At 41.9% G+C, this 60,659-nt stretch overlaps 1 protein-coding gene across 1 annotated transcript; it reads right to left on the minus strand.

Annotated features, from left to right (window-relative positions):
• Positions 1 to 283: 283 nt before the first annotated feature.
• APBB1 (amyloid beta precursor protein binding family B member 1) lies at positions 284 to 46,296 on the minus strand. The gene is made up of 13 exons (XM_063433341.1): positions 46,246 to 46,296; positions 37,007 to 37,684; positions 36,532 to 36,731; positions 34,333 to 34,415; positions 27,705 to 27,765; positions 22,612 to 22,737; positions 20,167 to 20,294; positions 10,840 to 10,954; positions 8,858 to 8,942; positions 8,590 to 8,673; positions 7,661 to 7,773; positions 6,952 to 7,128; positions 284 to 3,087 (listed from the first exon to the last, which is right to left on the minus strand). The coding sequence occupies exons 2-13, from the start codon at positions 37,677 to 37,679 to the stop codon at positions 2,923 to 2,925; spliced, it is 2,010 nt and encodes a 669-aa protein (XP_063289411.1). The 5' UTR covers positions 37,680 to 37,684; positions 46,246 to 46,296; the 3' UTR covers positions 284 to 2,922.
• Between the last annotated feature and the right edge of the window lie 14,363 nt (positions 46,297 to 60,659).

The raw sequence follows: 60,659 nt of genomic DNA on the forward strand, positions 1-60,659 counted from the left end.
GCCAGGATTACTAAATATTATAAGTAAGATATTACAGTGTCAGTATAATGCCTCAATTTCACAGACTATTTGTGTTTAGTGTTAAAATCAGAATGCAGGGATTACTGGAAGCGTTATTAATCCTCCTCCCAGACCCATCATAGCGATTTGTTTATTCACAAAGCATGAGAACAAGGAGAACGCCATTTAATAAGTGTTATTTCAGTTAACAACTGACCATTACGCTCTTGGAATCAGATCTTCATTCACAAACCTGGAAAAAATATATATATATATATATAACCAGGAACCCCTCTTATGGAATGCAAATCCTGATTCTATGAGATGACATTTCAAAGATCCCTTGGAACGACGTGCATCAGATACAACCCATAGACAGCTGCACGAGAGGTGTCACATCCACATATTAACATAGAACAAGGGCACATGTGATAGAAATTTACACATATCTCATGCCATCTAATAAGGACATTTTATGCAGGAAGAGGGTAGCAGGTTAAGAGTGAGGATGTTGGTGGCTCTTGTTACCTTCTGGGATCTATGCAGAGACCCTTGATGGTGACATCACAACTTGGCATTTGGTGGCCCAGAGGTGCAGGTAGAGGTAGGTTCTACTTACCTGAAGCAGTCACTCATGGCTGGCACATGTCCATCCACGGCACCATATTGTCCAGCTTGTGGAGCTTGATCTGCCAAGAGTCTAATTCAGTGAGGATCCGCGCACAGATAAAGCCATTTTAAGAACTATTTGTTTTTGCAGCGATAGGTTTGGTTTCTAAGCAGAAATGTTGGTGTCATGTGAAAACATGCAACAGGTAGGCAATTAATATAGAGAATAGCAGGGTGCACAGCCAGGGTAGGACAAGCTACAGGTTGATCATGTATAATGTCTAAGAGGAGTTTCTGATTCCAGGTGTACAGCACTAAGAAATTTGCTGGCGCTATATAAATATAATAATGTGTCTGGGCGGAGTTTATGATTCCAGGTTATTTAATGTCTGGGATGAGTTCCTGGTTCCAGGTTATATAATGTCTGGGAGGAGTTCCTGAGTCCTGGTTATATAATGTCTGGGTTGAGTTCCTGTTTCCAGGTTATATAATGTCTGGGTTGAGTTCCTGTTTCCAGGTTATATAATGTCTGGGTTGAGTTCCTGTTTCCAGGTTATACAATGTCTGGGTTGAGTTCCTTGTTCAAGGTTATATAATGTCTGGGTTGAGTCCCTGGTTCCAGGTTATATAATGTCTGGGTTGAGTTCCTGGTTCCAGGTTATATAATGTCTGGGTTGAGTTCCTGGTTCCAGGTTATATAATGTTTGGGTTGAGTTCCTTGTTCAAGGTTATATAATGTCTGGGTTGAGTTCTTGGTTCCAGGTTATATAATGTCTGGGTTCCTGGTTATATAATGTCTGGGAGGAGTTCCTGTTTCCAGGTTATATAATGTCTGGGTTCAGGTTATAAAATGTCTGGGAGGAGTTCCTGGTTATATAATGTCTGGGTTGAGTTCCTTGTTCAAGGTTATATAATGTCTGGGTTGAGTTCTTGGTTCCAGGTTATATAATGTCTGGGTTGAGTTCTTGGTTCCAGGTTATATAATGTCTGGGTTGAGTTCTTGGTTCCAGGTTATATAATGTCTGGGTTGAGTTTCTGGTTCCAGGTTATATAATGTCTGGGAGGAGTTTCTGATTCCAGGTTATATAATGTCTGGGAGGAGTTTCTGATTCCAGGTTATATAATGTCTGGGAGGAGTTTCTGATTCCAGGTTATATAATGTCTGGGAGGAGTTTCTGATTCCAGGTTATATAATGTCTGGGAGGAGTTTCTGATTCCAGGTTATATAATGTCTGGGAGGAGTTTCTGATTCCAGGTTATATAATGTCTGGGAGGAGTTTCTGATTCCAGGTTATATAATGTCTGGGAGGAGTTTCTGATTCCAGGTTATATAATGTCTGGGAGGAGTTTCTGATTCCAGGTTATATAATGTCTGGGAGGAGTTTCTGATTCCAGGTTATATAATGTCTGGGAGGAGTTTCTGATTCCAGGTTATATAATGTCTGGGAGGAGTTTCTGATTCCAGGTTATATAATGTCTGGGAGGAGTTTCTGATTCCAGGTTATATAATGTCTGGGAGGAGTTTCTGATTCCAGGTTATATAATGTCTGGGAGGAGTTTCTGATTCCAGGTTATATAATGTCTGGGAGGAGTTTCTGATTCCAGGTTATATAATGTCTGGGAGGAGTTTCTGATTCCAGGTTATATAATGTCTGGGAGGAGTTTCTGATTCCAGGTTATATAATGTCTGGGAGGAGTTTCTGATTCCAGGTTATATAATGTCTGGGAGGAGTTTCTGATTCCAGGTTATATAATGTCTGGGAGGAGTTTCTGATTCCAGGTTATATAATGTCTGGGAGGAGTTTCTGATTCCCCTGTCATGTTAACATTATAAATAACCTATCCAACACTCAAGGTTTAGAGCCCCTCTTCCAGCTCTGCTTCAGACAGTAGAAGCCATGTCAAGGCCCAGGAGTTGCTATACAGATTAAGACTAAGCTGTACAAAGCAGAGACCAGCAGCAGTATATATAATTAGTACAGTAAGAGTGTATATCACACACGCATACTCGCGCTATCACAGAGACAATGCCATCTACACAACTACACATAACAGCCTCCCGAAGGAGGGGGCAGCTGCCAGGGAAGCAGAGTGGGTCTGACAGCTGCCAAGTGCCTTATTGCTATTCATAAGGCCTCTAGTTATCTAATGGTAACCCAACTACTGGAGTGCGTTTTGCCATTACATTGGGAAACATGACTTGATACAAATTGTGCTGCTCCTTAGTCTGCAGTGATAACCTGGAGGAAGAGGCCGGCGGAAAGCGCAGGACATTGGGGGACAAGGACACTGGTCATAGCCTGAGTTGCAGGGTCACGGTGTCTGTCCTCCGGGATGCTTCGTTTTGAAAGAACCAAGTAGAGACTGAACACCCCTGCGGACACTGGAGCCCACTCTGCGAGCAACAGAGTCAGCAGGAGGAGTTGGGAGACAAGAAGAGCCCTGAGGACGAGCATCCAGACACTTCTGGTATCGCAGCTACGGGAGAGAAAGGGGGACAATAAGACTGCATTGTCAGAGAAATGGCAAAATAATCAAAAGAGGAAAAGAGAAATAAAACCAAAAGGGGCTGGGAGATAAAAACCAAAAGGGGCTGGGAGATAAAAACCAAAAGGGGCTGGGAGATAAAAACCAAAAGGGGCTGGGAGATAAAAACCAAAAGGGGCTGGGAGATAAAAACCAAAAGGGGCTGGGAGATAAAAACCAAAAGGGGCTGGGAGATAAAAACCAAAAGGGGCTGGGAGATAAAAACCAAAAGGGGCTGGGAGATAAAAACCAAAAGGGGCTGGGAGATAAAAACCAAAAGGGGCTGGGAGATAAAAACCAAAAGGGGCTGGGAGATAAAAACCAAAAGGGGCTGGGAGATAAAAACCAAAAGGGGCTGGGAGATAAAAACCAAAAGGGGCTGGGAGATAAAAACCAAAAGGGGCTGGGAGATAAAAACCAAAAGGGGCTGGGAGATAAAAACCAAAAGGGGCTGGGAGATAAAAACCAAAAGGGGCTGGGAGATAAAAACCAAAAGGGGCTGGGAGATAAAAACCAAAAGGGGCTGGGAGATAAAAACCAAAAGGGGCTGGGAGATAAAAACAATCTGATGGATGGAGGAGGAAAGTTGTATAAACAAAAATCAAAAGGGTTTGAGTTCATTCTTTACCACCAGTAAATGATCGAAAATAAAGTATAAAATAAACAAAAACAAATGAAACTTTACATAAATTTCATTTTAGTTTTGCTTTACTTTTTTAAAAATAGGTCTCTGGCAATTAAAAAGAAAACATTCTTTCTAAATTATTTTTTCTTGACCAGGATTATGTTAACCCTTGTTCATGATTGTTTTTGCTATATGGCTTTGGAACATGGTGAACATGAAAAATCACAGCTGGCTTTCTTTTAACACATTAATTTGGCCATAAAAATGTTATTTGGGGGCACAAAGGAAAGAAAGGACCAAAATAATCACGAAGGAAGGAAGGCAGACAACACAACCAAGAAGGCAGCAGAATCAGAAAGGAAACCAGCAAATCAGAATCAGGAGGGTAAGTGTAGGGGGCAAACAAATCAGGAAGATAAGGACCAAGTTAGAAACAACAAAATCAGGATTAGGTGGAAAGCAACTAAATCAGAAAGGGAAGGGGGTTACAAAATGATGAAGATGTGGACAACAAAATCAGCATCGGAGGGGGCAACTCAAAAATAAGTATCTTAACCGAGACAAGAAACAAGTGTGCAAGCAGAACCGCACCACCTGCTGTGAGCCTGTCTGTAGATGGGGCTCTATAATACATTACTCTGCCACCTACACAACTATAAGTGTAGAAAACGGCCACTCTGTATTAATTTACTTTAAATCATTCTGGATCACAATCTGACTGTGATCAGCAACAATGAGAATAAAACACTCCCTAAGCTTCCCACTTGGAGATATATCCACAAAAGCTAAATACTCTACCCATCACCCTGCTCTACCCTACATCCTTCGATTTACTCTCTTCACTCTATGTTCCTGATCTACCCAGTCCACTCTAGCCTACGTCCCTCGATATAATCCCTTAAACCACATAGGAAAGGAGTTTTTAACTCACCCTTTTTCCCATTTCGTGCTGGTGATGCCACGGCTGGTCCCACCTCCATGGCTGAGATCATCAATCTTGAAGATCTCAGTCAATCCAATGCTTCCCCATAGGAAAGCATTGAGAGAGTATTGCACATGCACAGCATAATGCCACTGCGCCAATTTAACTTCTCAGAGATATAGGGAGCATTAACGTAGGTGCTGCACATTGTGAAGCACTGACTCAGGAAGCACCTCTAGAGGCCTTCTAAGTGACTTTCACTAGAGGTGTCACCAGGCAGCAATGTAAACACTGCCTTTTTTCAGAAAAGTCAGTGTTTACATTGAAAAGCATGCAGGGACAGCGTATAGACTTCAGAACAACTGCATTAAGCTGTAGTAGTTCTGGTGACTATAGTGTCCCTTTAAGAATTGTATTTTTGGCATTTATTTCTCTGGCTCCTTACTTTACTAGCTGGCTCCTAGATTCCAAGCAAATTTGTCAAGCCCTGCCCTATGTCACGGAACTACTTTTGTCACTTTACCAATAATTCCCCCAATCTACGCTATGTCACCTGATCAACTACATCCTTTCTACCCTACATGCCCAGATTTACTCCAGCTACTCTATCCAACGTCCTTCGATCTACAAGTCTACTCTATCCAATGTCACCCAAACTATTACGTCCCCTCTACTCTGTCACCTGATCTACTCCGTTTACTGTACCCTAAGCCCCCAATCTAATTTGTCTACTCTTCCCTTTGTTCCCCAAACTAATCCAGCCACTCTACCCTACATTACCCAATCTACTCCAGCCACTCTACCCTACACTACCCAATCTACTCCAGCCACTCTACCCTACACTACCCAATCTACTCCAGCCACTCTACCCTACACTACCCAATCTACTCCAGCCACTCTACCCTACACTACCCAATCTACTCCAGCCACTCTACCCTACACTACCCAATCTACTCCAGCCACTCTACCCTACACTACCCAATCTACTCCAGCCACTCTACCCTACACTACCCAATCTACTCCAGCCACTCTACCCTACACTACCCAATCTACTCCAGCCACTCTACCCTACACTACCCAATCTACTCCAGCCACTCTACCCTACACTACCCAATCTACTCCAGCCACTCTACCCTACATTACCCAATCTACTCCAGCCACTCTACCCAATCTAATCCAGCCACTCTACCCTACATTACCCAATCTAATCCAGCCACTCTACCCTACATTACCCAATCTACTCCAGCCACTCTACCCTACATTACCCAATCTACTCCAGCCACTCTACCCTACATTACCCAATCTACTCCAGCCACTCTACCCTACATTACCCAATCTACTCCAGCCACTCTACCCTACATTACCCAATCTACTCCAGCCACTCTACCCTACATTACCCAATCTACTCCAGCCACTGTACCCTACATTACCCAATCTAATCCAGCCACTCTACCCTACATTACCCAATCTAATCCAGCCACTCTACCCTACATTACCCAATCTACTCCAGCCACTCTACCCTACATTACCCAATCTAATCCAGCCACTCTACCCTACATTACCCAATCTACTCCAGCCACTCTACCCTACACTACCCAATCTACTCCAGCCACTCTACCCTACACTACCCAATCTACTCCAGCCACTCTACCCTACACTACCCAATCTACTCCAGCCACTCTACCCTACATTACCCAATCTACTCCAGCCACTCTACCCAATCTAATCCAGCCACTCTACCCTACATTACCCAATCTAATCCAGCCACTCTACCCTACATTACCCAATCTACTCCAGCCACTCTACCCTACATTACCCAATCTACTCCAGCCACTCTACCCTACATTACCCAATCTACTCCAGCCACTCTACCCTACATTACCCAATCTACACCAGCCACTCTACCCTACATTACCCAATCTACTCCAGCCACTCTACCCTACATTACCCAATCTAATCCAGCCACTCTACCCTACATTACCCAATCTACTCCAGCCACTCTACCCTACATTACCCAATCTACTCCAGCCACTCTACCCTACATTACCCAATCTACTCCAGCCACTCTACCCTACATTACCCAATCTACTCCAGCCACTCTACCTAACATCATCCAAAATTCTCTATCCGCAGTGTTTATAGGGTACTATGTTGCGCTTTTCTGCTCTACACCTCTTCAGAAAAGTCCAAATTTTCAGTTTAAGAAAGTTTTTAATCTATATGGTCTTTAAATGATACATGGTATTAGAGTCACAAATTCCAGTCTCACCATACATGCTGCCTGCACGGCCTCTGACAGATGCGCGGCATTGGGCTCACACCAAAACATGTGACACACAAAGATGCCAGGAGCCTCCGCCATGATGAACGCAAATGTGTGAACATCTTTTCCAACACCCATGAAGGAGAGAAACCTCACACGGCACTCACTGAGTGACTCCTCAGTCTACAAGAAAAAGAGAGAGAGATAAACCTGGTCACTGACAATACCTGCCAAAGTATTGTTAAGATCATATAATGTCCCAGGGCCTACCAGTGTATAATGGGAGAGAGTCAATACCACATCCTTCCCCATAGCCCACCAGTCTATGATGGGACAGAGTCAAATACCATCTTAGAGCCAGCCAGTGTATGATGGGACAGAGTCAATGACAAATACTATATTAGAGCAAGCCAATGTATGATGGGACAGAGTCATTAACAAATACTATATTAGAGCAGGCCAATGTATGATGGGACAGAGTCAATAACAAATACTATCCCAGGGTCCCCAGTGTATGATGGGAGAGTCAATATCACATACTATCCCAGGGCCCCCAGTGTGTGATGGGACAGAGTCAATATCAAAGTATAATCAGGGAATCCACCACACACCTCCCTAGTATACCCAGGAAATCCACCACCAATACCATCACACACCTCCCTAGTATACCCAGGGAATCCACTCCCAATACGTAGCAGGCCGGATAGTTTGATACCTGTTGGTTTAAGATGGTGACCGTTGCTGAAGCCACGTTGACAGTGACAGGAATCCAATCGGCTCTACTGGTGCTGAGGGCAGTTTGTAGGGTGTTATTAATAATGTCCATACCTAAAGCACAGGGATAGCAATTTACATATTTATACAGTGTGCATGTCACGACTGCTAGTGTGGTCCAACACGCAGAAACTATGTAAACATATACATAGAAAATGAAAAGGAAATAAAGGGACAGAATGTAAACCGGTCCTTAGAATGGCCGGACTAATACGTTAGAGACAGAGAAGGGTCAAAGTGAAAGCAGAGGTCAAGGAAGCCAGAAAAACACAAATACCGTTTAAACAAGCCAAGTCAGGGAAACCAGAAATCGGAATAACAAGGAATAGACAAGGTCAAAATACCAGAAAATCAGAATCACAAGGATAAACGCACTCTCGGGAACCAGGAACAGGAAACCACTACAGGGCAAGGTACTGGGGTGAATCAGGGATTTAAATATCCCTCTCTAGGCTTTGGGGTTAGAGGGTGACCTCTAACCCCAGAACATGCGCGTGCGTTCGTATACTTATGGGGGGCGGAGCAATCGATGGACGCGACCGCATGGTCGGTGCCTTCTTGGATTCGCCGGGACAGCGTGGAGGAGCGGTTCCCGACTCGCCGTCGAGCAGTTAAGCTCAGCAATGTGGCGCGGTTGTGCTCAGACGCGCATTGTGGCGAGCCGGGAGCCGTGACAGTGCACAGAGCGTGTGCCCGCGCACCACCCTGCATAACTTTAGCAATTTGCCATATTTTGAGAAAAACTGCCATACATATAGAATATAATATTCCCTTTTCTGTCTGTTTTAGTATTAAATTCATTATTATCATTCACTTCACAGCAGTGGCATGTTTCTTTGCTGGAATGGTAAAGAGTCTTCTGAAACTTACCAACGGGTTTAATGACTGGAACATTCCCCATGTAGAAGACCTGGAAGCCCTGAACAAGCTCGTTCTTTGGAGCAGGAAACTCGACTGAAGGGAAGACAAGATACGAGAAAGAGAGATAAATCACACTGTATTACCAGGATGCGACCAGCCATCAGAATGTGAAGCTCAACTTATTTTATCATATGAAAACCAGCAGAATGTTACACAGTCATAGGGTCACAGCTAAACCATAGCTAGGTGTATGACGGCCATCAGATCTAGAGACTACCTTGAAAAGGAATATCCACCAATCGTGACTGATCATAGAAGAGACCATCCATGATAGAGCGAGTGCTTCTCCTCTCTGCCATGATCTGTAACAAGACCGTCCAGTGTTAACAGAAGGACACACACTCACCGTACACAGTTAGACCTGAAATGTCGGTCTGATCGAATGAGCCTTATCCCCTAAAGGGTGCGAGTTTGATTGTTCTAATTGTCTAAACAGAGCGTCAACATGCAGCCAACACAAACAAGTCCCTATGTTAATATGGTATGGTCGACGTCTAAACATGGGGTACCCGAACACCACCTATGTAGGTCAATGTCACTACTCATTCCGATACGTTCTGTACATGCAATGAATGTATGTAAATGTATTGTGTGTGTAATTGTATATAATAAACCATACCCCTCATTAGAGGTCCAAGACTTGTCTCTTACAAAACACCAAAACGTGTCAAACTGAAATCATTATTGCAGAACTCCTGTATCTCACGTTCAAGTGATTTTTCTAACAAATTAAAAAAACTTGATAATCACTAGCCTGCTCCCCAATCATCAAATCACTAATACAGCTCGAGTAATTGATTAGATATTTGTACAGGTTCTGATCTAAAAGGTTTGTCTATAAAGAGTGTTTGGCTACACTGCGCAAAGGAAGACATGCAGTCAGGAGAGGAGCGCGTGGCAGCACCACGAGTTTTGACGTATTAAATTATTTCAGGTAAGTTAAACTTTTATTTTCATGAAGGGACCTAAATAATAATGGCCAATAGGACCTTAGGTTAGAGTAGGAGGAAATTTACAGATAGGAGGTAGTAGAGGTTTACTAAGAATACAGAAAGGGATAAGGTATGTCATAGTACAGTTACAGTGCTCGGGTATTCTGATATCGCATCCATAGGTTATATTAGAAGGTAATAGGAGATGGTACTCAGATAGGGGATTAGTATGTCATAGTACAGTAACAGTACTCGGGTATTCTGATATCGCATCCATAGGATATATTAGAAGGTAATAGGAGATGGTACTCAGATAGGGGATTAGTATGTCATAGTACAGTAACAGTACTCTGGTATTCTGATATCGCATCCATAGGTTATATTAGAAGGTAATAGGAGATGGTACTCAGATAGGGGATTAGTATGTCATAGTACAGTTACAGTGCTCGGGTATTCTGATAAAGCATCGATACATTATATTAGAAGATAATAGGAGATGGTACTCAGATAGGGGATTAGTATGTCATAGTACAGTTACAGTGCTCGGGTATTCTGATAAAGCATCGATACATTATATTAGAAGATAATAGGAGATGGTACTCAGATAGGGGATTAGTATGTCATAGTACAGTAACAGTACTCTGGTATTCTGATATCGCATCCATAGGTTATATTAGAAGGTAATAGGAGATGGTACTCAGATAGGGGATTAGTATGTCATAGTACAGTTACAGTGCTCGGGTATTCTGATATCGCATCGATACGTCATATTAAAAAGATAATAGGAGATGGTACTCAGATAGGGGATTAGTATGTCATAGTACAGTTACAGTGCTCGGGTATTCTGATAAAGCATCGATACATTATATTAGAAGATAATAGGAGATGGTACTCAACTAGGGGATTAGTATGTCATAGTACAGTTAAAGTGCTCGGGTATTCTGATATCGCATCGATACGTTATATTAGAAGGTAATAGGAGATGGTACTCAGATAGGGGATTAGTATGTCATAGTACAGTTACAGTGCTCGGGTATTCTGATAAAGCATCGATACATTATATTAGAAGATAATAGGAGATGGTACTCAACTAGGGGATTAGTATGTCATAGTACAGTTACAGTGCTCGGGTATTCTGATAAAGCATTGATACGTTATATTAGAAGGTAATAGGAGAAGGTACTCAGATAGGGGATTAGTATGTCATAGTACAGTTACAGTGCTCGGGTATTCTGATATACCATATAGTACTCAGGTAGGTACTTACTCGAGAGCAGACGCCATGCAGTCCCGTCGCTATGGCTTTGGCTGGCGACTCACAGCGGAAAACATGACACTTTAGTAACTGGCTCACTTTATCTCTTGCAACATAAGCAAAGTCCCTGAAAGGATAATGAAAGCAAAAATCAACACAAAACAACGGAGGAGAAATCAACAGAACACCCCAAGGAGGCACGTTTACCGTAGTAAAATATTACAAATTTGCTTCAAATTTATTAACTTGACAAAATATTCAATGATGTCAAGCGACAGGAACAGAGGTGCAGATGTCATTTGACAATACGGAGCAGGGTTAGCACGCAGAGACTCAGTTTGACCGGTCCAACATATACACCCCGTGGTATGTGAGCAGGGAAATAATCCATTCTAGAGATAGAATTATACTTAATATAGTGGCTGCTATGTTTTATGTCAGAAAATGACAAGTCTCACTGCACATGTGTAAGAAGATCGAGGGACACTTCTCTGAGACACCACCACACAGAGGACGACATGTGGAGGGTCTAAGTGTTGTGGCGGAGTTATAAATTACAGTACAATCATTTCTACTAAATAATTACATTCAGGGTCACTCAATGTGTGTTTATTACAGATTCAAATGAAACTCATTATGTTCCACCTACCTCTCTCTGTATCCAGCAGCAGCATGAAAAGTAGAGGGAAGAGACATTATTATTATGATATTTATAGAGCGCCGTCAAATTCCGCAGCGCTTTACAATGGGTGGACGAACAGACATGTAGTTGTAACCAGACAAGTTGGACACACAGGAACAGAGGGATTGAGGGCCTGCTCAGTGAGTTTACATGTTAGAGGGAGTGGGGTATAGTGACACAGGAACTGAGGGGTTGAGGGCCCTGCTCAATGAGCTTACATGCTAGAGGGAGTGGGGTATAGTGACACAGTAACAGAGGGACTGCTCAGTGAGTTTACATGTTAGAGGGAGTGGGGTATAATGACACAGTAACAGAGGGATTGAGGGCCTGCTCGGTAAGTTTACATGCTAGAGGGAGTGGGGTATAGTGACACAGTAACAGAGGGATTGAGGGCCCTGCTCAGTAAGTTTACATGCTAGAGGGAGTGGGGTATAGTGACACAGTAACAGAGGGACTGAGGGCCCTGCTCAGTGAGTTTACATGTTAGAGGGAGTGGGGTATAATGACACAGTAACAGAGGGATTGAGGGCCTGCTCGGTGAGTTTACATGTTAGAGGGAGTGGGGTATAGTGACACAGGAACTGAGGGGTTGAGGGCCCTGCTCAATGAGCGTACATGCTAGAGGGAGTGGGGTATAGTGACACAGTAACAGAGGGACTGCTCAGTGAGTTTACATGTTAGAGGGAGTGGGGTATAATGACACAGTAACAGAGGGATTGAGGGCCTGCTCGGTGAGTTTACATGTTAGAGGGAGTGGGGTATAGTGACACAGTAACAGAGGGATTTAGGGCCCTGCTCAGTGAGTTTACATGTTAGAGGGAGTGGGGTATAGTGACACAGTAACAGAGGGATTGAGGGCCCTGCTCAGTGAGTTTACATGCTAGAGGGAGTGGGGTATAGTGACAGTAACAGAGGGATTGAGGCCCTGCTCAGTGAGTTCACATGTTAGAGGGAGTGGGGTATAGTAACACAGTAACAGAGGGATTGAGGGCCTGCTCAGTGAGTTCACATGTTAGAGGGAGTGGGGTATAGTGACACAGTAACAGAGGGATTGAGGGCCCTGCTCAGTGAGTTTACATGTTAGAGGGAGTGGGGTATAGTGACACAGTAACAGAGGGATTGAGGGCCCTGCTCAGTGAGTTTACATGTTAGACGGAGTGGGGTATAGCGACACAGTAACAGAGGGGTTGAGGGCCCTGCTCAGTGAGTTTACATGTTAGAGGGAGTGGGGTATAGTGACACAGTAACAGAGGGATTGAGGGCCTGCTCAGTGAGTTTACATGTTAGACGGAGTGGGGTATAGTGACACAGTAACAGAGGGATTGAGGGCCTTGCTCAGTGAGTTTACATGTTAGTGACACAGTAACAGAGGGATTGAGGGCCCTGCTCAGTGAGTTTACATGTTAGAGGGAGTGGGGTATAGTGACACAGTAACAGAGGGATTGAGGGCCCTGCTCAGTGAGTTTACATGTTAGAGGGAGTGGGGTATAGTGACACAGTAACAGAGGGATTGAGGGCCTGCTCAGTGAGTTTACATGTTAGACGGAGTGGGGTATAGTGACACAGTAACAGAGGGATTGAGGGCCTTGCTCAGTGAGTTTACATGTTAGTGACACAGTAACAGAGGGATTGAGGGCCCTGCTCAGTGAGTTTACATGTTAGAGGGAGTGGGGTATAATGACACAGTAACAGAGGGATTGAGGCCCTGCTCAGTGAGTTTACATGCTAGATGGAGTGGGGTATAGTGACAGTAACAGAGGGATTGAGGGCCCTGCTCAGTGAGTTTACATGCTAGAGGGAGTGGGGTATAGTGACACAGTAACAGAGGGATTGAGGGCCCTGCTCAGTGAGTTTACCTGCTAGAGGGAGTGGGGTATAGTGACAATAACAGAGGGATTGAGGGCCCTGCTCAGTGAGTTTACATGTTAGAGGGAGTGGGGTATAGTGACACAGTAACAGAGGGATTGAGGGCCCTGCTCAGTGAGTTTACCTGCTAGAGGGAGTGGGGTATAGTGACAGTAACAGAGGGATTGAGGGCCTGCTCAGTGAGTTTACATGTTAGAGGGAGTGGGGTATAGTGACACAATAACAGAGGGATTGAGGGCCCTGCTCAGTGAGTTTACATGTTAGAGGGAGTGGGGTATAGTGACACATTAACAGGGGGATTGAGGGTCCTGCTCAGTGAGTTTACATGTTAGAGGGAGTGTGGTATAGTGACACATTAACAGGGGGATTGAGGGTCCTGCTCAGTGAGTTTACATGTTAGAGGGAGTGTGGTATAGTGACACAGTAACAGAGGGATTGAGGGCCTGCTCAGTGAGTTTACATGTTAGAGGGAGTGGGGTATAGTGACATAGTAACAGGGGGATTGAGGGTCCTGCTCAGTGAGTTTACATGTTAGAGGGAGTGTGGTATAGTGACACAGTAACAGAGGGATTGAGGGCCTGCTCAGTGAGTTTACATGTTAGAGGGAGTGGGGTATAGTGACATAGTAACAGAGGGATTGGGGGCCCTGCTCAGTGAGTTTACATGTTAGAGGGAGTGGGGTATAGTGACACAGTAACAGAGGGATTGAGGGCCCTGCTCATTGAGTTTACATGTTAGAGGGAGTGGGGTATAGTGACACAGTAACAGAGGGATTGAGGGCCCTGCTCAGTGAGTTTACATGTTAGAGGGAGTGGGGTATAGTGACACAGTAACAGAAGGATTGAGGGCCTGCTCATTGAGCTTAAGTGCTAGAGGGAGTGGGGTAAAATGACACAAAAAGTTAAGGATAGTATTAGACTAGTGACAGTTGCAGAAGAGTAATCAGTTGGGAGCTATTTACAGTTTAATTGATACGCTTTTATGAAGAAGTGGGTTTTTAACGATTTTTTGAAGGAGTGGAGACTGGGTGAGCATCTAACGGAGGAGGGAAGTGAGTTCCACAGGAACGGTGCACACACACAGGACACCGCGTGCCGTATGATGCGCAAAAATAGTAGGAATTATAGATTGTAGATTTATTATTCAGCGATATGAAAAAAAGCTAAATATTGTAACGTAATGCCAAAATGAACTGCTAACCTGAATGTTATTGTAGCGGAGAGGTAGTATAATCCACAAGGTCTCCGCTGGTAGACAGGAAAAACAGGCAATAATCCAAGTAGGAAGGTACAGCATACAATAATCCAGGTAGCGTTATATAATCCTTCCCTCCCAAGAACTAGACGACACATAGGCTGGGAGTCAACTGAGGTCTTTATTCACAGTTCCAGTATTTATGCAAGTCCCCATGCAAGGGATTTCCATACTGACATAACAGGGGCATTCTCCACATTTCTCCCATCAGGCACTGCTGGACGAGATTGATACTCCCAATAAAATATACAGTTAAGTGGATTATCCCTCCGTGCAGCAGAACGGACAATTTATATTAAAACCCATAACTTTGGCAATATTCGTTACATTTAGACGTATGGACGTTTGGTAGATAGCTGGGGTCTGAGCGCACATTTCGTGAAAGTACCGCTCAGATCCCAGCTTATATAACCGAACGCCGCATGAAATACACATTACATTTATGTTCGCTTCAAACTAACGATTGAGCTTAGGGGACCACTTTACCGAAGAACCGGCGTCCCGAACGGCTTGGAAGTCCAGCGGTAGTCGTGCCATCGAGTAGTCGATTTTAGTTCCAGGCGCTCGACGACCAAATACCGCTGGACGAACAAAGGATCCAAAATGTCCGACCGCCGCGTGGTCGGTAGTCGAACGACAGCCACCTTGAATCCTCTTAAATACCGATTGCAACATTGTTGCAATCCTTAATGAGGGCCACACGACCTCCTGTGTGTGGTCTCCCTTCGGTAGTTTGGTTGTTTCACGAACAGTGAGGAAATTCACCGTTCGTGAAACGATTTGCAGGGGGCTGGCGGCTTTTCTTTCCACCAGCATACGAATACTATTACTTGTGTGAACCACATTACAACCACTTGGTTCTTAAAGGCATACATATGCAATAACATAATACATACACAAAGGACAATATACAGTGGCTGTGTTTGCCACAGTTATACAATCTGAAATACAAAGGGCACACAAACAATGCACAGGGAATTCACGAGGAACACGATAGTATCAGGAATACAAACATCGATTCTGACAATAGAGTCCAGGGATGGCTGTTTAGGTCCCCTTCCTCCTTAGGTAGCTTAGGAAAGGTGAGTTTACGTACCTTTTCCCCCACGTCTATCTCGCAGAGCCTGGCTGACATCATCAATCTTGATGATCTCAGTCAATGAAATGCATGCACGGCAAAACACTGCGCCAATCAGCATCTCCTCATAGAGATGCATTAAATCAATTAATCTTTATGGGGAGCGTGGAGACACTGAACGCAAGCATGCTAACCACCAACCAGAAACAGTTTTACATCTACACAAGTCGGCAATTAAACATTCATCTTCTCACAGACTTTACTTCTCACCCACGACACAACAGGTACAGACAATATCTCTCACCCGCCATCATGGCACCACGACAAAGGGCACAGACAATATCTCTCACCCGCCATCATGGCACCACGACAAAGGGCACAGACAATATCTCTCAACCACCATCATGGCTCCACGACAAAGGGCACAGACAATATCTCTCAGCCGCCATCATGGCTTCACGACAAAGGGCACATGTAACAGATTGCCTGGCACCCCGACTGGGTACCTCCATTAATGGATGCTCCTAGTGCTTCCCGAGGACTCCAAGCACTCTGCCAGACACCATAACCACTGTAGACTCCCACGAACCGCCACAGCTTGGTTGGGGTCTCGCCGTCTTCCACCCACTCTGGACCCAAGACCAGGGTTCAGCTTCCATTGGGTAGACCTCTCTTAACTCCAGAGGGCAGGAACCAGGAACAAGAACAAGCTCACTCTGGGGAGTATTGTGATATAGCAATCCCCAGAGTGTGTGCAATTCTCCTATCCCCCAAACATGAGCCGGAACTTCATGAAGGTACAAGATGATCTGTTTAATCAGCACCAAAGGGCTTTCTTTTATGCAAGTTTTCAGGCCAAAAGCACACCCCCTGGACATGGTGGTAAACTGTGACAAAAGGGACACAAACCAATGGGAACACCAATTATCAAAATAACACTCCCACATACATAGTAAAATCCCTCCCCTCTATCCTGAAGATAATTGGCTTAAGGAACTGCAGTAAACTCAATTACCTCCAGGTACAGAAAACATCTTCATTTTACACTAACAGTAAAATACATAATTCTTATTATATCACACAGAACCCCCACATTTAACCTATCCGCAGATAGCTCGGATCTGAGCGCCCAATATAGGTGAACAGCACTCAGATCCCACGAACAGAGTAATTTGTCATGGGGTTAAAGGGACACTCCAGGCACCCAGACCACTTCTGCTCATTGGAGTGGTCTGGGTGCCAACTCCCACTACCCTTAACCCTGCAAGTGTAATTATTGCAGTTTTTCATAAACTGCAATATTTACATTGCAGGGTCAACTCCACCTCTAGTGGCTGTCTATTAGACAGCCACTAGAGGTCACTTCCTGGGTTCTAGCACAGGTTTCCTGTGCTAGAGCGTCGCTGGACGTCCTCACGCTGTGTGAGGACCTCCAGCGTCGCTCAAAACCCCATAGGAAAGCATTGAAATGATTTTTCAATGCTTTCCTATGGGGAGACGTAATGCGCATGCGCGGAATTTCCGTGCATGCGCATTAGGTCTCCTCGGCCGGTGAGCGAGATTAGTCTCGCCCACCGGCCGACGTAATCACTAGGAGGAGCGTCGCGGAGGCGGAGACAGCGGCGAGGGACATCGCCGCTGTCCCAGGTAAGTGACTGAAGGGGTTTTCACCCCTTCAGTAACCAGGGATTGGTGGGTGGGAGGGAGAGGGACCCTCCAGTGCCAGAAAAACGGATCGTTTTTCTGGCACTGGAGTTTCCCTTTAAAGTTTTGCAAAGGCTGATTAAAGATTGAGGAGGGACAAAGCAGCCAGTTTAAACTGGTCTTGCCGTGTCCCTGGGACAACACCCTGCTGGAGAACAATGGGATAGGTTTTAAAGGGGGAGGGGTAGAGGCACATTCTCCCATGGATTTAAAGGGCAGAAACAGTCTTTTAGAAGTCCCAATATGCCCACATATAGTTTTTAAAGGGCCATACACCCCAGGGCCATAGTCATGAGGCAGGAGGCTGGCAATCAGGCTCCTCCAAAAGCCAAGGGGCAAAGGGCAGTTGGTCACATAAAAACCCAGTGACAAAAGGCAGTTTGTCACATATCTCCCCTTTGGGGGGGGGGGGGGGTGGCTAACCAGGTACCTGACCTGTCGGTCAGTGCCTGAGTTGGTCGATATACCCACCCACAATAAACAAGTACAGGAATAGCCCACCCACAATAAACAGTTACTGAACCTGGGGATTCCTCCGGTGGTACTGGGCAACATGCTGTGGGGACTTGGGGGGCAGAGGCCAGCTGGACACCGCATGCCACTACTCGAAAAGTAGTAGGGGATTGTAGATTAATTATTCAGCGATATGAAAAAAAGCTAAATATTGTAACGTAATGCCAAAATGAACTGCTAACCTGAATGTTATACAATCTGAAATACAAAGGGCACACAAACAATGCACAGGGAATTCACAAGGAACACGATAGTATCACGAATACAAACATGGATTCTGACATAGTCCAGGGATGGCTGTTTATGTCCCCTTCCTCCTTAGGTAGCTTAGGAAAGGTGAGTTTACGTACCTTTTTTCCCACGTCTATCTCGCAGAGCCTGGCTGACATCAATCAATCTTGATGATCTCAGTCAATTAAATGCATGCACGGCAAAACACTGCGCCAATCAGCATCTCCTCATAGAGATGCATTAAATCAATACATCTTTATGGGGAGCGTGGAGACACTGAACGCAAGCATGCTAGCCACCAACCAGAAACAGTTTTACATCTACACAAGTCGGCAATTAAACATTCATCTTCTCACAGACTTTACCTCTCACCCACAATACAACAACAGGCACAGACAAAATCTCACAGCCGCCATCATGGCTCCACAACAACAGGAACAGACAATATCTCTCAACCACCATCATGGCTCCACGACAAAGGGCACAGACAATATCTCTCAACCACCATCATGGCTCCATGACAAAGGGCACAGACAATATCTCTCAACCACCATCATGGCTCCACGACAAAGGGCACAGACAATATCTCTCAGCCGCCATCATGGCTTCACGACAAAGGGCACAGACAATTTCAAAAGACCAGGGTTCAGCTTCCAGTGGGTAGACCTTTCAACTCCAGAGAGCAGGAACCAGAAACAAGAACAAGCTATTACAAGAGTATTGTAATATAGCAATCCCCAGAGTGCAGGCAATTCTCCTATCTCCCAAACATGAGCCGGAACTTCATGAAGGTACAAGATGATCTGTTTAATCAGCACCAAAGGGCTTTCTTTTATGCAAGTTTTCAGGCCAAAAGCACACCCCCTGGACCTGGTGGTAAACTGTGACAAAAGGGACACAAACCAATGGGAACATTAACAACACGACAACAGGAACAGACAATATTTCTCAGCTGCCATCATGGCTCCACGACAACAGGAACAGACAATATTTCTCAGCTGCCATCATGGCTCCACAACAACAGGAACAGACAATATTTCTCAGCTGCCATCATTCCAAGACAATGGGCACAGTCAATATCCCTCATCTGCCATTATCGTTCCACAAAGGGGCACAACCAAAACCTCTCACCTGCAATCATCACTTCATGGACACGGGAACAGCTCATATCTGCACCCAACACAGTACCACAAAAGCAGAACCTACCTCCACCACTCTAGCACAAACTTTCTGTCGTGCCTGCCACCATCTCCCAACCACAATGGGCACAATTACCTCACATCTTCTACGATATTCAAAATGGGCAAAACATGGATCCTCACCCACAACAGGCACAGCCTTGCAATCTCCCACCTGCTACAACGGGCACAGCCTTGCAATCTCATACCTGCTACAACGGGCACAGCCTTGCAATCTCATACCTGCTACTACGGGCACAGCCTGGAAATCTCATACCTGCCACTACGGGCACAGCCTGGAAATCTCCTACCTGCCACTACGGGCACAGCCTTGAAATCTCATACCTGCCACAATAAGCACAACATTGCAATCTTTCCCCTGCCACAATAGGCACAGCCTTGCAATCTTTCCTCTGCCACAATAGGCACAGCCTTGCAATCTTTCCTCTGCCACAATAGGCACAGCCTTGCAATCTCCCACCCACCACAATGGGCACAGTCTTGGAACCGCACCCAGCACAATGGGCAGTGTCTAGGAACCGCACCCAGCACAATGGGCAGTGTCTTGGAACCGCAACCAGCACAATGGGCAGTGTCTTGGAACCGCAACCAGCACAATGGGCAGTGTCTTGGAACCGCAACCAGCACAATGGGCAGTGTCTTGGAACCGCAACCAGCACAATGGGCAGTGTCTTGGAACCGCACCCAGCACAATGGGCAGTGTCTTGGAACCGCACCCAGCACAATGGGCAGTGTCTTGGAACCGCACCCAGCACAATGGGTACAGTCTTGGAACCTCACCCACCACAATGGGTACAGTCTTGCAATCTCACCTGCCATCGTCTCTCCCCACTCCCCAGACTCGAATGCTGACGATTGGCTGTGAATGGAGCAGGGTATGTCCTGAAGAGTCATACAGCTTCAGTGAGCTTTGATCGAGAACCAGCAACATGTTGTGACCCTGAAACACAAAGTGCAGGTAATAAAAGGTGTCAATATACAATGTATTTTAGAATACAGCAGACTTTCAGTGTTCAGCTAGCACATGCAAATATTCCAAGTCAGTCCTATCTATACCTACTTATCCTAAGTTATATCTATACATACCCAACATTTACCAACATCCGGTGATACACATATGCACCCAACAAATATTAGCTAAAACCACATATACCTACTTATCCCAAGCTATATCCAGTGATAGGTGTATATACCCATTATTTAGTAGCTATACCCAGTGATAGCCGCATATACCCATTATTTACCAGCTATATGCAGTGATAGCCGTATATACCCATTATTTACCAGCTATATCCAGTGATAGCCGTATATACCCGTTATTTACCAGCTATATGCAGTGATAGCCGTATATACCCATTATTTACCAGCTATATGCAGTGATAGCCGTATATACCCATTATTTACCAGCTATATCCAGTGATAGCCGTATATACCCGTTATTTACCAGCTATATCCAGTGATAGCCGTATATACCCATTATTTACCAGCTATATGCAGTGATAGCCGTATATACCCATTATTTACCAGCTATATCCAGTGATAGCCGTATATACCCATTATTTACCAGCTATATGCAGTGATAGCCGTATATACCCATTATTTACCAGCTATATCCAGTGATAGCCGTATATACCCATTATTTACCAGCTATATCCAGTGATAGCCGTATATACCCATTATTTACCAGCTATACCCAGTGATAGCCGTATATACCCATTATTTACCAGCTAGATTCAGTGATAGCCGTATATACCCATTATTTAGTAGCTATATGCAGTGATAGCCGTATATACCCATTATTTACCAGCTATATCCAGTGATAGCCGTATATACCCATTATTTACCAGCTATATGCAGTGATAGCCGTATATACCCATTATTTACCAGCTATATCCAGTGATAGCCGTATATACCCGTTATTTACCAGCTTTATCCAGTGATAGCCTTATATACCCGTTATTTACCAGCTTTATCCAGTGATAGCCTTATATACCCGTTATTTACCAGCTATATGCAGTGATAGCTGTATATACCCATTATTTACCAGCTATATGCAGTGATAGCCGTATATACACCCATTATTTACCAGCTATATGCAGTGATAGCCGTATATACCCATTATTTACCAGCTATATGCAGTGATAGCCGTATATACCCATTATTTACCAGCTATATGCAGTGATAGCCGTATATACCCGTTATTTACCAGCTATATGCAGTGATAGCCGTATATACCCGTTATTTACCAGCTATATGCAGTGATAGCCGTATATACCCGTTATTTACCAGCTATATGCAGTGATAGCCGTATATACCCGTTATTTACCAGCTATATGCAGTGATAGCCGTATATACCCGTTATTTACCAGCTATATGCAGTGATAGCCATATATACCCGTTATTTACCAGCTATATGCAGTGATAGCCGTATATACCCATTATATACCAGCTATATCCAGTGATAGCCGTATATACCCGTTATTTACCAGCTATATGCAGTGATAGCCGTATATACCCATTATATACCAGCTATATGCAGAGATAGCCGCATATACCCATTATTTACCAGCTATATGCAGTGATAGCCGTTATGGGCTCAGGGTTGCAGGGTAGGGGTTTCTCTTGCTTGGCTGGAAATTTCACAAGGGACATTTGTCATTACATGTTTGAATTATATGGACAAATTGGAGTGTTTGTTTTGGTGGGGTGGAGGGTTTTTTTACAGTAAGAAACTCAAGGTGTTATGGGAAGAGAAACACCTTGAGTTTCTTGACCCTCTGTGGGTATAACTAACTTATAACTCCCCTTGTCCCCATTCACTTTTATGAATCAATCTGGGTAAAACACAGTGGCTGTCAAGGGACAGCTAGGAGGGTTTCCTGATTCCCTCTCCTGGAACGACTGTCCAAGTGAAAGTGAGAGCTTCGATAAGGGCGAGCTTCGATAAGGGCAAGCTCTGAATTTGATGACTTTGTGGTAATTAAACCAATATCATCCGGACAGGCCGAGAGACTGATATTTATTATTAGGGATTAATAATAGGGATTAATAATAGGGTTTAAAGAACTCCCCAAGGTTAAAAACAAATATGGGTGGTAACGCGTGGCGGGCTCCCGCTGGGTAGCAGGGCGCGTGGCGGGCTCCCGCTGGGTAGCAGGGCGCGTGGCGGGCTCCCGCTGGGTAGCAGGGCGCGTGGCGGGCTCCCGCTGGGTAGCAGGGCGCGTGGCGGGCTCCCGCTGGGTAGTAGTGCATCTTACCTCAGTCAGGCTTTGGTTATGGAGAGACAGTTGACGTATACAGCTATTTACAGCAACACTACTTCTCCCAGGAGCCAAATCTTCTTCTGTCATCTCAACCCAACCAAGAGATTGCACGGGAAAACTCTGAGAGAGACAAAATGTTTTGTGAAAATCAGAAAGTGTGAGGCATCACACTGTGAGAAACATTAACATTTTAGATACTCATGTTGGCAGAAATGCCCCTGCTTGCCAGCCTCCTGCCTCAGGACTATGGCCCCTTCAATAGACCTGGCGTTAATATTTACAAAGGCTCTGTTCACGCAATCCGGATTATGTGGTTCGGGAACCGAACAGACGCACGAACCAGAGACCACCCGGAAGCTTGTTAAACCTTTTAAAACTTGGTAACGATTCTAACCACAGTGTTCTAATTGTTTGTCTGGGTGGCCGCTATTCGCATGAAAGACCACGAGGTGGCGGCCCTCTTGGAGAAACGGCACCAAACACACAGGCTGGACACCAGGAGAGACGGCACCAAACACACAGGCTGGACACCAGGAGAGACGGCACCAAACACACAGGCTGGACACCAGGAGAGACGGCACCAAACACACAGGCTGGACACCAGGAGAGACGGCACCAAACACACAGGCTGGACACCAGGAGAGACGGCACCAAACACACAGGCTGGACACCAGGAGAGACGGCACCAAACACACAGGCTGGACACCAGGAGAGACGGCACCAAACACACAGGCTGGACACCAGGAGAGACGGCACCAAACACACAGGCTGGACACCAGGAGAGACGGCACCAAACACACAGGCTGGACACCAGGAGAGACGGCACCAAACACACAGGCTGGACACCAGGAGAGACGGCACCAAACACACAGGCTGGACACCAGGAGAGACGGCACCAAACACACAGGCTGGACACCAGGAGAGACGGCACCAAACACACAGGCTGGACACCAGGAGAGACGGCACCAAACACACAGGCTGGACACCAGGAGAGACGGCACCAAACACACAGGCTGGACACCAGGAGAGACGGCACCAAACACACAGGCTGGACACCAGGAGAGACGGCACCAAACACACAGGCTGGACACCAGGAGAGACGGCACCAAACACACAGGCTGGACACCAGGAGAGACGGCACCAAACACACAGGCTGGACACCAGGAGAGACTGCACCAAACACACAGGCTGGACACCAGGAGAGACGGCACCAAACACACAGGCTGGACACCAGGAGAGACGGCACCAAACACACAGGCTGGACACCAGGAGAGACGGCACCGAACACACAGGCTGGACACCAGGAGAGAAGGCACCGAACACACAGGCTGGACACCAGGAGAGACGGCACCGAACACACAGGCTGGACACCAGGAGAGACGGCACCGAACACACAGGCTGGACACCAGGAGAGACGGCACCGAACACACAGGCTGGACACCAGGAGAGACGGCACCGAACACACAGGCTGGACACCAGGAGAGACTGCACCGAACACACAGGCTGGACACCGGGAGAGACGGCTGTGACAAAAGTAACCTCGTCACTGGCTTTTGAAGGGGCCTGTTTGCCAGCCTCCTACCCTGTGATTGTGGCCCTGTGACAAACTGAACCTCGTCAAGGGTTCTTGGAGGGGCCTGCTGGCCAGCCTATTGCCTCAGGACTATGGGCCCTGCAATATACCTTGCCCAATGCACTTTAAAAGGCTCTGTTCATGTGAGTTAAGTACTTTTGTACTCCAGACAGAGGGACTGACAGTCCTAATTCTCTGGAACTATTTTGGGCATGGGACCATGTGCACGGTGGGTCAAAAATAAGACTTCCAGGAATTTCCTGAACCCCTGCTCTGATCTGGGTGATTTTTGGATATGTTGTTCATCCAGATCAGGGATATCAGGGGTTGTATGATTTATGGGGATATGCCGTGTTTTGGGGTTTTGTTAAATATGTGCTTTTTCTGCCTGGAGGTAATTGGGTTAATATAGTATCTGATCAAATTATTTCACAGGCAGAGGGGAGGGATTGTATGTTTGCATTGGGAGTGTCGTACATTTAATTACTGTTCTGATTGGTTGGTAGCAATTGTCATCCTGTCCCCCACAAGGTCCACATGGGTGTTCCCTTGCGTGGGGACTTGCATAAAAGGCCAGCTGTGACTCCCATTAAACGAGATGCTTTACCCCTTCATGAAGTCTTGGATCATGTTTGGGGATTGGAGAACTACACTCAGGGGACTGGTATAATCACAATACTTCCCTGAGTATAATCACTAGCTCTTCTAAGAGCTGTTCCTGTTATGCTCTCTGGACTAGGAGATACTGGACTAGGAGATACTGGAAGCTGGATCCTGGTCTTGGGTCCAGGGTGGGTGGAGGACTGTCAGGGTATTTATATCGGCAGACATTTTGTGCTATGATAGAAATACAAAGTGTATATTCTGAAGTCATTGCTAAACAGACCAGACTCCATTTTGTATCTTCAAGCTAACAAAAGAGACACAAAAGTTCTATCCTTTCTCTAAAACTGACTGCTTTGCCCGACCAAATAGATAAGACATTGAGAATGGGGGTGGACAGACTGTCTAATTGCGAATGGAATAAGAATAAATTCTAAACCCAGACCTGGGTGACAGAGGATTAAATAATTAAATTTTACTTTCGATATTGTACAACGTCCCATTATAGTTTAAGGTGAAACTTAGTTCACAAACTATCAATTTTAGGAATTATAGCAGAATTTGCAGACGCATAGTCTGAAGAAATCCTCTTGATCTGACAGAAGATTTGAGTTAGGGCATACATAAAGATAACGTAAATGACGTCAAAAATAGCCACCAGGAAAAGTTAACTCTCTCCTGGATAGGTATGTCTAGTGGAACAATACTGCCATCTAGAGTCTGAATATTAAATTGGTTACCTAGAAGGGAACCACACCCCACATTTGTGATTGGCTATCACCTAAGGAATTTTTCCCTTTAAAAAGTTAAGACAAGGGAAGAGAGAGAGATTCAGAGATTCAAAGATTGAAGAGAGACATTACAACACTCTGGAGATTCAGAGAGGTCCAGGCAGAATCGGGTGATCAGAGTAACCAAGAAACTCTTACACTCCATGCAGAGAACCACTTAGCTACCTGGGAATATCTGATGAGAAAATATCTACATAACTGGTAAATATACAGGCATTTAATTAATTTAAATTAATTAAAATTAATAGCATGATATATGACTGGATAAATCGTGATTAGATTTCATATTTAGAAATCGTAATTATTAAAGAATATATATATATATATATGGTTATAGCATCCCATCTGCAGCTGGGATTAATATAGCCATTAATGTATTTGTGTGATTAATATCACGTTAGCATATCATGACCATTTATCCAGCTGTATTGATTGGCTCTAAAATAAGATAAAATATCTGTTTAGACAAATTAATAAAATATCAGCTAATATAACATAGTAGATTTCTCTCATTGGATAAAATCAAGGAAATGGTTGATGACTGGTTAAATGTTATTTATTTAAATTACATAGGAGTAGATCTTAACTACTTAGGAGGTCTAGCCAGCACTGCAAGGGTTATTTCTAACTGCTAGCTAAGTTCCATTGCCCTACACTGTAGCTCTGTGTGTGAAACATCACATTCCTTTCTCTGAAGCCCATCGTAAATCTTATCTTGACAGCTGTAGATTCAATGTTGTACTAACCAGGAAGTAAACTGCCTTCTTTGTATTGCATATTGTTTTATACTGAATATTCATTGATTATTGCCATATTGTATTGCATATTCATGTTATACTGAAAATTCCATTGATTATTATCATGCATGTTACTTATATTATTATCATTTGAATATAAAAATATCTATTTTTTTTTAACAAATTTGTAATTTTAATTACCGGTATATGGTTTTACATTTTCACTTATAACGATAACGTTCTTAGGGATCTGAGAATTGAAATCGTGGGCAATTCTCTCTGTTTACAATTATTATCCCATAAATATCCCCACAGGACGGCGAGACCCCAACCAAGCTGCGGCAGTTCATGGGATTTACGGTGGTTATGGTGTATGTAACGGATCGCCTGGCACCCCGACTAGGTACCTCCGTTAAAGGATGCTCCTAGTGTTTCCTGAGGACTCCAAGCACTCTGGCAGACACCACAATCATCGAACCGGAGAATCATATAAATTCTCTCAAGCATAGGAATGCTGTATACAGCCGAATAGGAAAAACCATGCGAATAGGTCTACACTCCTAGCAGTCAAACTGGAACAGCATACAATAAATCCTCCCCAATAATGAGACGACACTTCACTTTGAGGGTTAAGCAGGAACTGAGGCTGGCACACCCAGCCTGGTTTTTATTACAGTTGTTGAGAATACAGGTCCGCCCACAGGAAGGGACAAAACAACCAATCAATCTGTACAATACACACAGACACTCCCACACAAAATCCTCCCCTCTGCCTGTAATAGGATTATTGAACACAATGGGTAATCTCATTATCACAGGCAGAGGAATACAGTTTTATAAAACATATCACAGGGAACCAAAACATGCAATAACCCCATATAAATATATCCTCAGAACCAGGGGATCTGGGTGAACCACATATCCAAAATTCACCCAGATCCGTTCAGTAGTTTGGAAGATACAGTTTAATGCAGATTCCGCAGAACATATACAGATTATATAAAAAATAATTACTGTATAATGTGTCCCCTGTTGTATAGTTTAAAACTACTGCACAGTGTCCCCAGATGGTTCTTAAAGGGCCAGTAAGGTCATACATAATCCATCATGCCCAAATATTGTACTTGAAGGGCCATCTCCCCCAGGGACCATAATCACAGGGCAGGAGGCGAGCAAGCAGTCCCCTCCAGGAAACTGGGGCAGACTCTAGTGCAGGATCCAGTCCGTAACAGTGTTCCAGTGCAGTGCTTATAGTACTCGCAAGTACTAGGAAGCAATGATTGACAGAGGTACCATGTCGGGGTGCAGGCAGTCCATCACAATAGTAACAAACACACAGGCTGGACACCAGGAGAGACAGCACCAACATGTAGTAAGACTAACCTGTGAGCCAGGTTCAGTAACTGACAGAGACTCCTTGTCTTCCTCCGAGGTCTGAGTGGAGCTGTGAAAAGATGCCGCAATTAGAGGATTCTGGGAAGTTATTTAAGATTAAAAGAAACAGATGTGTGTAACGTGGAAGGACCACCATAGTGGCTGAATGTCTCCCTCTGTGCTTCTAAATGGGACTTTGAGAAAGAAAATGTAATTTAATAGCAATAGAAATCATATGAAAACTGCTAGATGGAAACGTTACACACATTTCTCCCATAATGCTCTGTATATAAATGGCAGCTTTCTCCCATAATGCACTGTATATAAATGGCAGCTTTCTCCCATAATGCACTGTATATAAATGGCAGCTTTCTCCCATAATGCACTGTATATAAATGGCAGCTTTCTCCCATAATGCTCTGTATATAAATGGCAGCTTTCTCCCATAATGCACTGTATATAAATGGCAGCTTTCTCCCATAATGCACTGCATATAAATGGCAGCTTACTCCCATAATGCACTGTATATAAATGGCAGCTTTCTCCCATAATGCTCTGTATATAAATGGCAGCTTTCTCCCATAATGCTCTGTATATAAATGGCAGCTTTCTCCCATAATGCTCTGTATATAAATGGCAGCTTTCTCCCATAATGCACTGCATATAAATGGCCGCTTTCTCCCATAATGCACTGTATATAAATGGCAGCTTTCTCCCACAATGCTCTGTATATAAATGGCCGCTTTCTCCCATAATGCACTGTATATAAATGGCAGCTTTCTCCCACAATGCTCTGTATATAAATGGCAGCTTTCTCCCATAATGCTCTGTATATAAATGGCAGCTTTCTCCCATAATGCTCTGTATATAAATGGCAGCTTTCTCCCATAATGCTCTGTATATAAATGGCAGCTTTCTCCCATAATGCTCTGTATATAAATGGCCGCTTTCTCCCACAATGCTCTGTATATAAATGGCAGCTTTCTCCCACAATGCTCTGTATATAAATGCCCGCTTTCTCCCATAATGCAATGTATATAAATGCCCGCTTTCTCCCATAATGCAATGTATATAAATGGCAGCTTTCTCCCATAATGCTCTGTATATAAATGGCCGCTTTCTCCCACAATGCTCTGTATATAAATGGCAGCTTTCTCCCATAATGCTCTGTATATAAATGGCAGCTTTCTCCCATAATGCACTGCATATAAATGGCCGCTTTCTCCCATAATGCACTGTATATAAATGGCAGCTTTCTCCCACAATGCTCTGTATATAAATGGCCGCTTTCTCCCATAATGCACTGTATATAAATGGCAGCTTTCTCCCACAATGCTCTGTATATAAATGGCAGCTTTCTCCCATAATGCTCTGTATATAAATGGCAGCTTTCTCCCATAATGCTCTGTATATAAATGGCAGCTTTCTCCCATAATGCTCTGTATATAAATGGCCGCTTTCTCCCACAATGCTCTGTATATAAATGGCAGCTTTCTCCCACAATGCTCTGTATATAAATGCCAGCTTTCTCCCACAATGCTCTGTATATAAATGCCAGCTTTCTCCCACAATGCTCTGTATATAAATGCCAGCTTTCTCCCACAATGCTCTGTATATAAATGGCAGCTTTCTCCCATAATGCACTGTATATAAATGCCAGCTTTCTCCCATAATGCAATGTATATAAATGCCAGCTTTCTCCCACAATGCTCTGTATATAAATGGCAGCTTTCTCCCACAATGCACTGTATATAAATGGCAGCTTTCTCCCACAATGCTCTGTATATAAATGGCAGCTTTCTCCCACAATGCTCTGTATATAAATGGCCGCTTTCTCCCATAATGCTATAAATAAAATAAAATAAAATAAAAAATAATAAAAATTAAATAAGTCCAGCTAGATCTATTTCTTGATTTAGGCCATATTTTAAAGTCTTCAAATTAAAAATCCATTGAGCCTCTTTTGTATTAAGCGTAGTTATGTTTCCTCCTCTCCAATGTTTTTCTATTTTATCTATCCCGATTGCCAGAAAAGTATTCCACTGAAAATGTGGACAATAAGTGCAGTGTTTTGATACACTATGATCTAGTTTTTTATTTCTTATATTTTGAAAATGTTCCAATAATCTGACATGGAGTTTTCGAATGGTTCGACCAATATATTGTGCTCCACAACCACATTGCAATAAGTAAATTACATGGGTGGTGGAACACTGAATACATGTTTTGATATGGTATGTTTGTTGTGTATATGTACCCACAAATGTGTTGGTATTCTTTTTTTGATAGGTACACGTGGAACATTTTCCACATCGGTAAAAGCCTTGTAATATTTTGTTAGAAAAAAATCTGTGTGGGCAATGTTGGGATGGTTTTAACTGCAGGGAGTATACTTGGGGCCAATTTATTTTTTAGGTTGTCAGCCTTTTTATAAATTATGGTTGGTTTATTAGGTAAAATATTGTTCAGAAAATTGTCTTTTTTTCAAAATGTGCCAATGGCGATTGATTATATTTTTGATCTCTCTATATAAACATAAGGGAGATTTTTTAGAGAAGGAGCCAGACCAAACAGGACAACGTCCTCCGTATTCTATCCCTACTCAGAACCGATTTGCGAGTCTGAGATCTCCTATAAAAAACAACCTCATATAGAAGTAGAGGATCAGGAAGAAATATCACATTCGGCTCTACCCCACAGACAACATTGACTGATTCAGAAGGAATTTTTAACCTATCCGGTATCCCTTTAAATAAAGATCAATTGTCGTTATTACGAAAATGCTTAAAATTTGCTCCTAGCAATAAATTGCATGCTTTTCAACTTTTTTTGGATAACCAGTCCTTTCTCAAAAAACTAACCAGAAAGAGGTTCTTTGAGAGAATCAGATATGAGAATTCTTTTAAAGAAAAAACTGTCTCTGAAAATCTCTACTCAAATAATGTAGATACTTCTATTAATTCTGGCACGTCTATACAACATTCTGATCTGAAGCAAAGATCCAATTTTTATCCATGGTCAGACCGCAACAAATATTTGGAGGTTTTCAATGAATCTGTACAGGAAGATTTTGATAAACTTACCAAAAAAATCCCAAATAAAAATAAATATCTACCATGTAATCTTACCAAGGCAGAAAGAAAACCATTACAGTTACTGCAAAATAATCATGAGATGGTTATTAAAGAAGCGACAAGGGAGGGGGCACGGTAGTTTTGTCTAAAACCTATTATATGGAGGAATCGTATAGAATCCTAAATGATAAAAACACTTATCAAATCTTGGATAGGGATCCTACGGATCCTTTTCTGAAAGAACTTAAAAATCTTCTTAAATTAGGACTAGAAAACAATATAATTAATACAGATGAATATCATTTTTTATATAGCCCATATTGCAAAACTGCATGTTTTTTATTTCTTGCCCAAGATACATAAATCCCTGACACATCCTCCAGGTCGCCCCATCATAAGCGGTATAGATTCTCTCTCTTGCAATCAGCCTATGTAGATTTATTTTTACAACCGTATGTATCAAAGATACCTTCATACATTAAAGATACTGTTTAGATCTTCTAAAAGATCTACAAACGGTAGAAAGGAAAACCAATTATATTTTGGCTTCAGTAGATGTAGTCTCTCTCTACACTAGTATTCCTCACCAAAAAGGATTATGGGCAATTAAGGAATGGTTAATCCAACACTCTTCCATTATGGCTAAACAAATTGACTCTTTGATTGACTGTATATACTTTGTCCTCACTAAGAATTTTTTTTGGTTCAATGACCAATATTTTTTACAGCTATGTGGTGTCGCCATGGGGACAAGATTCGCCCCCATCTTTGCTAATCCCCATTGGGAATCTAGCCATATCTCTTGGGGCCAGATGCTGGGGGGGAATCTTGTCCTATGGCGACGCTACATAGACGATGTCTTTATTGTCTGGGAGGGAGATCAGACCAGTTTGGACAATTTCATTTCATATATTAACCATAATGAATATAACTTAAGTTTCACCTCTACCTGTCATACCACACATATAGATTTTCTTAATCTCACGATCTATATAGAAGATAACATTTTGAAAACTAAAACTTTTTTTAAAAATACGGATTGTAACACTGCTATTGATTATTCAAGTTCTCACCATTCAACGTGGTTAAAAAATGTCCCAAAAGGACAATTCACACGTCTACGACGTAATTGTTCAGATATAGACACTTTTAAAACCCAATCACAAATCATAAAAAAGAGATATATAGAAAAAGGATATGATCTCAAAATGATTGAGGAATCAGAACTGGCTTTAATTAATATAGATCGTGAAAAACTACTTGCTAAATCAAATGTCAACACTTTAAAATATTCAAAAGATTCAAAAAACAAAAATAAAAATGGAAATAAGTTTGATTATGCTTTCGTAACCAAGTACCACTCCCACGCTAGAGAGATCAAAAATATAATAAAAAATATTATCAATCGCCATTGGCACATTGAAAAAAGACAATTTTCTGAACAATATTTTACCTAATAAACCAACCATAATTTATAAAAAGGCTGACATCCTAAAAAATAAATTGGCCCCAAGTATACTCCCTGCAGTTAAAACCAACCCAACATTGCCCACACAGATTTTTTTCTAACAAAATATTACAAGGCTTTTACCGATGTGGAAAATGTTCCACGTGTACCTATCAAAAAAAGAATACCAACACATTTGTGGGTACATATACACAACAAACATACCATATCAAAACATGTATTCAGTGTTCCACCACCCATGTAATTTACTTATTGCAATGTGGTTGTGGAGCACAATATATTGGTCGAACCATTCGAAAACTCCATGTCAGATTATTGGAACATTTTCAAAATATAAGAAATAAAAAACTAGATCATAGTGTATCAAAACACTGCACTTATTGTCCACATTTTCAGTGGAATACTTTTCTGGCAATCGGGATAGATAAAATAGAAAAACATTGGAGAGGAGGAAACATAACTACGCTTAATACAAAAGAGGCTCAATGGATTTTTAATTTGAAGACTTTAAAATATGGCCTAAATCAAGAAATAGATCTAGCTGGACTTATTTAATTTTTTTTATTTATTTTAATTAATTTCTTTTATATTTTTTCATTTTATTTTTATTTATTTTTTCATTTTATTTTATTTTATTATTTTTTTGATATATCTGAAGGATGCAACTAACACTTGTTCTCTATTTACAGATAGATTATCTATTTCTTTTGAAATATTGATGTATTATGAATAATTTTTCATGTCTTCTGTACAAGTGTTGGGCATGATAATGTTTCTTTTTTCTTTATAAGCCAATACATATTTTTTCTCCCTTTCCCCCCCTTTTTATAGATAAGGATATTTTTCCATATAATATATATATATATATATATATTTTTTTTTATGGATAAAGATTTTTCTATGCAAATACCATTTTGTATGCAGGTATATATACCTCCTTTTGGAGAATTTATGTATATACAAGTATATACATGTAATGTGTGTATATATATGCATTCCCTGTAATTCTTTATGCACATTTTTCTTTATATAAACTAGCAAAATTATTTGCATATAAAATGTCTCTGCATAATTTTCTTTAAATCTATATATTCCCAAATTCACCTTGAAAGTATATTAATATCGATCAGTCTTTATTTTAAGTAATCCAAAGATGTTAAAATGCCCAATACTTATGAAATACGTTGTATTAGAATATTGTGTATATATTCCTCGCATGCATTTTTGTAATACTGTTCTGACGAAACATCCGACAGAAAGTTTTGCATTCTGTCCGCAAGAGCGGAAATGACGTTACCCGGAAGTACCGAATGCGTTCCAGAGTGGAACGCACGCCATCACCTGTAAGCGGTTTCTTCAATTTCCGGCGGTCATATAAGAAGAACTCCCTTTGGAGTATCATCTCACATCCCTGAGGAAGTCCAAGAAGGACGAAACGCGTTGGACCTGTTCATCTAGTTCATATGAACTTTTATTTTATTTATTTTATTTTGACTGCTGTAACTGTCTGCTATTTCCTGCTGTGATCCTATTGGCTGATTTGCATGGAGACCACCTTGGTGTGCAGACAAGCTGTCTTTTATTTGCAACATTGTAAGTGCAATATTTGTAATAAATTGTAACACTTTTTATACAATCTGCACCATCATTTCTCTTCCTTTACTTTGAGTGAGCAAAGAATACCAATCATTCTCCATCAGGAGCTACATCGCTGGAAGTTCATTCCATCGCTATTATTCCCTATTAGGGGAGATACGCCTGAATTCATCTTGATTTTGTGAGTTCTCTACCACCCCCACCTTCTATATGTGTTAACCATATTACACTATATATTTTTATATTTCTTCTATAGATGTTCATATTGAATACATCTATGATACCCAGTTTGTATTAATTGTTATTATCATCACTTTATGGTGAATCACACGTTTTTTTTCTCTTTTCGTTCATTATTATAGTGTGAGTGTCTATAAACCCCCTAGGCATGCTGTGTAATATAGCACCGCAGTTTCTAAATTAGTGTAGAGGGCATTGATTCTCACAGGAGGGGACAGTGTATGATACCTGGTGCTAGTTACAGAGCAGACTAACTCACCTCATGCAGAATGCATTAAAATGGTAACTAGCATCTTCCACCTCGTTCTGGCCGACATCAGACAGATCCTCCTGTAATAGCACCTTAGGAAAAAAGAAAAAATTACCGATATCAGTTCAAGTCACATGGAACAGATCAGCTCAAAACAAAAAAACAATGGTCACTCGCACAAAGAAACAATACGGACATTAAAACACTGTACATGCCGCAATTATATATTATCACACAGAGGGGGTCTGCGATCATATACATATCACCGGGATAGGGAGGGGGCAGCTGCATGATGACTACACTATGATTTAGGTATTATCACACAGATGGGCTACCATATAGATATCACACAGAGGGGGCTCTATGATGGGCTACATGCTATGATATAGATATCACACAGAGGGGGCTCTATGATGGGCTACATACTATGATATAGATACCATATAGTATGATACATACTATGATATAGATATCACACAGAGGGGGTTCTATGATGGGCTACATACTATGATATCACAAAGAGGGGGTCTATAATGGACTACATGCTATGATATAGATATCACACAGAGGCGGCTGTACGATGGGCTACATGCTATGATATAGATATCACACAGAGGGGCTGTACGATGGGCTACATGCTATGATATAGATATCACACAGAGGGGGCTCTATGATGGGCTACGTGCTATGATATCACAAAGAGGGGGTCTATAATGGACTACTTGCTATGATATAGATATCACACAGAGGGGGCTGTACGATGGGCTACATGCTATGATATAGATATCACACAGAGGGGCTGTACGATGGGCTACATGCTATGATATAGATATTGTGACGAAGTGCCCTTCGCCACTTGTGCCTGGAGGGGACTACTGGCTAGCCTCTTGCCTTCCGACTATGGCCCCTGTGCTGATAGCTGTATTTTACCCTGCAGAAAGGTTTAATTGTGTATTTCTGCCGGGGCGTTCGGGACTTTCAGTATGTGAGTAGTGCTACCCCAGATAGCAATGCCATGGAGCCTATTCGTGTAACGAAAGACTATGGAAAAGACTTTGGCTCCATGGCGATTGAACTGTATGTATGTGATCTGAGCGCCATTCGGTAATAATGTGCGCTCAGATCTAAGCTATCTGGGGATATGTTGCATGTATATGTTTTATGTAGTAATTGTAACATTGTGTAATTTTATGTCTTTTTGTAACCATGTGGTTAATGGAGTCTTGCCTCTGTCCTGGGAGATAATTTGATTACTTCCCAATTATCTCCAGGATAGAGAGGAGGGATTGTGATGTCACTGTGGGAATGTTTTGTTTGTATTGTCTGTGATTGGCTAATATCCAATATGTGTTCCATTGTTCCATCAGGTCACCTGGTGGACACTTGCATAAATACCGGGCAGGTAGCCCTCAATAAACCAGACCTACTTTCACCTTTCTTGAAGCCTTGGCTCATGCTTGGGGGAAGGGATACCTACACTCTGGGGATTGCTATAATCACTTACTCCCCAGAGTAAGCTCTTGTAAGAGCTTGATTTGTTCCTGCTACGCTCTCTGGTTTTAGGAGAGGTTCACCCACTGGGAGCTGGATCCTGGTCGTGGATCCAGGGTGGTTGAGAGACGGCGAGATCCCGGCGCAGCTGCATCGCTGGAAGTGGGGTCCGAAGTGCTGATGGTGTCGGTTGGAGTGCTCGGCAAGCGCTAGGAGCATCGATTGGTGGAGGTACTCAGTCGGAGTGCCAGCGGTCCGTCACAGTTATCACACAGAGGGGCTGTACAATGGCCTACATGCTATGATATAGATATCACACAGAGGGTGTCTATGATGGGCTACATGCTATGATTTTGATATTAGCACACGGGGGAAGCTGTGCAATGGGCTACGTGTTATGATATAGATATCACCCAGAGGGGGGTCTATGATGGGCTACATGCTATGATATAGATATCCTATAGAGAGGCTGTACGATGGGCTACATGCTATGATATCGATATTAGCACACAGGGGAAGCTGTGCAATGGGCTATGTGCTATGATATAGAAATCACACAGAGGGGCTATAAGATGGGTTATATGCTGCTATAATATAAATATCATAGAGAGGGGGCTGTATCATGGGCTACATATTACTATGAAATTAATATTTACAGGGCGAGCGGGGTAACAAGAAATTTAATATCGCTGCTACTCCCATGTGATTATAACTTACCTCAGCATCTTCGCTGGGGGTGTGATCCATACAGCGGGGATATGGATTGTTCTCTCCATTGCAAAGTTCTAAGGGGGGTTCCCACTGCGTGGTACCAGTGGGAACATGCCAATAGTATGTTCCTGATGTGTCTTGCACCCTCATCCACCCAGAGGGCAAATCGGAGTCTGTTTCCAGTGAGTTACGTGTCCAGAAGCAGTCTGAAAGGACAGAGGAAGACAATATCATATCAATGAGAGAGCCAGCTGGGTCAACTGGCAAGGAGGGCAGTAGGCATTTAGATATTATTCGAAAGTGAGTCCTTGAAAGTTACTCACTACTGCAAACCTGGAGTCCAGAGCACATTCACTAGCTCGCCAGAGCTAAATTTTCACTTTCCAATGGCGAGTGGACATTCTGTGCTCTAAACATAAATACACATTACACAGACCCACAGCCAAAGTCTCAGCATTAAACAGCATGACACATTTCCCACCTGTGTCATCAGGAGATCCATAGGATGGGCTTCCTTGGGACAGCGTTGCCCAGCTGGAATCTTCGTCACTGCCAGCTGTGTTCCTCATACCGAAAAGCAGACTGGCGCTGCGCACCCCATCCCGTGGACCTTCATTTGTGTCTTTTCCGCTCTCCTGTGTGCCCAGCACCAGAATGTCTGAGCTCAGCTCTGATGTCTCAGTAGTGATGGGGTCAGTGATCTCGCTCGGAGCTGGGGTCAAATCCTCATCCTCCTCATCTTCTCTGTCCTGTTCCTGAATAAGCAGTGGAGAGCTTAGCATGCTGCTCAGGTTGACTGAGTTGAGGGTCGACACCTCTAGATCTCCAAGCTCTGTTTGTTTCCCCTCCTTCTCCTGGTTCTGGTTGGCCCAGTCCTTATTGCTGCTCTCTGGATCAGGGTTGCAGTTCTGATCTTCTTTCCCATTCTCAGCCGCCTTGCGTAGCTGGTTTTGGCCTTCTTTCAACCACTTTGGGTTGGTTCGGTCAGAAGGAGTTCCGTTGCCCAGCTCTGCACTAACTAGTCCCATGGCACTCTGCAGGTCAGTATGGGCATAGATCTGCCGGCTCTTGGGGGACAGGAGGTCATTGTGAGATGAGATGAGGCTCAGTGTGAGTGCCGACACCGGGTTATTTTCAGTCATGGTACCGGACATGGTTGCTGTGAGAGAGAACAAAGGATGGGTTTACACCACAGAGGTAGTCAATACAGAGACACCGCATAATGTGACAAAGTAATCTACAGAACTGCATTATGACCTCTTCCTTTTGTCACACATACATATGTAGCATAGTGGATCTCTGTCCTCAGGGCACACCACAAGTCAGAACCTGCAGAAATCCTAGACAGAAACCAAAGGGTTTTATCCGGATGGATAAAATCCAGTGAAAATGGACAAATTCCACAAGCACTATTTCCATAACGTAGCGGTCACAGCGCTCGGATTGCTTGGCTTACAATGTAAACATACACTGTGTGGGAAAGTCTGGAAGGCTTATCCCACCATTAAATGTCAGTCGGCACAGAGCCCTCACATGGCTCACATGGCTCACTTCTTTGTTTGCAGTTCAGTTCGTATTTTGTTTTGTCACTTATATTTGTTTTCAGTTTGGGACTTTATTTTAATACTAGCATCAGTTCATTATAAACAAGTCTGTTAGTCCACCTATTGTACAGCGCTACGGAATTTGTTGCCACTATATAAATAATAATAATTATAGATTTTTATTTGGCCTTTTTCTATTACTGGTGAAAAAGAAGACTTAATAAGAAAGATTTCCTCTGAATGTATGATTTATTTTTGCAGGTATTCGATTTCTTGTACTCACTCACCATTATAAGGTTAGGGAAGGTAGGCATATTTTACTGCGGCATGGGGGGGGGGGGTGGCCTTAACGTTTGGGGGATGGGCAGTAGCATATCCAAACCTCTGTTTTAATATCCCCCCACCAGAAGCCCATGAATGGAGGCTTTAAGGGGTAGCGGGATAACCCCCAAAGGAAAGCATTGGGAGTCTATTTCGCAAGCAAGACAAAACGCTACGCTGCACTAATCAGCATCTCCTCATGCAGAGACGCTGAACGTCAATGATGCAAACTGGGCAGTACTGACCCAGGAAGCACCTCTAGTGGCCGTCTGAGTGACTGTAACTGGAGGTGTAACTAGGCAGCAATGTAAACACTGCATTCTCTCTGATAAACTGTTTACATCAAAATACCTACAGGGATGGACTATAGACAGCAAAACATCTACATTGACCTGTAGTCCACATACTAAGCTACTGTCCACACATTGAGCTACAGTCTATACATTAAGCTACAGTCTTTACTATAAGCTACAGTCTTTACTATAAGCTACAGTCTTTACTATAAGCTACAGTCTTTACTATAAGCTACAGTCTTTACTATAAGCTACAGTCTTTACTATAAGCTACAGTCTTTACTATAAGCTACAGTCTTTACTATAAGCTACAGTCTTTACTATAAGCTACAGTCTTTACTATAAGCTACAGTCTTTACTATAAGCTACAGTCTTTACTATAAGCTACAGTCTTTACTATAAGCTACAGTCTTTACTATAAGCTACAGTCTTTACTATAAGCTACAGTCTTTACTATAAGCTACAGTCTTTACTATAAGCTACAGTCTTTACTATAAGCTACAGTCTTTACTATAAGCTACAGTCTTTACTATAAGCTACAGTCTTTACTATAAGCTACAGTCTTTACTATAAGCTACAGTCTTTACTATAAGCTACAGTCTTTACTATAAGCTACAGTCTTTACTATAAGCTACAGTCTTTACTATAAGCTACAGTCTTTACTATAAGCTACAGTCTTTACTATAAGCTACAGTCTTTACTATAAGCTACAGTCTTTACTATAAGCTACAGTCTTTACTATAAGCTACAGTCTTTACTATAAGCTACAGTCTTTACTATAAGCTACAGTCTTTACTATAAGCTACAGTCTTTACTATAAGCTACAGTCTTTACTATAAGCTACAGTCTTTACTATAAGCTACAGTCTTTACTATAAGCTACAGTCTTTACTATAAGCTACAGTCTTTACTATAAGCTACAGTCTTTACTATAAGCTACAGTCTTTACTATAAGCTACAGTCTTTACTATAAGCTACAGTCTTTACTATAAGCTACAGTCTTTACTATAAGCTACAGTCTTTACTATAAGCTACAGTCTTTACTATAAGCTACAGTCTTTACTATAAGCTACAGTCTTTACTATAAGCTACAGTCTTTACTATAAGCTACAGTCTTTACTATAAGCTACAGTCTTTACTATAAGCTACAGTCTTTACTATAAGCTACAGTCTTTACTATAAGCTACAGTCTTTACTATAAGCTACAGTCTTTACTATAAGCTACAGTCTTTACTATAAGCTACAGTCTTTACTATAAGCTACAGTCTTTACTATAAGCTACAGTCTTTACTATAAGCTACAGTCTTTACTATAAGCTACAGTCTTTACTATAAGCTACAGTCTTTACTATAAGCTACAGTCTTTACTATAAGCTACAGTCTTTACTATAAGCTACAGTCTTTACTATAAGCTACAGTCTTTACTATAAGCTACAGTCTTTACTATAAGCTACAGTCTTTACTATAAGCTACAGTCTTTACTATAAGCTACAGTCTTTACTATAAGCTACAGTCTTTACTATAAGCTACAGTCTTTACTATAAGCTACAGTCTTTACTATAAGCTACAGTCTTTACTATAAGCTACAGTCTTTACTATAAGCTACAGTCTTTACTATAAGCTACAGTCTTTACTATAAGCTACAGTCTTTACTATAAGCTACAGTCTTTACTATAAGCTACAGTCTTTACTATAAGCTACAGTCTTTACTATAAGCTACAGTCTTTACTATAAGCTACAGTCTTTACTATAAGCTACAGTCTTTACTATAAGCTACAGTCTTTACTATAAGCTACAGTCTTTACTATAAGCTACAGTCTTTACTATAAGCTACAGTCTTTACTATAAGCTACAGTCTTTACTATAAGCTACAGTCTTTACTATAAGCTACAGTCTTTACTATAAGCTACAGTCTTTACTATAAGCTACAGTCTTTACTATAAGCTACAGTCTTTACTATAAGCTACAGTCTTTACTATAAGCTACAGTCTTTACTATAAGCTACAGTCTTTACTATAAGCTACAGTCTTTACTATAAGCTACAGTCTTTACTATAAGCTACAGTCTTTACTATAAGCTACAGTCTTTACTATAAGCTACAGTCTTTACTATAAGCTACAGTCTTTACTATAAGCTACAGTCTTTACTATAAGCTACAGTCTTTACTATAAGCTACAGTCTTTACTATAAGCTACAGTCTTTACTATAAGCTACAGTCTTTACTATAAGCTACAGTCTTTACTATAAGCTACAGTCTTTACTATAAGCTACAGTCTTTACTATAAGCTACAGTCTTTACTATAAGCTACAGTCTTTACTATAAGCTACAGTCTTTACTATAAGCTACAGTCTTTACTATAAGCTACAGTCTTTACTATAAGCTACAGTCTTTACTATAAGCTACAGTCTTTACTATAAGCTACAGTCTTTACTATAAGCTACAGTCTTTACTATAAGCTACAGTCTTTACTATAAGCTACAGTCTTTACTATAAGCTACAGTCTTTACTATAAGCTACAGTCTTTACTATAAGCTACAGTCTTTACTATAAGCTACAGTCTTTACTATAAGCTACAGTCTTTACTATAAGCTACAGTCTTTACTATAAGCTACAGTCTTTACTATAAGCTACAGTCTTTACTATAAGCTACAGTCTTTACTATAAGCTACAGTCTTTACTATAAGCTACAGTCTTTACTATAAGCTACAGTCTTTACTATAAGCTACAGTCTTTACTATAAGCTACAGTCTTTACTATAAGCTACAGTCTTTACTATAAGCTACAGTCTTTACTATAAGCTACAGTCTTTACTATAAGCTACAGTCTTTACTATAAGCTACAGTCTTTACTATAAGCTACAGTCTTTACTATAAGCTACAGTCTTTACTATAAGCTACAGTCTATACATTAAGCTACAGTCTTTACTATAAGCTACAGTCTTTACTATAAGCTACAGTCTTTACTATAAGCTACAGTCTTTACTATAAGCTACAGTCTTTACTATAAGCTACAGTCTATACATCAAGCTATACACTAAGCTGTAGTCCATACATTAAGCTACAGTATATACATTAAGCTGTAGTCTATACATTAAGCTACAGTATATACATTAAGCTGTAATCTACAAATTAAGCTACAATATATACATTAAGCTGTAATCTACAAATTAAGCTACAGTATATACATTAAGCTGTAGTCCATACATTAAGCTGTAGTCTTTACATCAAGCTATACACTAAGCTACAGTCCATACACTAAGCTACAGTCCATACACTAAGCTACAGTCCATACACTAAGCTACAGTCCATACACTAAGCTACAGTCCATACACTAAGCTACAGTCCATACACTAAGCTACAGTCCATACACTAAGCTACAGTCCATACACTAAGCTACAGTCCATACACTAAGCTACAGTCCATACACTAAGCTACAGTCCATACACTAAGCTACAGTCCATACACTAAGCTACAGTCCATACACTAAGCTACAGTCCATACACTAAGCTACAGTATATACATTAAGCTGTAGTCTAAACATTAAGCTACAGTATAAACATTAAGCTACAGTATAAACATTAAGCTACAGTATAAACATTAAGCTACAGTATAAACATTAAGCTACAGTCTATACACTAAGCTACAGTATTTACTATAAGCTACAGTCTAAACATTAAGCTACAGTCTAAACATTAATCTACAGTCTAAACATTAAGCTACAGTCTAAACATTAAGCTACAGTCTAAACATTAAGCTACAGTCTATACACTAAGCTACAGTCTATACACTAAGCTACAGTCTATACACTAAGCTACAGTCTATACACTAAGCTACAGTCTATACACTAAGCTACAGTCTATACACTAAGCTACAGTCTATACACTAAGCTACAGTCTATACACTAAGCTACAGTCTAAACATTAAGCTACAGTCTAAATATTAAGCTACAGTCTAAACATTAAGCTACAGTCTTTACTATAAGCTACAGTCTTTACTATAAGCTACAGTATATACATTAAGCTTCAGTATATACATTAAGCTTCAGTATATACATCAAGCTATACACTAAGCTGTAGTCCATACATTAAGCTGTAGTCTATACATTAAGCTACAGTATATACATTAAGCTACAGTCTTTACTATAAGCTACAGTATATACACATTAAGCTGTAGTCCATACATTAAGCTACAGTATATACATTAAGCTGTAGTCCATACATTAAGCTACAGTATGTACATGAAGCTGTAATCTACAAATTAAGCTACAGTATATATATTAAGCTGTAGTTTAAACATTAAGCTAAACATTAAGCTAAACATTAAGCTACAGTATATACATTACGCTGTAGTCTTTACATCAAACTATACACTAAGCTGTAGTCCATACATCAAGCTGTAGTCTACACATTAAGCTATACACTAAGCTGTAGTCCATACATTAAGCTACAATATATACATTAAGCTGTAATCTACAAATTAAGCTACAATATATACATTAAGCTGTAATCTACAAATTAAGCTACAATATATACATTAAGCTGTAATCTACAAATTAAGCTACAGTATATACATTAAGCTACAGTATATACATTAAGCTACAGTATATACATTAAGCTACAGTATATACATTAAGCTACAGTATATACATTAAGCTGTAGTTCATACATTAAGCTACAGTATGTACATTAAGCTACAGTATGTACATTAAGCTACAGTATGTACATTAAGCTGTAATCTACAAATTAAGCTACAGTATATATTAAGCTGTAGTTTAAACATTAAGCTAAACATTAAGCTAAACATTAAGCTAAACATTAAGCTAAACATTAAGCTACAGTATATACATTACGCTGTAGTCTTTACATCAAACTATACACTAAGCTGTAGTCCATACATTAAGCTACAGTATATACATTAAGCTGTAATCTACAAATTAAGCTACAATATATACATTAAGCTGTAATCTACAAATTAAGCTACAGTATATACATTAAGCTGTAGTTTAAACATTAAGCTAAACATTAAGCTACAGTATATACATTAAGCTACAGTATATACATTAAAGGACCACTCTAGGCACCCAGACCACTTCAGCTTAATGAAGTGGTCTGGGTGCCAGGTCCTTCTAGGGTTAACCCATTTTTTCAGAAACATAGCAGTTTCAGAGAAACTGCTATGTTTATGAATGGGTTAAGCCTTCCCCCTATGTCCTCTAGTGGCTGTCTCATTGACAGCCGCTAGAGGCGCTTGCGTGCTTCTCACTGTGATTTTCACAGTGAGAGCACGCCAGCGTCCATAGGAAAGCATTGTGAATGCTTTCCTATGTGACCGGCTGAATGCGCGCGCAGCTCTTGCCGCGCGTGCGCATTCAGCCGACGGGGAGGAGAAGAGGAGGATCGGAGGAGGAGAGCAGGAGGAGATCTCTCCGCTAAGCGCTGGAAAAAGGTAAGTTTTTACCCCTTTCCCCTTTCCAGAGCCGGGCGGGAGGGGGTCCCTGAGGGTGGGGGCACCCTCAGGGCACTCTAGTGCCAGGAAAACGAGTACGCTTTCCTGGCACTAGAGTGGTCCTTTAAGCTGTAGTCTACACATTAAGCTATACACTAAGCTGTAGTCCATACATTAAGCTATACACTAAGCTGTAGTCCATACATTAAGCTATACACTAAGCTGTAGTCCATACATTAAGCTACAGTATATACATTAAGCTATACATTGAGCTGTAGTCTAAACATTAAGCTACAGTCTAAACATTAAGCTACAGTATATACATTACGCTGTAGTCTAAACATTAAGCTACAGTATATACATTAAGCTACAGTCTATACATTAAGCTACAGTCTATACATTAAGCTACAGTCTATACATTAAGCTACAGTATTTACTATAAGCTACAGTATTTACTATAAGCTACAGTATTTACTATAAGCTACAGTATATACATTAAGCTACAGTCTAAACATTAAGCTACAGTCTAAACATTAAGCTACAGTCTATACATTAAGCTACAGTCTATACATTAAGCTACAGTCTATACATTAAGCTACAGTCTATACATCAAGCTATACACTAAGCTGTAGTCCATACATTAAGCTACAGTCCATACATTAAGCTACAGTCCATACATTAAGCTACAGTCCATACATTAAGCTACAGTCCATACATTAAGCTACAGTCCATACATTAAGCTACAGTCCATACATTAAGCTACAGTATATACATTAAGCTGTAGTCTACACATTAAGCTATACACTAAGCTGTAGTCCATACATTAAGCTATACAGTAAGCTGTAGTCCGTACTGTAAGCTATACACTAAGTTATAGTCCATACTGTAAGCCAGGGCTTGAAAAATGTGTTTAGTAAAAATGAAAATCCAGCGCACTCACTTATCTACTAAACAGTTATTTTAGTGCTGAACAATTGTGTTAGTTTTATTAAAAACACCTAATCTATGCAAAAAATAATGGGGCTTTATTTTTTGCCAAGATTAGGTGTTTTTAATAATGCAGCCTTTTCAATGTACACGCTGCACTGTCAGAGAAAAGACTGCCTACTAAGACGGCTAAACCTGCAAGGCGTGGGAAAAAAAGGTGAGTAAGAACACCAATCATCTGATCGGAGGGGAGCAGGTACCTAAACAGACACACACACACACACCGACAGGGGCATCCACACACACACACACACACACCGACAGGGGCATCCACACACACACACACACACCGACAGGGGCTCATACACTTTCTCAAACACTCATACACTTTCTCAAACACTCATACACTTTCTCAAACACTCATACACTTTCTCAAACACTCATACACTTTCTCAAACACTCATACACTTTCTCAAACACTCATACACTTTCTCAAACACTCATACACTTTCTCAAACACTCATACACTTTCTCAAACACTCCTGAATTTTTTTTTTTTTTTTTTAGTCCACCCAGCCTACCTTTAGGAGAGCTGAGTGGATTTCTCCCTGGGGTCCAGTGGGGCTGCTCTCTCTTCCTTTGTGAGAAGAAGCAGTAATCTACCATGCAGCTCATCGTTGCTCCCTGTGATGCCGGGGCCGGGAATTACTGCATATTGCGTCTCCCTGCGGGTGGACGGCCGGCTCCATTATTTGCACAGCCGAGTGTTTTAGATAAAAGCGGACAAATCCCAGGCAACAGGATAAAAATTTTAGTTGGGCCTGAGATTTGTCGAGCCCTGCATTAAGCTGTAGTCCATAAATTAAGCTGTAGTCGTTCTGGTGACTCGAGGGTCCCTTTAACCATTCTAAACACAAAGCAGCATTTGGTCGGCCTGAAATCCCAACCAAGTTCAGGGTCATTTCATGTCCTGCAAAATGAGGACGTTGTTAAACACTGAATTGACCAGATTCTGCAATCCAAAGGGCACCAAATGGTACTGCTCCATTGGGTTTGGGGCCATTGCGACATTATTGAACTAAACTGTTGGTGTGTCTTGAGGACTGTGTGGAGAAACACTGCCCGAGTCTCATATGGCAGTCCTTGCTCTGAGAAACAGTGAGACCATGGCGTATGCTGAGCACACACTCACCTGAGACTTGTGGAAGGTGTCAGTCATCCTCTGGGGAGACTCCAAAACCTGCAACAAAATGAAGAAAGTGTTTAAATGGCACAACAATATACCATTATACAGTATCTGAGGTACGACACGCTGACAATATACATTAGAGATCCCATATAATGGATATAATGCCCCCAGTGTGTATGGTCCTAGAGATCCCATATAATGGATATAATGCACCCAGTGTGTATGGTCCTAGAGATCCCATATAATGGATATAATGCACCCAGTGTGTATGGTCCTAGAGATCCCATATAATGGATATAATGCCCCCAGTGTGTATGGTCCTAGAGATCCCATATAATGGATATAATGCACCCAGTGTGTATGGTCCTAGAGATCCCATATAATGGATATAATGCCCCCAGTGTGTATGGTCCTAGAGATCCCATATAATGGATATAATGCCCCCCCAGTGTGTATGGCCCTAGAGATCCCATATAATGGATATAATGCACCCAGTGTGTATGGTCCTAGAGATCCCATATAATGGATATAATGCACCCAGTGTGTATGGTCCTAGAGATCCCATATAATGGATATAATGCACCCCCAGTGTGTATGGTCCTAGAGATCCCATATAATGGATATAATGCACCCAGTGTGTATGGTCCTAGAGATCCCATATAATGGATATAATGCACCCAGTGTGTATGGTCCTAGAGATCCCATATAATGGATATAATGCACACCCAGTGTGTATGGTCCTAGAGATCCCATATAATGGATATAATGCACCCAGTGTGTATGGTCCTAGAGATCCCATATAATGGATATAATGCACCCAGTGTGTATGGTCCTAGAGATCCCATATAATGGATATAATGCACCCCCAGTGTGTATGGCCCTAGAGATCCCATATAATGGATATAATGCACCCCCAGTGTGTATGGTCCTAGAGATCCCATATAATTGATATAATGCCCCCAGTGTGTATGGTCCTAGAGATCCCATATAATGGATATAATGCACCCAGTGTGTATGGTCCTAGAGATCCCATATAATGGATATAATGCACCCCCAGTGTGTATGGTCCTAGAGATCCCATATAATGGATATAATGCCCCCAGTGTGTATGGTCCTAGAGATCCCATATAATGGATATAATGCACCCAGTGTGTATGGTCCTAGAGATCCCATATAATGGATATAATGCCCCCAGTGTGTATGGTCCTAGAGATCCCATATAATGGATATAATGCACCCAGTGTGTATGGCCCTAGAGATCCCATATAATGGATATAATGCACCCAGTGTGTATGGTCCTAGAGATCCCATATAATGGATATAATGCACCCAGTGTGTATGGTCCTAGAGATCCCATATAATGGATATAATGCACCCAGTGTGTATGGTCCTAGAGATCCCATATAATGGATATAATGCACCCAGTGTGTATGGTCCTAGAGATCCCATATAATGGATATAATGCACCCAGTGTGTATGGCCCTAGAGATCCCATATAATGGATATAATGCACCCAGTGTGTATGGTCCTAGAGATCCCATATAATGGATATAATGCACCCAGTGTGTATGGTCCTAGAGATCCCATATAATGGATATAATGCACTCAGTGTGTATGGTCCTAGAGATCCCATATAATGGATATAATGCACTCAGTGTGTATGGTCCTAGAGATCCCATATAATGGATATAATGCACCCAGTGTGTATGGACCTAGAGATCCCATATAATGGATATAATGCACCCAGTGTGTATGGTCCTAGAGATCCCATATAATGGATATAATGCACCCAGTGTGTATGGACCTAGAGATCCCATATAATGGATATAATTCACCCAGTGTGTATGGTCCTAGAGATCCCATATAATGGATATAATGCACCCAGTGTGTATGGTCCTAGAGATCCCATATAATGGATATAATGCACCCCCAGTGTGTATGGTCCTAGAGATCCCATATAATGGATATAATGCACCCCCAGTGTGTATGGTCCTAGAGATCCCATATAATGTATATAATGCACCCAGTGTGTATGGTCCTAGAGATCCCATATAATGGATATAATGCACACCCAGTGTGTATGGTCCTAGAGATCCCATATAATGGATATAATGCACCCAGTGTGTATGGTCCTAGAGATCCCATATAATGGATATAATGCACCCAGTGTGTATGGCCATAGAGATCCCATATAATGGATATAATGCACCCAGTGTGTATGGCCCTAGAGATCCCATATAATGGATATAATGCACCCAGTGTGTATGGTCCTAGAGATCCCATATAATGGATATAATGCACCCAGTGTGTATAGTCCTAGAGATCCCATATAATGGATATAATGCACCCAGTGTGTATGGTCCTAGAGATCCCATATAATGGATATAATGCACCCAGTGTGTATGGCCCTAGAGATCCCATATAATGGATATAATGCACCCAGTGTGTATGGCCCTAGAGATCCCATATAATGGATATAATGCACCCAGTGTGTATGGTCCTAGAGATCCCATATAATGGATATAATGCACCCAGTGTGTATGGTCCTAGAGATCCCATATAATGGATATAATGCACCCAGTGTGTATGGTCCTAGAGATCCCATATAATGGATAAAATACACCCAGTGTGTATGGTCCTAGAGATCCCATATAATGGATATAATGCACCCAGTGTGTATGGTCCTAGAGATCCCATATAATGGATATAATGCACCCAGTGTGTATGGTCCTAGAGATCCCATATAATGGATATAATGCACCCCCAGTGTGTATGGCCCTAGAGATCCCATATAATGGATATAATGCACCCCCAGTGTGTATGGTCCTAGAGATCCCATATAATTGATATAATGCCCCCAGTGTGTATGGTCCTAGAGATCCCATATAATGGATATAATGCACCCAGTGTGTATGGTCCTAGAGATCCCATATAATGGATATAATGCACCCCCAGTGTGTATGGTCCTAGAGATCCCATATAATGGATATAATGCCCCCAGTGTGTATGGTCCTAGAGATCCCATATAATGGATATAATGCACCCAGTGTGTATGGTCCTAGAGATCCCATATAATGGATATAATGCCCCCAGTGTGTATGGTCCTAGAGATCCCATATAATGGATATAATGCACCCAGTGTGTATGGCCCTAGAGATCCCATATAATGGATATAATGCACCCAGTGTGTATGGTCCTAGAGATCCCATATAATGGATATAATGCCCCCAGTGTGTATGGTCCTAGAGATCCCATATAATGGATATAATGCCCCCAGTGTGTATGGTCCTAGAGATCCCATATAATGGATATAATGCCCCCAGTGTGTATGGTCCTAGAGATCCCATATAATGGATATAATACACCCAGTGTGTATGGCCCTAGAGATCAAATATAATGGATATAATGCACCCAGTGTGTATGGTCCTAGAGATCCCATATAATGGATATAATGCACCCAGTGTGTATGGCCCTAGAGATCCCATATAATGGATATAATGCCCCCAGTGTGTATGGTCCTAGAGATCCCATATAATGGATATAATGCACCCAGTGTGTATGGTCCTAGAGATCCCATATAATGGATATAATGCACCCAGTGTGTATGATCCTAGAGATCCCATATAATGGATATAATGCACCCAGTGTGTATGATCCTAGAGATCCCATATAATGGATATAATGCACCCAGTGTGTATGATCCTATATAATGGATATAATGCACCCAGTGTGTATGGTCCTAGAGATCCCATATAATGGATATAATGCACCCCCAGTGTGTATGGTCCTAGAGATCCCATATAATGGATATAATGCACCCAGTGTGTATGGTCCTAGAGATCCCATATAATGGATATAATGCACCCCCAGTGTGTATGGTCCTAGAGATCCCATATAATGGATATAATGCACCCAGTGTGTATGGTCCTAGAGATCCCATATAATGGATATAATGCACCCAGTGTGTATGATCCTAGAGATCCCATATAATGGATATAATGCACCCAGTGTGTATGATCCTATATAATGGATATAATGCACCCCCAGTGTGTATGGTCCTAGAGATCCCATATAATGGATATAATGCACCCAGTGTGTATGGTCCTAGAGATCCCATATAATGGATATAATGCACCCCCAGTGTGTATGGACCTAGAGATCCCATATAATGGATATAATGCACCCCCAGTGTGTATGGTCCTAGAGATCCCATATAATGGATATAATGCACCCAGTGTGTATGGTCCTAGAGATCCCATATAATGGATATAATGCACCCCCAGTGTGTATGGTCCTAGAGATCCCATATAATGGATATAATGCACCCCCAGTGTGTATGGTCCTAGAGATCCCATATAATGGATATAATGCACCCCCAGTGTGTATGGTCCTAGAGATCCCATATAATGTATATAATGCACCCAGTGTGTATGGTCCTAGAGATCCCATATAATGGATATAATGCACACCCAGTGTGTATGGTCCTAGAGATCCCATATAATGGATATAATGCACCCAGTGTGTATGGTCCTAGAGATCCCATATAATGGATATAATGCACCCAGTGTGTATGGCCATAGAGATCCCATATAATGGATATAATGCACCCAGTGTGTATGGCCCTAGAGATCCCATATAATGGATATAATGCACCCAGTGTGTATGGTCCTAGAGATCCCATATAATGGATATAATGCACCCAGTGTGTATAGTCCTAGAGATCCCATATAATGGATATAATGCACCCAGTGTGTATGGTCCTAGAGATCCCATATAATGGATATAATGCACCCAGTGTGTATGGCCCTAGAGATCCCATATAATGGATATAATGCACCCAGTGTGTATGGCCCTAGAGATCCCATATAATGGATATAATGCACCCAGTGTGTATGGTCCTAGAGATCCCATATAATGGATATAATGCACCCAGTGTGTATGGTCCTAGAGATCCCATATAATGGATATAATGCACCCAGTGTGTATGGTCCTAGAGATCCCATATAATGGATAAAACACCCAGTGTGTATGGTCCTAGAGATCCCATATAATGGATATAATGCACCCAGTGTGTATGGTCCTAGAGATCCCATATAATGGATATAATGCACCCAGTGTGTATGGCCCTAGAGATCCCATATAATGGATATAATGCACCCCCAGTGTGTATGGTCCTAGAGATCCCATATAATTGATATAATGCCCCCAGTGTGTATGGTCCTAGAGATCCCATATAATGGATATAATGCACCCAGTGTGTATGGTCCTAGAGATCCCATATAATGGATATAATGCACCCCCAGTGTGTATGGTCCTAGAGATCCCATATAATGGATATAATGCCCCCAGTGTGTATGGTCCTAGAGATCCCATATAATGGATATAATGCACCCAGTGTGTATGGTCCTAGAGATCCCATATAATGGATATAATGCCCCCAGTGTGTATGGTCCTAGAGATCCCATATAATGGATATAATGCACCCAGTGTGTATGGCCCTAGAGATCCCATATAATGGATATAATGCACCCAGTGTGTATGGTCCTAGAGATCCCATATAATGGATATAATGCCCCCAGTGTGTATGGTCCTAGAGATCCCATATAATGGATATAATGCCCCCAGTGTGTATGGTCCTAGAGATCCCATATAATGGATATAATGCCCCCAGTGTGTATGGTCCTAGAGATCCCATATAATGGATATAATACACCCAGTGTGTATGGCCCTAGAGATCCCATATAATGGATATAATGCACCCAGTGTGTATGGTCCTAGAGATCCCATATAATGGATATAATGCACCCAGTGTGTATGGCCCTAGAGATCCCATATAATGGATATAATGCACCCAGTGTGTATGGTCCTAGAGATCCCATATAATGGATATAATGCACCCAGTGTGTATGATCCTAGAGATCCCATATAATGGATATAATGCACCCAGTGTGTATGATCCTAGAGATCCCATATAATGGATATAATGCACCCAGTGTGTATGATCCTATTATAATGGATATAATGCACCCAGTGTGTATGGTCCTAGAGATCCCATATAATGGATATAATGCACCCCCAGTGTGTATGGTCCTAGAGATCCCATATAATGGATATAATGCACCCAGTGTGTATGGTCCTAGAGATCCCATATAATGGATATAATGCACCCCCAGTGTGTATGGTCCTAGAGATCCCATATAATGGATATAATGCACCCCCAGTGTGTATGGACCTAGAGATCCCATATAATGGATATAATGCACCCAGTGTGTATGGTCCTAGAGATCCCATATAATGGATATAATGCACCCCCAGTGTGTATGGTCCTAGAGATCCCATATAATGGATATAATGCACCCCCAGTGTGTATGGTCCTAGAGATCCCATATAATGGATATAATGCACCCAGTGTGTATGGTCCTAGAGATCCCATATAATGGATATAATGCACACCCAGTGTGTATGGTCCTAGAGATCCCATATAATGGATATAATGCACCCAGTGTGTATGGTCCTAGAGATCCCATATAATGGATATAATGCACCCAGTGTGTATGGCCATAGAGATCCCATATAATGGATATAATGCACCCAGTGTGTATGGCCCTAGAGATCCCATATAATGGATATAATGCACCCAGTGTGTATGGTCCTAGAGATCCCATATAATGGATATAATGCACCCAGTGTGTATAGTCCTAGAGATCCCATATAATGGATATAATGCACCCAGTGTGTATGGTCCTAGAGATCCCATATAATGGATATAATGCACCCAGTGTGTATGGCCCTAGAGATCCCATATAATGGATATAATGCACCCAGTGTGTATGGCCCTAGAGATCCCATATAATGGATATAATGCACCCAGTGTGTATGGTCCTAGAGATCCCATATAATGGATATAATGCACCCAGTGTGTATGGTCCTAGAGATCCCATATAATGGATATAATGCACCCAGTGTGTATGGTCCTAGAGATCCCATATAATGGATAAAATACACCCAGTGTGTATGGTCCTAGAGATCCCATATAATGGATATAATGCACCCAGTGTGTATGGTCCTAGAGATCCCATATAATGGATATAATGCACCCAGTGTGTATGGTCCTAGAGATCCCATATAATGGATATAATGCACCCCCAGTGTGTATGGCCCTAGAGATCCCATATAATGGATATAATGCACCCCCAGTGTGTATGGTCCTAGAGATCCCATATAATTGATATAATGCCCCCAGTGTGTATGGTCCTAGAGATCCCATATAATGGATATAATGCACCCAGTGTGTATGGTCCTAGAGATCCCATATAATGGATATAATGCACCCCCAGTGTGTATGGTCCTAGAGATCCCATATAATGGATATAATGCCCCAGTGTGTATGGTCCTAGAGATCCCATATAATGGATATAATGCACCCAGTGTGTATGGTCCTAGAGATCCCATATAATGGATATAATGCCCCCAGTGTGTATGGTCCTAGAGATCCCATATAATGGATATAATGCACCCAGTGTGTATGGTCCTAGAGATCCCATATAATGGATATAATGCCCCCAGTGTGTATGGTCCTAGAGATCCCATATAATGGATATAATGCCCCCAGTGTGTATGGTCCTAGAGATCCCATATAATGGATATAATGCCCCCAGTGTGTATGGTCCTAGAGATCCCATATAATGGATATAATACACCCAGTGTGTATGGCCCTAGAGATCCCATATAATGGATATAATGCACCCAGTGTGTATGGTCCTAGAGATCCCATATAATGGATATAATGCACCCAGTGTGTATGGTCCTAGAGATCCCATATAATGGATATAATGCACCCAGTGTGTATGGCCCTAGAGATCCCATATAATGGATATAATGCACCCAGTGTGTATGGTCCTAGAGATCCCATATAATGGATATAATGCACCCAGTGTGTATGATCCTAGAGATCCCATATAATGGATATAATGCACCCAGTGTGTATGATCCTAGAGATCCCATATAATGGATATAATGCACCCAGTGTGTATGATCCTATATAATGGATATAATGCACCCAGTGTGTATGGTCCTAGAGATCCCATATAATGGATATAATGCACCCCCAGTGTGTATGGTCCTAGAGATCCCATATAATGGATATAATGCACCCAGTGTGTATGGTCCTAGAGATCCCATATAATGGATATAATGCACCCCAGTGTGTATGGTCCTAGAGATCCCATATAATGGATATAATGCACCCAGTGTGTATGGTCCTAGAGATCCCATATAATGGATATAATGCACCCAGTGTGTATGATCCTAGAGATCCCATATAAAGGATATAATGCACCCAGTGTGTATGATCCTAGAGATCCCATATAATGGATATAATGCACCCAGTGTGTATGGTCCTAGAGATCCCATATAATGGATATAATGCACCCAGTGTGTATGGCCCTAGAGATCCCATATAATGGATATAATGCACCCCCAGTGTGTATGGTCCTAGAGATCCCATATAATGGATATAATGCACCCAGTGTGTATGGTCCTAGAGATCCCATATAATGGATATAATGCACCCCCAGTGTGTATGGTCCTAGAGATCCCATATAATGGATATAATGCACCCAGTGTGTATGGTCCTAGAGATCCCATATAATGGATATAATGCACCCAGTGTGTATGGTCCTAGAGATCCCATATAATGGATATAATGCACCCAGTGTGTATGGTCCTAGAGATCCCATATAATGGATATAATGCACCCCCAGTGTGTATGGTCCTAGAGATCCCATATAATGGATATAATGCACCCCCAGTGTGTATGGTCCTAGAGATCCCATATAATGGATATAATGCACCCAGTGTGTATGGTCCTAGAGATCCCATATAATGGATATAATGCACCCAGTGTGTATGGTCCTAGAGATCCCATATAATGGATATAATGCACCCAGTGTGTATGGTCCTAGAGATCCCATATAATGGATATAATGCACCCAGTGTGTATGGTCCTAGAGATCCCATATAATGGATATAATGCACCCAGTGTGTATGGTCCTAGAGATCCCATATAATGGATATAATGCACCCAGTGTGTATGGTCCTAGAGATCCCATATAATGGATATAATGCACCCAGTGTGTATGGTCCTAGAGATCCCATATAATGGATATAATGCACCCAGTGTGTATGGTCCTAGAGATCCCATATAATGGATATAATGCACCCAGTGTGTATGGTCCTAGAGATCCCATATAATGGATATAATGCACCCAGTGTGTATGGTCCTAGAGATCCCATATAATGGATATAATGCACCCAGTGTGTATGGTCCTAGAGATCCCATATAATGGATATAATGCCCCCAGTGTGTATGGTCCTAGAGATCCCATATAATGGATATAATGCACCCAGTGTGTATGGTCCTAGAGATCCCATATAATGGATATAATGCACCCCCAGTGTGTATGGTCCTAGAGATCCCATATAATGGATATAATGCACCCCCAGTGTGTATGGTCCTAGAGATCCCATATAATGGATATAATGCACCCAGTGTGTATGGTCCTAGAGATCCCATATAATGGATATAATGCACCCAGTGTGTATGGCCCTAGAGATCCCATATAATGGATATAATGCACCCAGTGTGTATGGTCCTAGAGATCCCATATAATGGATATAATGCACCCAGTGTGTATGGTCCTAGAGATCCCATATAATGGATATAATGCACCCAGTGTGTATGGTCCTAGAGATCCCATATAATGGATATAATGCACCCAGTGTGTATGGTCCTAGAGATCCCATATAATGGATATAATGCACCCCAGTGTGTATGGTCCTAGAGATCCCATATAATGGATATAATGCACCCTCAGTGTGTATGGTCCTAGAGATCCCATATAATGGATATAATGCACCCAGTGTGTATGGTCCTAGAGATCCCATATAATGGATATAATGCCCCAGTGTGTATGGTCCTAGAGATCCCATATAATGGGTATAATGCACCCAGTGTGTATGGTCCTAGAGATCCCATATAATGGATATAATGCACCCAGTGTGTATGGTCCTAGAGATCCCATATAATGGATACAATGCACCCCCAGTGTGTATGGTCCTAGAGATCCCATATAATGGATATAATGCACCCAGTGTGTATGGCCCTAGAGATCCCATATAATGGATATAATGCCCCCAGTGTGTATGGTCCTAGAGATCCCATATAATGGATATAATGCACCCAGTGTGTATGGTCCTAGAGATCCCATATAATGGATATAATGCACCCAGTGTGTATGGTCCTAGAGATCCCATATAATGGATATAATGCACCCAGTGTGTATGGTCCTAGAGATCCCATATAATGGATATAATGCACCCAGTGTGTATGGTCCTAGAGATCCCATATAATGGATATAATGCACCCAGTGTGTATGGTCCTAGAGATCCCATATAATGGATATAATGCACCCAGTGTGTATGGTCCTAGAGATCCCATATAATGGATATAATGCACCCAGTGTGTATGGTCCTAGAGATCCCATATAATGGATATAATGCACCCAGTGTGTATGGTCCTAGAGATCCCATATAATGGATATAATGCACCCAGTGTGTATGGTCCTAGAGATCCCATATAATGGATATAATGCCCCCAGTGTGTATGGTCCTAGAGATCCCATATAATGGATATAATGCACCCAGTGTGTATGGTCCTAGAGATCCCATATAATGGATATAATGCACCCAGTGTGTATGGTCCTAGAGATCCCATATAATGGATATAATGCACCCAGTGTGTATGGTCCTAGAGATCCCATATAATGGATATAATGCACCCAGTGTGTATGGTCCTAGAGATCCCATATAATGGATATAATGCACCCAGTGTGTATGGTCCTAGAGATCCCATATAATGGATATAATGCACCCAGTGTGTATGGTCCTAGAGATCCCATATAATGGATATAATGCACCCACCCAGTGTGTATGGTCCTAGAGATCCCATATAATGGATATAATGCACCCAGTGTGTATGGCCCTAGAGATCCCATATAATGGATATAATGCACCCCCAGTGTGTATGGTCCTAGAGATCCCATATAATGGATATAATGCACCCCAGTGTGTATGGTCCTAGAGATCCCATATAATGGATATAATGCACCCAGTGTGTATGGTCCTAGAGATCCCATATAATGGATATAATGCACCCAGTGTGTATGGTCCTAGAGATCCCATATAATGGATATAATGCACCCAGTGTGTATGGTCCTAGAGATCCCATATAATGGATATAATGCACCCCCAGTGTGTATGGTCCTAGAGATCCCATATAATGGATATAATGCCCCCAGTGTGTATGGTCCTAGAGATCCCATATAATGGATATAATGCACCCAGTGTGTATGGTCCTAGAGATCCCATATAATGGATATAATGCACCCAGTGTGTATGGTCCTAGAGATCCCATATAATGGATATAATGCACCCCCAGTGTGTATGGTCCTAGAGATCCCATATAATGGATATAATGCACCCCCAGTGTGTATGGTCCTAGAGATCCCATATAATGGATATAATGCACCCAGTGTGTATGGTCCTAGAGATCCCATATAATGGATATAATGCACCCAGTGTGTATGGTCCTAGAGATCCCATATAATGGATATAATGCACCCAGTGTGTATGGTCCTAGAGATCCCATATAATGGATATAATGCACCCAGTGTGTATGGTCCTAGAGATCCCATATAATGGATATAATGCACCCCCAGTGTGTATGGTCCTAGAGATCCCATATAATGGATATAATGCACCCAGTGTGTATGGTCCTAGAGATCCCATATAATGGATATAATGCACCCAGTGTGTATGGTCCTAGAGATCCCATATAATGGATATAATGCACCCAGTGTGTATGGTCCTAGAGATCCCATATAATGGATATAATGCACCCAGTGTGTATGGCCCTAGAGATCCCATATAATGGATATAATGCACCCAGTGTGTATGGTCCTAGAGATCCCATATAATGGATATAATGCACCCAGTGTGTATGGTCCTAGAGATCCCATATAATGGATATAATGCACCCAGTGTGTATGGTCCTAGAGATCCCATATAATGGATATAATGCCCCCCCAGTGTGTATGGTCCTAGAGATCCCATATAATGGATATAATGCACCCAGTGTGTATGGTCCTAGAGATCCCATATAATGGATATAATGCACCCAGTGTGTATGGTCCTAGAGATCCCATATAATGGATATAATGCACCCAGTGTGTATGGTCCTAGAGATCCCATATAATGGATATAATGCACCCCCAGTGTGTATGGTCCTAGAGATCCCATATAATGGATATAATGCACCCAGTGTGTATGGTCCTAGAGATCCCATATAATGGATATAATGCACCCAGTGTGTATGGTCCTAGAGATCCCATATAATGGATATAATGCACCCAGTGTGTATGGTCCTAGAGATCCCATATAATGGATATAATGCACCCAGTGTGTATGGTCCTAGAGATCCCATATAATGGATATAATGCACCCAGTGTGTATGGTCCTAGAGATCCCATATAATGGATATAATGCACCCCAGTGTGTATGGTCCTAGAGATCCCATATAATGGATATAATGCCCCCAGTGTGTATGGTCCTAGAGATCCCATATAATGCACCCAGTGTGTATGGTCCTAGAGATCCCATATAATGGATATAATGCACCCAGTGTGTATGGTCCTAGAGATCCCATATAATGGATATAATGCACCCCAGTGTGTATGGTCCTAGAGATCCCATATAATGGATATAATGCACCCAGTGTGTATGTCCTAGAGATCCCATATAATGGATATAATGCCCCCCCAGTGTGTATGGTCCTAGAGATCCCATATAATGGATATAATGCCAGTGTGTATGGTCCTAGAGATCCCATATAATGGATATAATGCACCCAGTGTGTATGGTCCTAGAGATCCCATATAATGGATATAATGCACCCAGTGTGTATGGTCCTAGAGATCCCATATAATGGATATAATGCACCCAGTGTGTATGGTCCTAGAGATCCCATATAATGGATATAATGCCCCCAGTGTGTATGGGTCCTAGAGATCCCATATAATGGATATAATGCACCCAGTGTGTATGGTCCTAGAGATCCCATATAATGGATATAATGCCCCCAGTGTGTATGGTCCTAGAGATCCATATAATGGATATAATGCACCCAGTGTGTATGGTCCTAGAGATCCCATATAATGGATATAATGCCCCCCAGTGTGTATGGTCCTAGAGATCCCATATAATGGATATAATGCACCCAGTGTGTATGGTCCTAGAGATCCCATATAATGGATATAATGCACCCAGTGTGTATGGTCCTAGAGATCCCATATAATGGATATAATGCACCCAGTGTGTATGGTCCTAGAGATCCCATATAATGGATATAATGCACCCAGTGTGTATGGTCCTAGAGATCCCATATAATGGATATAATGCACCCCAGTGTGTATGGTCCTAGAGATCCCATATAATGGATATAATGCACCCAGTGTGTATGGTCCTAGAGATCCCATATAATGGATATAATGCACCCAGTGTGTATGGTCCTAGAGATCCCATATAATGGATATAATGCACCCAGTGTGTATGGTCCTAGAGATCCCATATAATGGATATAATGCACCCAGTGTGTATGGTCCTAGAGATCCCATATAATGGATATAATGCACCCAGTGTGTATGGTCCTAGAGATCCCATATAATGGATATAATGCACCCCAGTGTGTATGGTCCTAGAGATCCCATATAATGGATATAATGCACCCAGTGTGTATGGTCCTAGAGATCCCATATAATGGATATAATGCACCCAGTGTGTATGGTCCTAGAGATCCCATATAATGGATATAATGCACCCAGTGTGTATGGTCCTAGAGATCCCATATAATGGATATAATGCACCCAGTGTGTATGGTCCTAGAGATCCCATATAATGGATATAATGCACCCAGTGTGTATGGTCCTAGAGATCCCATATAATGGATATAATGCACCCCAGTGTGTATGGTCCTAGAGATCCCATATAATGGATATAATGCACCCCAGTGTGTATGGTCCTAGAGATCCCATATAATGGATATAATGCACCCAGTGTGTATGGTCCTAGAGATCCCATATAATGGATATAATGCACCCCAGTGTGTATGGTCCTAGAGATCCCATATAATGGATATATGCACCCCAGTGTGTATGGTCCTAGAGATCCCATATAATGGATATAATGCACCCAGTGTGTATGGTCCTGTCCCATATAATGGATATAATGCACCCAGTGTGTATGGTCCTAGAGATCCCATATAATGGATATAATGCACCCAGTGTGTATGGTCCTAGAGATCC

This window comes from Pelobates fuscus, chromosome 1, assembly GCF_036172605.1.
Source record: "Pelobates fuscus isolate aPelFus1 chromosome 1, aPelFus1.pri, whole genome shotgun sequence".
In the NCBI taxonomy this organism is placed as follows: domain Eukaryota; kingdom Metazoa; phylum Chordata; class Amphibia; order Anura; family Pelobatidae; genus Pelobates; species Pelobates fuscus.

Excerpts from the sequence above, each read along its gene's own strand:
- APBB1 (XM_063433341.1), bottom strand. The coding sequence starts at position 37,679 with ATGTCCGGTACCATGACTGAAAATAACCCGGTGTCGGCACTCACACTG. Across the intron at positions 8,943-10,839 it reads TGCATGGCGTCTGCTCTCGA|ATCATGGCAGAGAGGAGAAG; the intron begins GTAAGTACCTAC and ends GTCTTGTTACAG. Across the intron at positions 7,774-8,589 it reads TCCAGTCATTAAACCCGTTG|GTATGGACATTATTAATAAC; the intron begins GTAAGTTTCAGA and ends CCTGTGCTTTAG.